At 40.4% G+C, this 52387-nt stretch overlaps 1 long non-coding RNA gene across 3 annotated transcripts; it reads right to left on the reverse strand.

Moving 5' to 3' along the window:
* Positions 1-28209: 28209 nt before the first annotated feature.
* On the reverse strand, positions 28210-30452 carry LOC144783475 (uncharacterized). Of its 3 annotated transcripts, XR_013601455.1 has the most exons (5): positions 30341-30452; positions 30097-30169; positions 29900-29989; positions 29428-29527; positions 28210-29099 (listed from the first exon to the last, which is right to left on the reverse strand). It is a non-coding gene; the product is annotated as an uncharacterized LOC144783475 (long non-coding RNA). The 3 variants fall into 3 exon arrangements; XR_013601456.1 differs by having other exon boundaries at positions 28210-28531; positions 29000-29099; positions 29900-30428; XR_013601454.1 differs by having other exon boundaries at positions 29900-30428.
* Between the last annotated feature and the right edge of the window lie 21935 nt (positions 30453-52387).

A 52387-nucleotide genomic window follows, 5' to 3' on the forward strand; every position in this document is an offset into this window, starting at 1 on the left:
GGGGTTAAAAGACCTTATGCATGTTAATGGGGCTTTGTTGTTGTTTCACCCCTTCTAAGAGCCCCTGCAGCTCGACTCTGCCAATTGCCTAAAGATTCAGCAGCCCCGGCCCCCAAATTTTGTCTTAACCCCCCCCCCCCCCCCCCGAAATTTGACTCTAGTTGCGTTTCTGTGTTGATCCACCAACCTTTGTCGGAGTTGTGTATGCTAGCACAGAAATTCTATCCAAAAGAAGTTAAAATAATGGCTCAACGAATTGAATTGAGTTAGACCTTTTTTCATTTTATACAAAACTGTTCACTTCACGAACCACGGCCTCAATAGTCAATGTATCATTGTTAATACGGGCATTTAAATTCCTTGCAACCAGCACACTGAAAGAGAAGTTACAGGATAAAATGTCTCAGCAGGGGCCTAACGCACATGAGAAGCTGCCTGCTGTGGAAGGAGACAAACTAAAATGATACTACTCTAGTGCCGTTTAAGTTTGTCTCCGCATTCCTTCAATTTCACGGGCACTTTTGTAAAAATCGCTGCATGTTTACAAAAGTGCAAATTTTGTGGGAAATCGCGAAATCCTGGAGGGTCTGAGTAATGTCTTCAATTGATCTTAGTTCCTGGGACTATAAGCATTGGTAATTGCTGGCATAATCTGTTCTTTAGGTGTAGTGCCACCTCGGGTAATCCTGTGCCTTAAGTAATCTAAACCCTCTTTTTGCAATCTTGCATTTCTCGCGAGATCGCGTTAGATAATGTTCTTCCAAAATTGGTAGCACTTTACGGAACACTTCAAGTCATTTGTGTGAGCTAGTAAATATCCAGATATCGGCTTGGACTGTGCTGGATTTGTAAAGAATAGGTGCCAAGGCCCAAAGTTTTGCTCAAAAGCCTGAAGAGGGCGCCACTGAATGTAGTGTGCTGTCTAGTCTTCATTCCATCTCATGCCTTTTTCATCCACCTCCAGACACGGCCTGCCTCTTTGTATTGTATTGTAATTGCATTTATATAGTGCTTACTACCCCGGACGTGGCGTCAAAGCGCTTTTTCAATGAGTAGCACGCTACTCCGGAACCCATAAAGGATTAGTGTTGAATTAGTACTGTGAAATATGAAAGTAATTTGAGCGGTGGATAGGTTAGTCATTTATTTGGATTCAGAAAGATAACGGAGGGAAAGAAGAGGGAACAAGGTTTGCATTTATATAGGGCTTTTTACCCCTGATGGGGTGTTGAGGCGCTTTTTTCGGCGAGTAGCACGCTACTCCGGAACCCATACAGGATTAGTGTTGAATTAGTATAGTGAAATATGAAAGTAATTTGAGTGGTGGATATGTTAGTCAGTTATTTTGACTGAGAAGGGTAGCAGAGGGATAGAAGAGGGAGAGATTTGCATTTATATATATAGAGAGAGAGAGCTTGTTACTCCTGATGGGGTGTTGATGCGCTTTTCCGGCGAGTAGCGCGCTACTCCGAAACTCATAAAGGATTAGTGGTGAATTAGTATAGTGAAATATGAAAGTCATTTTAGTGGTGGATATTAGTCAGTTATTTGGAGTGAGAAGGAAAGTGGAGGGATAGAAGAGGGAAAAAAGGTTTGCATTTATATACTGCTTGCTATCCATAATGAGGTGTTGAAGCACTTTTTTCGGCGAGTAGCACGCTACTCTGGAACCCATAAAGGATTGGTGGAGAATTAGTATAGTGAAATATGAAATTTGAGAAGTGGACATGTTAGTCTGTTATTTTGATTGAAAATGATAGTAGAGGGATAGAAGAGTGAAGGATTTGACTTTTTTTTGGGAGGTCACAGCAGCAGTAGGAGGCTTTTGGATGAGTAAAAAGGGATGTGGAGGGGAAGAGTCAGAGGGAAGAGTTTAGAAAGGCTCGGTATAGTAAAAGAGGTGTCAGATGGTGCAAGGAGGGGTAGAGTAGGGGAGAGTCTAGAAAGGGCTATTTTGGGGATCATAGTAGTGGTATAGGGTTTGAGATGGACGAGAGAGTGGATGTGGAGGATATATTGATAGAGTTATTCGGTGAGAAATAGGGTAGTGCATTGGATATGCTGAATTAAAAGAAAGTAATAAATATATAGATCCAAAAGTCCATGGAAAGTTTATAGATGCATAAAGGATGTAAGTATATGTAGATTAAAGATATTGATCGAGGTGTAGGGTGGGATTGGTGTCACTACAACGCATGTTATTACAACGCATGTTTTTACATCGCATTTTTTACATCGCAAAGTCTATTACAACGCGATCTTTTACAACGCATACCACTACATCGCAATATAGTTTTATTAATGAAAAAATACCAATACAACGCATTCTGTTACAACGCATACATTTACATCGATTTTTTATATATAAATTTTTTTTTGTAACATAAAATCTGGCACGGGATGCAGGGAAAATAGGGGTTTTGGGTGGGGAAGTGTATTAAAATATAGTGAAAAACTACACGTACAAGTAACAATATTTTAATAAATAATTTAAACGTATAACGTTTTTTTTTTGTAATATAAAATCTGGCACGGGATGCAGGGAAAATAGGGGTTTTGGGTGGGGAAGTGTATTAAAATCTATAAAAAATCTCCACATAAACTTTCTTTTTTTGTTTAAAAATTAATAAATTAATAAATTAGCTTAAAATATTATAATTTTAAATTAATTAAATAAATTAAAAAATTAAATAAATAAAAAAATAGCCAAAAATCATACGGAAACACTGTATAATCATAAGAGTATTAAATTTAATACTCGAGTATTAAAATTAATACTTGAGTAACAATAAATATATTAAAAATTTTAAAATTTACATTAATTAAGAAAATAATTTCGTTAATTCATTTCATATTGTTACATTATCTGTAAATAATTATTTAAAAAAATAATTAATTAGATTTTTAAAAATATATATATATATTTATTAATTAAATAAAATAAATAAATAATTTTTATTATTTAAGTAAAATAAAATAAAACGACGTGTTGGTAGTAAACTAATTCCATAAATAATCGACCTATATTTCTATTATTCAAACAACACAGATACAATGCAATGCATAGAGATATTCTAATTAAAACGAGATTAATAAAAAACGTACTCGATATATTTTACAAAGTAGTCATAGTAAGGAAAATTATTATATTTCAAAAAAATAACGACGTATTGAAAAAATAAGGAATAAATGATTAGTAAATAATTGATTTTTAAACTTTTTAATCAAAAGTAACACATTAACGTGCAAAGTTGCGCCATTTTACACACAGGAAACTAAAATGAAGTCCATCTACGATTTCCATGACCTACAATATCAACAAGACTTTCAAGATGGATGCCAAAATGAAACGAAAATATAAAAAGTTAACTTCCACGTAACGTATTTTAAATTATATGTTTCCACATCAAATGATTTAAAAAAAAATTAGAAACGGAACGGTATAATTTACTCCAAAAATAATGATAATTACGAAAAGTTATAAATAGAAGAAACCCACCATTTTGAAGGCAGTTGATTATCAACTAACAGAGTGAGCAGACGTGAAAACCTGACCCTCTGACCTCTTGATTTAATTGTGAAGGAAAAGGAACATAGACGCATTTCTCTTTCACATTAAAGTAAGTCAAATGAAATAAGAATTAAATTTATGTAGTGCTAACATATCAGCACCAATATATTTTAAAAATATTTTTTAAAATAGATTATTTAATATAATAATAAGCATTTAGAAAGAAAGTATTAAAACGTTTGATAGGAATGTTTATATGTGTTAAAGTTTTTATAATTATTAAACAGAATACTTTTAAGAAAATGAAACAAATGTTGATGAAATTTTTTTCAACCAATAATTGCATTGTCAACAAGGTAACTGCTGAATACTTTAAAAAAGCTTTTATTTCAACTTATTTAATTTAAATAAATAAATGAAAAAATACATTACCATAACCAAAATAAACAAGCAACATTACTAAACATTCTCTCCCTCTCCCCCACATCCTTCGAAAATTAATCGTAAATGTAATATGTTAAAAATAGTAAGACAGACACATAATACAGCGTAAAAATGGATGACAACTAAATGTCAGAATAATTAAATTTAAAATATAGAATATGTATTTATTTGCTTTGCATCTCATGCAAATCAACATTTAATTTTAGATACTTCAATGTATGTTGTGAAGCAGTATAGATTGTGAAAAAAACCTGAAACAACAATCGATTCAACCAAAGATTTAAAAATATAAGAAAAATAAAGGACTATCAGCAAGGTAAATACTTGACAGTTTTAATGTGCCAGTAGAATATCATTTTTAAAAAATATAAATTAGTATAAAAAGTAGATTATTTTCTACAAAAAATGTCATAGTAATAAAACTCGCATGTATTATGAAGGAACATATGACACGTTTTCAAATGTTTTCTTTACAGCAAAAGGAGAACAACCATAACTGAGAAAACCACCGAAAATCAGCCAATATCGAAACCATTTGCAAAATAACACCACAAATTAACATTCAAATCTCAAAGGTAACTTTTAAATATAAACACATTTCTATTTGAGAATACAATGGAAATCATAAATATTTTTTAGCTGAATATGTGCAGGATAGTCGAAAAAATGTAAATTTGTAATCGAACTCTAGGTAAGTGCATATTCTGAAAAAAATGCTGATTATTAATAGAAAATAAGAAAAGTACTGGATATTGTGAAATTATCTGTTATTATTTCCACTCTGAGAAAGTGCATGACTTTAGTGGTCCCCAAACCTTTTTTGGGGGTGCTAGAGGGTGTCAAAGTGACACCCCCTGCACCCATGTCAATATCTATATTTACCGATTCGGTAATTACCAACCGGTAATGCCCCATTCATTCCTATGCGCTTCAAAGCCCATAGGAATGAATGGGGCATTACCGGTCGGTATTTACCGAATCGGTAAATACAGATATTTTCCAATTCGGCAAAATGTACATCTGGATGTTCCTACATCTCGACCCCTTAGATTTACCGATTTTTAATTGCTTAATCGGTATGATTCGGTAATTAAAAATCAGTAAATCTATTTTACCTACATCGGGCCCTAAGTAATCTAAGTCCAGGTAAATGCATGATGTAAGAAAAGGCTGGTTAGTGTTAACATTTTACTAATTTGTAAACAATATTAAACATATTTTTATTCAAGACAACGTACAAAAGGGATAAATAATTAAAACATTATCCAAATATATAACACATTTTCTAATTTTTTTTTTACATTCAAAGGAGAACAACCAAAACTGTAAAAGCGATCAAAGCTCAGCCAATATCAAAACAGTTTGCAAGACTTGAAAGAAACCCACAAACCAACCTTCAAAACTCAAAGGTAACTGTCAAATAAACACATTTCATTTTCTGCTTACATTGCATACGATATATAATTTTAAAGCAGAAAAAACGCAGGATAGTGAAAAAATTTCATTTACTATTTAAACTCCAGGTAATTGTTTAATAAGGGAAAGTGCTGGATAGATTAGAAATACAAATTACTATTCTAACTCCAGGTAAGAGCATGATTAGATAAAGTGCTGGATAGTGTAGAAATGCCACTTACTATTCCAACACCAATAGAGTGCATGATTAAAGAAAGTACTGTATATTGTTAAAGTGCCACTTACTATGCAATGTTCAAGTAAATACATGATTAGTGCAAGTGCTGGATAGTGTTGAAGTGCCATTTACTATTCTAACTCCAGGAAAGTGCATGATTAGGGAAAGTGCTGGATAGTGTTGAAGTGCCACTTACTATTCTAACTCCAGGAAAGTGCATGATTAGGGAAAGTGCTGGATAGTATTGAAGTGCAACTTACTATTCTAACTCCTGGAAAGTGCATTAGTAGAGAAAGTGCTGGATAGTGTTGAAGTGCCACTTACTATTCTAACTCCAGGAAAGTGCATGATTAGGGAAAGTGCTGGATAGTGTTGAAGTGCCACTTACTATTCTAACTCCAGGAAAGTGCATGATTAGGGAAAGTGCTGGATAGTGTTGAAGTGCCACTTACTATTCTAACTCCAGGAAAGTGCATGATTAAGGAAAGCGTTGGATAGTGTTGAAGTGCCACTTACTATTCTAACTCCAGGAAAGTGCATGATTAGGGAAAGTGCTGGATAGTGTTGAAGTGCCACTTAATATTCTAACTCCAGGAAAGTGCATGTTTAGGGAAAGTGCTGGATAGTGTTGAAGTGCCACTTACAATTCCAAGTCCAGATAATTGCTTGAGCAAATAAAGTGCTGGATAGTGTAGAAATGCCACTTACTATTCCAACACCAATAAAGTGCATGATTAAAGAAAGTACTGTATAGTGTTAAAGTGCCACTTACTATGCAATGTTCAAGTAAATACATGATTAGTGCAAGTGCTGGATAGTGTTGAAGTGCCACTTACGATTCTAACTCCAGGAAAGTGCATGATTAGGGAAAGTGCTGGATAGTGTTGAAGTGCCACTTACTATTCTAACTCCAGGAAAGTGGATGATTAGGGAAAGTGCTGGATAGTGTTGAAGTGCCACTTACTATTCTAACTCCATGAAAGTGGATGATTAGTGAAAGTGCTGGATAGTGTTGAAGTGCCACTTACTATTCTAACTCCAGGAAAGTGCATGATTAGGGAAAGTGCTGGATAGTGTTGAAGTGTCACTTACTATTCTAACTCCAGGAAAGTGCATGATTAGGGAAAGTGCTGTATAGTGTTGAAGTGCCACTTACTATTCTAACTCCTGGAAAGTGCATGATTAGGGAAAGTGCTGGATAGTGTTGAAGTGCCACTTACTATTCTAACTCCAGGAAAGTGCATGATTAGGGAAAGTGCTGGATAGTGTTGAAGTGCCACTTACTATTCTAACTCCAGGAAAATGCATGTTTAGGGAAAGTGCTGGATAGTGTTGAAGTGCCATTTACTATTCTAACTCCAGGAAAGTGCATGATTAGGGAAAGTGCTGGATAGTGTTGAAGTGCCACTTACTATTCTAACTCCAGGAAAGTGCATGATTAGGGAAAGTGCTGGATAGTATTGAAGTGCCACTTACTATTCTAACTCCTGGAAAGTGCATTAGTAGAGAAAGTGTTGGATAGTGTTGAAGTGCCACTTACTATTCTAACTCCAGGAAAGTGCATGATTAGGGAAAGTGCTGGATAGTGTTGAAGTGCCACTTACTATTCTAACTCCAGGAAAGTGCATGATTAGGGAAAATGCTGGATAGTGTTGAAGTGCCACTTACTATTCTAACTCCAGGAAAGTGCATGATTAGGGAAAGTGTTGGATAGTGTTGAAGTGCCACTTACTATTCTAACTCCAGGAAAGTGCATGTTTAGGGAAAGTGCTGGATAGTGTTGAAGTGCCACTTACTATTCTAACTCCAGGAAAGTGCATGATTAGGGAAAGTGCTGGATAGTGTTGAAGTGCCACTTACTATTCTAACTCCAGGAAAGTGCATGATTAGGGAAAGTGCTGGATAGTGTTGAAGTGCCATTTACTATTCTAACTCCAGGAAAGTGCATGATTAAGGAAAGTGTTGGATAGTGTTGAAGTGCCAATTACTATTCTAACTCCAGGAAAGTGCATGATTAGGGAAAGTACTGGATAGTGTTGAAGTGCAACTTACTATTCTAACTCCAGGTAAGTGCATCATTAGGGAAAGTGCTGGATAGTGTTGAAGTGCCACTTACTATTCTAACACCAGGTAAGTGCTGGATTAGGGAAAGTGCTGGATAGTGTTGAAGTGCAACTTACTATTCTAACTCCAGGAAAGTGCATGATTAGGGAAAGTGCTGGATAGTGTTGAAGTGCCATTTACTATTCTAACTCCAGGAAAGTGCATGATTAAGGAAAGTGCTGGATAGTGTTGAAGTGTCACTTACTATTCTAACTCCAGGAAAGTGCATGATTAGGGAAAGTGCTGTATAGTGTTGAAGTGCAACTTACTATTCTAATTCCTGGAAAGTGCATTAGTAGGGAAAGTGTTGGATAGTGTTGAAGTGCCACTTACTATTCTAACTCCAGGAAAGTGCATGATTAGGGAAAGTGCTGGATAGTTTTGAAGTGCCACTTACTATTCTAACTCCAGGAAAGTGCATGTTTAGGGAAAGTGCTGGATAGTGTTTAAGTGCCACTTACAATTCCAAGTCCAGATAATTGCTTGAGCAAATAAAGTGCTGGTTAGTGTTAACATGTCACAAATTTCTAATCATCAATACATATAGATAATTTTTTTCAACGTTTAGAAAAGATATAGAAATAAAACATTATCAAACCATATAACATTTTTTTAAATTTTTTCATTACAGCCAAACAAGATAAACCAAAACCGAAAAAGCAAGCAAAGCTCAGCCAACATCAAAACAATTTGCAAGACTTGAAAGAAACCCACAAAGCACCCTTCAAAACTCAAAGGTAACTGTCAAATAAACACATTTCATTTTCTGCGTACATTGCATACAAAATATAATTGTAAAACCGAAAAAGTGCAGGATATTGAAAAATGTCAATTACTATTCAAACTCCAGGTAAGTGCTTGATTAGGGAAAGTGCTGGATAGTGTTGAAGTGCCATTTACTATTCTAACTCCAGGAAAGTGCATGATTAGGAAAGTGCTGGATAGTGTTGAAGTGCCACTTACTATTCTAACTCCAGGTAAGGGCATGATTAGAAAAAATGCTGGATAGTGTTGAAGTGCCACTTACTATTCTAACTCCAGGAAAGTGCACGATTAGGGAAAGTGCTGGATAGTATTGAAATGCCACTTACTATTCTAACTCCTGGAAAGTGCATTAGTAGGGAAAGTGCTGGATAGTGTTGAAGTGCCACTTACTATTCTAACTCCAGGAAAGTGCATGATTAGGGAAAGTGCTGGATAGTGTTGAAGTGCCACTTACTATTCTAACTCCAGGAAAGTGCATGATTAGGGAAAGTGTTGGATAGTGTTGAAGTGCCACTTACTATTCTAACTCCAGGAAAGTGCATGTTTAGGGAAAGTGCTGGATAGTGTTGAAGTGCCACTTACTATTCTAACTCCAGGAAAGTGCATGATTAGGGAAAGTGCTGGATAGTGTTGAAGTGCCACTTACTATTCTAACTCCAGGAAAGTACATGATTAGGGAAAGTGCTGGATAGTGTTGAAGTGCCATTTACTATTCTAACTCCAGGAAAGTGCATGATTAAGGAAAGTGTTGGATAGTGTTGAAGTGCCACTTACTATTCTAACTCCAGGAAAGTGCATGATTAGGGAAAGTGCTGGATAGTGTTGAAGTGCCACTTACTATTCTAACTCCAGGAAAGTGCATGTTTAGGGAAAGTGCTGGATAGTGTTGAAGTGCCACTTACAATTCCAAGTCCAGATAATTGCTTGAGCAAATAAAGTGCTGGTTAGTGTTAACATGTCAAAAATTTCTAATCATCAATACATATAGATTATTTTTTTCAACGTTTAGAAAAGATATAGAAATAAAACATAATCAAACCATATAACACTTTTTTAAATTTTTTCATTACAGCCAAACAAGATAAACCAAAACCGAAAAAGCAAGCAAACCTCAGCCAACATCAAAACAATTTGCAAGACTTTAAAGAGACCCACAAAGCAACCTTCAAAACTCAAAGGTCACTGTCAAATAAACACATTTCATTTTCTGCGTACATTGCATACAAAATATAATTTTAAAACCGAAAAAGTGCAGGATATTGAAAAATGTCAATTACTATTCAAACTCCAGGTAAGTGCTTGATTAGGGAAAGTGCTGGATAGTGTTGAAGTGCCATTTACTATTCTAACTCCAGGAAAGTGCATGATTAGGAAAGTGCTGGATAGTGTTGAAGTGCCACTTACTATTCTAACTCCAGGTAAGGGCATGATTAGAAAAAATGCTGGATAGTGTTGAAATGCCACTTACTATTCTAACTCCAGGAAAGTGCATGATTAGGGAAAGTGCTGGATAGTATTGAAATGCCACTTACTATTCTAACTCCAGGAAAGTGCATGATTAGGGAAAGTGCTGGATAGTGTTGAAGTGTCACTTACTATTCTAACTCCATGAAAGTGGAAGATTAAGGAAAGTGCTGGATAGTGTTGAAGTGTCACTTACTATTCTAACTCCAGGAAAGTGCATGATTAGGGAAAGTGCTGTATAGTGTTGAAGTGCCATTTACTATTCTAACTCCTGGAAAGTGCATTAGTAGGGAAAGTGTTGGATAGTGTTGAAGTGCCACTTACTATTCTAACTCCAGGAAAGTGCATGATTAGGGAAAGTGCTGGATAGTGTTGAAGTGCCACTTACTATTCTAACTCCAGGAAAGTGCATGTTAAGGGAAAGTGCTGGATAGTGTTTAAGTGCCACTTACAATTCCAAGTCCAGATAATTGCTTGAGCAAATAAAGTGCTGGTTAGTGTTAACATGTCACAAATTTCTAATCATCAATACATATAGATTATTTTTTTCAACGTTTAGAAAAGATATAGAAATAAAACATTATCAAACCATATAACATTTTTTTAAATTTTTTCATTACAGCCAAACAAGATAAACCAAAACCGAAAAAGCAAGCAAAGCTCAGCCAACATCAAAACAATTTGCAAGACTTGAAAGAAACCCACAAAGCAACCTTCAAAACTCAAAGGTAACTGTCAAATAAACACATTTCATTTTCTGCGTACATTGCATACAAAATATAATTGTAAAACCGAAAAAGTGCAGGCTATTGAAAAATGTCAATTACTATTCAAACTCAAGGTAAGTGCTTGATTAGGGAAAGTGCTGGATAGTGTTGAAGTGCCATTTACTATTCTAACTCCAGGAAAGTGCATGATTAGGAAAGTGCTGGATAGTGTTGAAGTGCCACTTACTATTCTAACTCCAGGTAAGGGCATGATTAGAAAAAATGCTGGATAGTGTTGAAGTGCCACTTACTATTCTAACTCCAGGAAAGTGCATGATTAGGGAAAGTGCTGGATAGTATTGAAATGCCACTTACTATTCTAACTCCTGGAAAGTGCATTAGTAGGGAAAGTGTTGGATAGTGTTGAAGTGCTACTTACTATTCTAACTCCAGGAAAGTGCATGATTAGGGAAAGTGCTGGATAGTGTTGAAGTGCCACTTACTATTCTAACTCCAGGAAAGTGCATGATTAGGGAAAGTGCTGGATAGTGTTGAAGTGCCACTTACTATTCTAACTCCAGGAAAGTGCATGATTAGGGAAAGTGTTGGATAGTGTTGAAGTGCCACTTACTATTCTAACTCCAGGAAAGTGCATGTTTAGGGAAAGTGCTGGATAGTGTTGAAGTGCCACTTACTATTCTAACTCCAGGAAAGTGCATGATTAGGGAAAGTGCTGGATAGTGTTGAAGTGCCACTTACTATTCTAACTCCAGGAAAGTGCATGATTAGGGAAAGTGCTGGATAGTGTTGAAGTGCCATTTACTATTCTAACTCCAGGAAAGTGCATGATTAAGGAAAGTGTTGGATAGTGTTGAAGTGCCACTTACTATTCTAACTCCAGGAAAGTGCATGATTAGGGAAAGTGCTGGATAGTGTTGAAGTGCCACTTACTATTCTAACTCCAGGAAAGTGCATGTTTAGGGAAAGTGCTGGATAGTGTTTAAGTGCCACTTACAATTCCAAGTCCAGATAATTGCTTGAGCAAATAAAGTGCTGGTTAGTGTTAACATGTCACAAATTTCTAATCATCAATACATATAGATTATTTTTTTCAACGTTTAGAAAAGATATAGAAATAAAACATTATCAAACCATATAACATTTTTTAAAAAAATTTCATTACAGCCAAACAAGATAAACCAAAACCGAAAAAGCAAGCAAAGCTCAGCCAACATCAAAACAATTTGCAAGACTTGAAAGAAACCCACAAAGCAACCTTCAAAACTCAAAGGTAACTGTCAAATAAACACATTTCATTTTCTGCGTACATTGCATACAAAATATAATTGTAAAACCGAAAAAGTGCAGGATAGTGAAAAATGTCAATTACTATTCAAACTCCAGGTAAGTGCTTGATTAGGGAAAGTGCTGGATAGTGTTGAAGTGCCATTTACTATTCTAACTCCAGGAAAGTGCATGATTAGGATAGTGCTGGATAGTGTTGAAGTGCCACTTACTATTCTAACTCCAGGTAAGGGCATGATTAGAAAAAATGCTGGATAGTGTTGAAGTGCCACTTACTATTCTAACTCCAGGAAAGTGCATGTTTAGGGAAAGTGCTGGATAGTGTTTAAGTGCAACTTACTATTCTAACTCCATGAAAGTGCATGATTAGGGAAAGTGTTGGATAGTGTTGAAGTGCCACTTACTATTCTAACACCAGGTAAGTGCTTGATTAGGGAAAGTGCTGGATAGTATTGAAGTGCCACTTACTATTCTAACTCCAGGAAAGTGCATGTTTAGGGAAAGTGCTGGATAGTGTTGAAGTGCAACTTACTATTCTAACTCCAGGAAAGTGCATGATTAGTGAAAGTGCTGGATAGTGTTGAAGTGCCACTTACTATTCTAACTCCAGGAAAGTGGATGTTTAGGGAAAGTGCTGGATAGTGTTGAAGTGCAACTTACTATTCTAACTCCAGGAAAGTGCATGATTTGGGAAAGTGCTGGATAGTGTTGAAGTGCCACTTATTATTCTAACTCCAGGAAAGTGCATATTTAGGGAAAGTGTTGGATAGTGTTGAAGTGCCACTTACTATTCTAACACCAGGTAAGTGCTTGATTAGGGAAAGTGCTGGATAGTATTGAAGTGCCACTTACTATTCTAACTCCAGATAAATGTATGATTAGAGAAAGTGCTGGATAGTCTTGAAGTGCCACTTACTATTCTAACTCCAGGAAATTGCATCATTAGAGAAAGTGCTGGATAGTGTTAAACTGCCACTTACTATTCTAACTCCATAAAAGTGCATAATTAGATAAAGTGCTGGATAGTGTTGAAGTGCAACTTACTATTCTAGCTCCTGGAAAGAGCATGAGTAGGGAAAGTGTTGGATAGTGTTTAAGTGCCACTTACAATTCCAAGTCCAGATAAGTCCATGAATACAGAAATCAATGGATAGTGTTCAAGTTCAACTTGCAATTCCAAGTCCAGGTAAATGCATGATTAAGGAAAGTGCTGAAAAATGTTTAAGTGCAATGTATTTTTTCAAACAGAACCAACATCATATTTTATATTTCATGTTTCCTTTTTTCCACAGAAAATGGCAAGCAATACCACAGCAATTTATACAAAATCAAGAAAAGGTAACAGACTTCTAAAACACTGTGGGTATATATATTGTAATGAGAGGATAAGTGAACCAAGGAGACATTGGAGGTGTGTTCAATATTATTCTTCTCGTTGCAGAGGCAGAGCAGTTACTGTTGGTGACAACATAATCAAAACCACTGAACATAACCACTCTGCCTCTGCAATGGAAATAGAAATACGCGATACAATCAACCAAATGAAAGATATTGCATCCACCTCCAATGCAACTCCTGGTCAAATTTTAAGAGAGGTTGCACAACATGTCCCTGGACATGTTGCTTGTAATATGCCAACAATCCCTAATTTGCGTAGAATTATTCAACGTAAAAAGCAGGCAAGTAACACACAAACAGTTACTCCACAAACTTTTGCTGACATTGTAATTCCACACGAATTAACTCTTTCTTTCTTTAATGAACCTTTCCTTCTCTATGATAACCAAAACCCTCTCAAACGCATATTAATATTTAGAACTCCCCGTAACCTTTATAAATTAGAGAATACTGAAATTTGGATGATGATGGTACGTTTAAATGTACGCCCCATCCTATCACCCAAATTTACAGCATTCATGCAGAAATAAACAATAATGTAGTTCCCTTAGTATATAGTTTACTACCAGACAAGCAATCTGCAACCTATAATGAATTTTTATCAGTAATTAAAGAGAAAACATCAGGAAAAAGTCCTAGGAAAATCATTTTAGATTTTGAATTGACTATGATGAATGTCATCAACAAATTGTACGCGGATACCCAAATTCAGGGATGTTTTTTTCATTTTTCCCAGGCATATTGGCGTAAACTTCAAAAAACATCCCTGGTTGCAGATTACTGCTCTGATAGCAAATTACAATTTGAATTAAAAAAATTAACTGCCCTTTGTTTTGTACCACCTGATAGTGTAGATGAATACTACACTGCAATTTCAGAATCTGAATATTTTATAGAAAATGAAGAAAAATTGGCTCCAATTTTAAATTATTTCGAGGGCACATGGATTGGGCGTCTAAGCAGATCAGGTCGCAGGAGGAAGCCACGTTACCATGTGCAGTGGTGGAACTGCTACTCAACCTGCTTGGAAGGTGGTGCTAAAACAAATAATGCCATAGAGGGATGGCACAACTCCTTCAGTCATACAATTGGCAAACATCATCCTAATTTTTACTCTTTTTTGAAAACTTTGAAGAAGGAGCAAAGTTTTCAAGAGATGAGAATTGCACAAGCATTTTCAGGTAGCCTAAATCCACGACCTTCAAGACAAACAAAGGAAATGTCCAGGAGACTATTGGGTGTACTACAACAATTTTCGTTGTGTGTGGCATCAGACTACCTTGAAAATGTTGCTAACATATTACATTTCTAAAATTTAATCCAAAACTTACTTTCCTGCTTTGCCCTAAATTTATTTTTTATATATTGAATTCAATTGGCTTTTTTGTAAAAAATTTAAAATTTTATAATCGTCGGGTTCCCTTACCTTTTGAAATCTTATCCTTTTCAGGTATACATTTTTGAAAAATGGAAAAATCCATCCCCTTTCTTTTTACAAATAAAAACCTATAAAAGGCATGTAGAAATTATTTTTCTACTATTAAAAATTAATTATGATTTCAGATATGGAATATTTTTCCTAGAAGTAAACATTTTGAACGTTTTTTTTTTTAAAGTTATTTTGAAATACTTTTTTCCCCACTTACTATTTCAAAAATGATACTGGCTTGTAAAAATTTGTTTATATGACAAATTTCTGTTGTATTTCAAACAGAAAACAAACAAAAAAAGCACCTTTACTGAAATATTACCCATTCTTCTATTTGTCTAACAATTCTTTATATAAAAATGTGACGTACGTAACTTAAAATAAATTTTTTATGGTTAAGTAACTTCACAACCTAACTAAATATAATCTCACTTACTAAATATATTTATAAATTCTTCCCTCTAGATTTTTTCATGATTTTGCCAAGAACACATCCTAACTGCAATTTTTCTCGCTGACTAAATCTTTTCATTTTTCAAATATTTCAATTTTTAAAATACACATGCAAAACATATATTTTGTAAATTTGCTTTTTGAAATATGAAAAGAAAACAACCAATTAAACCCATTTTTCGTAATCATATCTTGCATCTATGAAACCACTCGTAAAAAAGCATTACCAATGCCATGAAATTCCTTCTTTTTGAAATATTTATCCAAAACAACCAATCAAGACCCTTATTTCAAAATATCAGCAAACAATACCGCACAAATGTTGCTTCGATTTGAACACTCGTAAATGCAAAAACCTGTTTTTTTTCAACAATCCAAGCCCAAAAGTATCATTTTTCAAATAAACGTTGATAACCTTTCTATGTTGAACAAACTTACAAAAGCAATACATTCCCATCTCAACACAAAACATGTAACGTTCAAAATGATTACTTTTTGAGTATAATAACTTTATTTAAAAATATTTACCCTTGACTTGTTCTGATACATTACCCGACGAAGGCATATACAAATGAAATGTTCGGCGACATGTTCAATTTCAATCAAAAACAAATATTAGTTTAAAACGCAACCTCTCATTATCCTCTCATTACAATATATATACTTTTTTAATATGTTTTACTGTTAATTAAGTTGTAAAAGTTTCCTACCTTGAGCGCAGATCAGCTTCCAGCTGCTTCCAGCAATCGATGAAATCCAAGATGGCGTCGAACGTCGACGTTAACGTAACGACGTGATCAAAAAGCCGCAAAATGAATAAAGGACTATTTTAAGCTAATGTAATATTTTTTTGTTATAATACATTATAATAATCATTTCAAAAGTTAAAAAATTTAGAAAATGTTGTAAATTTGAAATAAATAATATATATTTTTTTTACATTTTATTTTCGTTAAATAATAAAATATTTTTGAAAACACAAAGACTTTTTCAATTATTTTTCTTAATTTTTAACGTTTTAAAATATTGTTTATATACCAAAAATAAAGTTTTTAATCACTTACCATTATGCTACCCTTGTATCCTTCTTCTCCATCCTGCTTCTGTTCTTTTTCATCCATACTAAACCGTTCCGCGGATTCCAATGGAGTATTCATAGAAATAAATAAAGGACTAAAACCTTCATTGAAACCAATGCAAAAGCGTGAGAAAGTTTCTAAAATTACATCTATTAATATTCCAATTTATTTGTAAATTATTTAAATATTATTTTAAACATAACTTAATATTAAAATATTTATTAATAATAATTTTTACCTTCTAAATCATCTAATTATTATTATAGTATTATTTTTTTAAATCATAATCTCTATTCTTTCTCAAAAAATACTGGAGTATTAATATTAATTTTTTTTAAACATTATTTTATATAAATAACTTTGACAAATTGTGAAAATAAATACCAGAGTATTAATACTTATTTTTATAAACATTATTTACCAAAGTATTAAAACTTTATTTTATAAACATTATTTAATTTAAATAAATAATAAAAAATTCCTACAAAAAATACCTGAGTATTAATATTTATTTTTATTAACATTATTTAACAATGTATTAATACTTATTTTTATAAATATTATTTATTTAAAATAAATAATAAAACATTGCTACAAATAAGACATGATTATTAATAATTATTATATTTAAATAAATTATACAAAATTGCTACAAAAAATACCTGAGTATTAATACTTATTATATTTAAATAAATTATACAAAATTCCCTGAGTATTACATATTACATAATTAAATAATAAAATTATTCATACTTATTTTTTCAAACATTATTTAATTTAAATAAGTAATAAAATATTGCTACAAAAAATACCTGAGTATTAATAATTATTATATATTTATTAATATTTATTATAGAGTATTAATATTTATTTTTATAAACATTATTTACCAAAGTATTACAACTTTATTTTATAAACATTATTTAATTTAAATAAATAAGAAAAAATTCCTACAAACAATACCTGAGTATTAATATTTATTTTTATAAACATTATTTACCAATGTATTAATACTTATTTTTATAAATATTATTTATTTAAAATAAATAATAAAAAATTGCTACAAATACATGATTATTAATACTTATTATATTTAAATAAATTATACAAAATTGCTACAAAAAATACCTGAGTATTAATACTTATTATATTTAAATAAATTATACAAAATTCCCTGAGTATTACATATTACATAATTAAATAATAAAATTAATAAAACTTATTTTTTCAAATATTATTTAATTTAAATAAATAATAAAATATTGCTACAAAAAATACCTGATTATTAATAATTATTATATACTTATTAATATTCATTATATTTAAATGACTGAGTATTACATAATTAAATAATAAAAATATTATTATTTAAAATCAAAATTTTGATCACATGTAAAAAAAATATTACATATTAATATTATTATTAAATAACCCACAAAATAATATGTAACAATTAACCATATAAATTACGATGTAAAAGCATGCGTTGTAATAGCACTTGCGTTGTAATACCATGCGTTGTAAAAACATGTGTTGTAAAAGAACCTGCGTTGTATTACCTGCGTTGTAATAGCACTGCGTTGTTATACTTGCGTTGTAATGGATGTTTCCCGTAGGGTGAGAAATAGGGTAGTGCATTGAATATGTTTTTTTATTTTTTTATTTTTTGGCAGGAAAGTAATAAATATATACGTCCAAGTACATGGAGGGTATATAGATGCATAAAATAAGTAAATATAAGTAGATTAAAGATGCATTCAATAAACTCTGGTTTTCAGCTGTTGTATTTAAAAATGTATTTATTTATTTTTTAAACATAATTATTAGACATGTTTATACAAAGCAATACACACATATATGTACATAGCTATAGTCCAAAATAAAAGCTTATATAAAGAGGGATATGCTGTATATTTCTGTTTGTGTATGGTGCGTATGTGGGCAAGAGCCAATTCTTGAGTAGTTTTCTGCAGATAAGGTGGTTGTCAGTGGACCTTTTGTTGGAAGGTAAAGAGTTCCATATTTTGGCTGCTTGAACAGAGAAGGATGTGCCACCCATGGTTGTTTCCTTGTATCTTGGGAATATGAGGCGTGGCGCCACTCTAGAGCAGAGGTTCCTATGATGAATGTGTTTGGTGATTTTATTCCTGATGAAGAGTGGTCCCATTCCATGTATCGCTTTGTGGGTGATACAAAGCAGCTTGAACGTGGATCTTCTGGCAACCGGTAACCAATGCAGGGCTTTCAAGGAAGGGGAGATGTGGTATCGCGGTTTGATATGCAAGAGTAGTCTGGCAGCCGAGTTCTGAATCAACCGTAATCTTTTCTTGGTTGTTAAAGGTGATCCATGGTAGAGGCTATTGGCGTAATCGAGTTTGGACGGAACTCTTTCAGGCTGTTTTCAACCAAGCCTTCTTCATTGGTTACTGTTTTTCTGTGTTTTTCCCTCTCTTGCTCTGATGAGGAACAATAAGTTCTGGCCCTCAAATATTAGTACCGATTGGTCGAACCTGCAACCACCGGCTCAAATTAAGCTCTGGTCCTGGAAGTATAAAATGCTAAACATTCTTTTGAATCAATGGCGGGTAGCACCCTGAAAAACTGCTGAAGCTCAACCCCCCAAAAATGGCACATATCTATATCAGAAGGCAACTTTAGGAGTGTTGAAGGATGTTAATGTTTTTGATTCAAGGCGTTCGATGTGGTGATACACCAAAGATAGATCGAGAGTTGTAAACACCCTAGCGCTGTTTAACGTAGCTAACATTTCTGATATTTTGGGCAACGGGTGACGATACACCCAAACACAATCATCCAAGTTTCTCAGATCGATGCATAATCTTATACTGCCATTCAATTTTTTCAATCACAAAATCACGAAATAAACATTGTAGCTCCCTGCTCAAATCCTCTTTCACCGATAAAGGTACATTTATGATTTTGTTGTCTTTAGGCACAGCAGAATTGTTTTTAAATTGTGTGATTGGCAGCCCCTTTAAGTACTCCTAAGTAATTCGAACAAAAGACACTAAGAAACAGTTGTTGCCACTTACCAGTTTCATCCAAATGACACTCTTCCACCACCATGCTAACCTCATAACCAAGCACTTGGGTAGGGTGATTAGGGCCTAATCCCCATCAACAGATCTCGTTGCTGTGGCAATCCCAACAGACAGTCCTTGTCTTGCAATGTACACCTTGCCAGATAGTTTCATGCCTTTAAATTCCAAAGTGGTATAAATCTAGCTAACAACATTTGTCGGCTTGTTGCTATATCCCACTATTGTGATATCAGGAGACAGAATTTGAACCTGCCCATACTTAGAAAAGAGGTCATTGATGATTAACGAATACTCGGCACCTGAATCAGATAATACCGTATAGGTTTTGCGACCAATAAAATATCACAATATTGACCATCCCTGCTTAAATAGTCAATTTGGCAAATCTGCAACACAAACTCATCAGGCTCATTCACGAGATTTACTTGCCTAACTTAAGCTCAATGCTTACATTTGATATCTACACCAACATGTGCACCTCTGCTTTTACACACGAGGAAAATGGCCTTCATTCCTACATTTGTGTCACGCTTGTCCCATAGGAAATAGCCACTACAACGAAGCTGTTGACGTGTATGCCTTTACCACGCATGTGTTACAACGCATGATCTTTTACCACGCATAGCCTTTACCACACATTTATTAACAACACATATGCCTTTACCACACATGCCTTGGCAACAAATTAAAGTTGTAAAGGTGTGCATGGTAAGGGTATATGCGTGCTACTGGTGGCAAGGGCATATGCGTGGTAATGGTACCGACGTGCGGTAAGGCCATGTGCATGGTAAAGTTGCCGGCGTGGTTAAGGCTATCAGCGTCTATAGATGAAACGGAGAGACCCTTCCACTTCGTTGTGAGTGAGGTAAAGGGGATTCATCCTGGGGCGGGGGGGTACGGTTTTAGGGGTATTTTTAACAAGGGCGGAGGGGGCGTGCAGGGTCCTGTTTAACCCCTTCGCTGCAGCGGCAATTCCGCCGCAGCGCTAAGGGGGTGGGGGGGCCGCACTGCGCTCGCGTACTCGTGACGGAACCGCTCCGTCACGAGTCGCGGTTGCGCTGTGCTTATGACGGAGCGGTTCCGTCACGGCGCCGCCCGCTCTTAAGAACGCCCAGCGCAGGCGCGAAATCGCTGCCGCGCAGGGGCTCCGAGCGGGCCATGACGGAACCGCTCCGTCATCAGCACAGCGCGGCCGTGTCTGATGACGGAGCGGTTCCGTCACCAGCAGGGGAGGGGTTAAGTGTTCAGGGCAGGGGAAGGGTATTTTTAAAAAGGGCTGGTGGTGGGGAAGGGAAAGTCGTGCAGGGGTCCTGTTTTAGGGCTTAGGGCAGGGGACGATTATTATTTAGAAGGGCTGAGGGCTGGGGAGGTCGCACTGGGGTCTGATTTTAGGTCCCAGGGCTTGAGTATTTGTAAAAAGGACTGTGGGCCGGCGGGGGTGGGGGGATCATGACGGGGACCAATTTTAGGGCTCAGGCCAGGGATCAGGGAAAACCTTCACCATGCATATGCCTTTAACATTCATGCTTTTCCAGTGAAATTCGTTGTAAAAGCATGCACGGTAAAGGAATATTTGTTGTTAGAAAATGCGTGGTAAAGGTAATGCCTTGCAATGGAGTGCATTATTCCATCATACGACCTTGTCCAAAAATCAAACAATATTTGCTGGAGGCTAAATGACAATTTATGTCACGCCAAAGTACACACATGCATATGAATTTGTAGGCGCTATACCTCTAGCTACCACACTAACCTCTGTTTGAGCACTCGCTCTTTGCACTTGTTCCAGTGAATTGGAGTTAAGCTATAGTTGCTTCAACCCTTGCAAAGCGGTTTTTTAACGATCCTCAATCTTAACAACCTAAGTTAGTTTCTCAGTTAGCAACAGTTGACTCTTCCTAGGAACCAGTGAAGAGCCACCACTTTATTTATATCAATGCTAAGGTCTCTGTCCAATGGTTTCATGGCTGTTCATATTCACCAATGTCTTCCTCCTCCCTATTGACATTCAACAAACTAATAGGCAACTTGGTGCACAAACACCTTTCTTGTAAAGGTGTCTAATTTGTTTTTCTTTCATAACTCCAGCCATTGGTACAAAGGACCCCCAAATGTAGGTATAAGATTCTGTGGACCTCAGGTAGGTATATGAGGACAGAAGAGTAAAACTGATCAGTTCTGAATGTCACCTTTATTTTATTCATGTTTAACGTGTTCAAGTGATTCAGGAAATTGGTGATAGGATAGTACTGAACTCTGCTTTGTAACGCAAGGGCTCTGCCTTTAGGGGTGACTTCCAAGATGGCAGTCGATGAGATCCTGACGCCGGTGTAACTGTTGTGGTGTATTGCACTGGTACGGGGTGACGTGCCTCCAAGGCCCACACACCAGGCACCGCGGTTTGCGTCAGGCAATCGAGAGTTGATCCAAAAAATCTGCAGATCCCGCGGGTGGAGCGGGGTGGAGCAGCACTGAAGGCTGGGGTCTGCTTACCCAGATGTTCCAGTGATCCAGTTATTCAACAGCTGTTCTGTGGTGAGGAAAGATGAAAATGGAGGCACAAAGTGGAATAAATCACGTGCATCAGAGTTTCCTGGCTTTCCTCCTCAGGAGCAAGCCTGCTCATCACCAACTTGAAGTAATCTCTGAAGCAGAAATTTCCAAAAATCAGGTTTATTAATCAAAGGAAAAATACATCTCCAACGAGAGGGGTCAGCCAACACTACCTCAAAGTGGCGACACAGTTTAGAAAGAGGGGTGGGCGGTAAACTCCGCACCGCTGGCGGAGTTTTGGAACACCATATGGTTCTTTTATTTATACTGCGCATAGAACATCATAGACAACTGTATCTAGGCGCTCACCGAGACCATTTCTCCTCTCAAAGGTGATCCATTCAATAAAAAAAAGACATTATTTTACCATATTCCTACGTGATCAGAAGTAATGTTTGCATCTAGCATGGGTGCAGAGACACTTCTATAGTTTGAGCCCCAGAACCAAAAATCCCTCATCTCTTCCAGACGTGTACTTGTGTGTGGGAGTGGGAGGGGGGCTGTGGTAGGGAGGGGGCATTGAGGAGAGAGGGGTTACAAGATATGGCGGACCCAGGTGACTGTTGTTATGCATCGTGATTGGGTCAAAAGTCTTTAATTTTATTTGAGGAAAAACCCTTCAAAATCAAGCATACATCTCATAGCACAGATAAAAGAAAACAAAACAAAAATGATAAAGTCATCATAATAAAGTTGAGAACTTCGTCTGACAAAAGCAATCCGCTCCATTGTACATTGAGAAATGTACAAGGTGGGCGGGGGGCTGTATCAGGCACACAGTGAGCACACATTATGATCAGATTTTTGTCACCTGTCGTCAAACCTTTATTTACAGCTAAACACAGTATGTGCACAGAGCATGGGCTGCTTCAGCACAAGCTGCAATTAGTGAAACAAGAAATGCCAGTTTGTCCAGAGGTAAAGCACACAAGTCATGACGTGTGCAGGGCAGAGACGGGGGGCTGTGGGTGACTGACAGCCCAGGGAGAGAAGTAACACATTCACCCGGGAGATGCAAAACACGCCACGTGAGTCAACACTTTGCAAATGTGTGCAGGTACCAGCAGCTGAGGTGATGCTGCCAGACAGACAGACAGACGTGGCACAGCACAGGCTGTTTGTCGAGCCAGAAATGTAAATATATTCACAAACACCACACCAGGGATAACAGTCACACTAGGGGAACTATTTATGGTAACTGATGCGCTGTCCTGGAAGAGACTGGCAGAAGGCACACAGAATTATTCACATTTCAGTTCTCGTGTTTACCATGAGCCGTAGTTGTGATTTCAACCAATGAGGAGTCAGCATTGTTCCACCAAGGCGCCATTACACTCAAGTAATTACATTCAGGGTTACTGTTGTTAAAGAGAAAAAAAACAACTTTATTTGGCTGCAGCTGGAGGAAATGGAACACAAAATTATGAACAAAAGATCTTAAACAACATCCGCATGAAACACCCGTAAAAAATCCACACTTGACGTTTTAATTTTTTTTATAATTGAAAGAAGAGAGTATATATTAGACGGGAAACAGAACAAAATGGAAATAAAGTAGCAGGGGCAATGCCAGTAGGTCTGGCTTTAATGTACTCACATGGCCGGACTTATTTTCATCTGGTGTTCCGGGAAGAGGAGCGAGAACTAAGTAGGAGCGCCTCCCTTCTCTAGTGCAATTTAACAACCAAGAGTGCGTGAGAAGAGGAACAAAGCATGTGAGAGGGCGCATAGGGCTGCAGCAACGAGCTGAGATGCCCAGGCCCGGTGTCACAAGTGCCTTGTGCCCCATGAATATAGTGCCAATATCGGCCCCACTCACCAGCCCTCCCGCAGCAACATACAGGTAGCATAAATAAGCAGACAAGACAACTTATTGGTTGGAGAAAATTGCTGCAGGTTTATTAGCATACAACTATGCCAACATGGTGGGTTATCTTACAGGCGATCCAAAGGCAAGCCGCCCCTCGCGGCCTAACACCTGATAGGCCAAACTTGCATCATGGCCTTAGCCAATCGGTGCTTAGCGGTTGTGCTGAGGGGATAGCCACTCCCACTTCCGGTGAACCATTGGTCCACCCTCTTACTCACACCCCCCCTACGAGGGGCGGAGCGTTCAAGCGACCCCCAGTTGGACAGGTTTCCAACCACCCGTAGGATAAACGGCCCCCACCCCGGCCGGAAGTGACGAGTGGAACCCTAAAAGAGTCTTAGAACACTGGGCTGCTCCGTGTGCCATCTTGTGGCACTAAGGGGACCGCCCTCTTATGAGGGTCCCCTGCGGGGACGAGTCAGTCAGCCTGCAGTGCCTTAAAACAAAATCCCTTTATCCACTGGTAGGTGAAACCGTAATGATATGTTATTGGCTATTTGTAGAGCACACGATCACCAGGTAGGTCGCTTGGCGCTAAGTAATGAAAAAGACGAGGGTTCCCTACTATTTATAAGCTTGTGTAAACAACCACGTCTTTAGAAGTTGCCTAAATTTGGTGTGGACGGATGCCTGCCTCATTTCCAATGGAAGTGTGTTCCAGATGCAAGGAGCTGCCATAGGGAACCTACGTCCTCCAATCCTGAGTTTCTTTTAGGTGGGGGTGACCAAGTAGTGAAGGTAACTTGATCGCACGGTCATCGGTCGTCGAACATTATTTTACAATACGAGCTATCACAAAGCCCGGGCATCTCAAATGCAGCGCCTTGAACACCCTGCAGCGTGCCCTAAATCTGCATCTCTGTGCCACCGGTAACAAGCGGAGGTCCCCAGTCACCCGCATGATTGAACCCCCTCTTGGAAGCTGAACTATCAGCCCGGCAGCCTGGTTTTGAATTAACCGAAGCTTGCGCAGGAGGGATTTCGGGCAATCCAGATAGAGAGAGTTAGCATAATCCAATCTGGCATAACCAGTGCCAAGATAACTTGGAGCAAGGCCTCTCTCATCGGGAATGTCTTAATCTTTTTTATCCACCGCAGTTGCAGGAAACAAGCCGAGGTCACTGCACTGAACTGCTGTTTACATGATAGATCCTCGTCGGTGATCACACCCAGGCTTTTTACTTCCCTTTTCGGAGTTGGAGGGGATCCCATCTCAAGAGGCCACCTCCCGGATTCCAACATACTGTTCTACTCTTAGTGAGGACGATCTCAGTTTTGTCTGGGTTAAGTTTCAGTTGGTTATCGTTCATCCATCCACTGATGAAATGCATGGTTCTTTTGGAAGTGCAATCTAGCTGCATCGCTGTTGTTGATCGCTAATAACAGTTGCATATCATCCTCGTAGTTGAATATGTTTACTTCCATCATCTTAAGGGATCTGACCAAAGGCTAGATGTAGATGTTGAGGACGTAGGGGGAGAGAGAGGACCCCTGGGGCACTCCACAGCTCACCTTAACCTCCTTTGAGGAATAAGGGGCGAGATGCACCGATTGGGATCTATCCTTCAGGAACTGTCATCCTGTTCAATGCTTCGCCCCGTAACCCCGTGGCACAGACACGGTCAGCCAACAAATCATGGTCCACCGTGTCAGAGGCATCTGGCAGGTCAAGCAGCACCAACGCCCGTGTGTTCCCCTTATCCACTTCTCTTCGCAGTTCATCCAGCACTGATGTCACCAGTGCTTCAGTGGAATGTGTTGCTCGAAACCCTGCCTGACACTGGTCCAGAAACTCTGACTTCTCTTAGAAATCGCAGAGATGGCGAGCCACGTAGGCTTCCAAGATCTTGGCTAAAGACGGGAGATGGGACACTGGGCGAAAGTTCTTCATATCTGAGGGGTCTGACCCCACTTTCTTCAGGAGGGGTACAATACCTGCCTTTGTAAAGGATTTAGGTACAAGGCCCAAACTGATAGAGTATTCAAGACATTGTAGGAGACTGTCTCCACCATAATGTAGCAGAAGAGTGCAGATGCAAATTAAGTAAGAGATGAGGCAGCTGCATTCTGAACAATCTGAAGGTGATCGATGTGTTTCGGTCAACCAAGCAAGACTTTATTCCTACAATTTAAACTGGATGAGATTGCGGACTGAATCACCAACCTTCTCACTTCATCTCATAGGCAAGGAATCATTTTCCTTAAGCTATTCAAGAGGAAGTAACATACACCAGCGATCCTGTTGACATGTGGGCACAAGGTAAGATGAGGGTTGATAAAACATTTTTGGAGATAGTAGCAGGGATATGAGCAGGCCAGTGACTACCAAACAGAGGTTCAGCACCGCTGATGATTCCCTAGAACAAAGACCTGTTTCATCTGCATTCATCATCAAAGTGCCAATGGCCATCAAATGTGCAAGTAAAGCAAGGCATTCACGAAGTTTAAAGTAAAGTCAGAGAAACTACCACTTTGTGGTGTCAGGAATTGAATTTCAACAGCACTCTTAAAGAAAAAAAGTAATGATATACAGGCTTGTGAGCATTTTCTGCATGTAAGACCGATAAGCTTTAACGAGCCCACTCGGATGAATGTTAATATTCAAATTCAAAATATCTTTATTTGGTTTCATGTTGATAAAACCATAAAACACAATATATACTGCGTCATAAAAATTGGTATAATACAATATATACAATCACAAAGCAGACCAAATGTGGACAAGATGGCAATTCATTCTTAAATGTTCATGGACAGCATAAGTCCAGAATACATAAAACTACAAATCACATCTGTAAACATCTGTTAAGAGTACTAGATTAAAATAATATATATAGTGCAATAAAACCCTTAAATGAATGTACAAGCTATTAGCTAACCAAATACATGAAACCAGGGGTGGTTATAAAAAAAAACAGCCAATTAGTCGCAGCTCGCCCTGAGCCTAATGGCGGATTTTATAAAACCTAATAAATGGAATACGACATTGCCCGTCAACTTCTGGAGGAATATATAAGCAGGCCGGACTTGGTTAAAATTTGCCTGTTTCAGAATGGGGATTAAAAAAAGATTTTTTAGGGGTGTCATAAAATGGGCAAAACATTGTAAAATGAACCATTTCCTGCGGAGATGAACCATCGCAGCCACAGGGCAAAAAGAATTGTCCTCTATTTGACCTCCTTGGATATGTGAGAAGTAGATACAAAAGGTCAAGCCGATATCTAGTCAGAAAGAACCGGTCATAGGAGTTCACGAGGCCCAGTAAGTTCGGTTAATATGTTAATATGATTAATGCATGTTTGATTGAAAATATACTTTTATTTGATAATGATATCTATAAGTAATAAGGGGTACCGCAGTAGGCACCTGCTTTGCCCCTAGCTATGCAAAGCTGTGCACATGCTGTTGGGAGGAACAGGTGTCCAATGGCATCAGTTACCATGGATACTAGCTATGGTTGCCCTTTCGTTGCATTATTTAGATGATTTGTTTATTCTGCGGAATGGTAACTTGGAGGATCTGAGAAGATTTGACACTTTAAAATGATGATGATTCGAATATCAAACAAACAATGGATTCCAGTCAGGAAAGTGTAAATTCACCAGGCTATTGCATAAGGGTTGTATGTAGGTGGCCTACGGAAGTTTTATTGGGCCAGGGGCGGAGGGCAAACGCTTCATTGCAGGGCTGGGAGACAGGGGGACCACAGGAGACACAAGACATGGGGTTACTGATTTAGGCTCTGACCTAGGCTCTGAATATTGGTTTAGTGTGGGTCTTTTCCGCTACTAGGTAACCTTTTCACTACTGTTCACTGTTCCTGGGTTCGGTTGAGTTCTTGGGGTGACTAATGTAGAGTGGGAAGGGGCATTAGGGGTTATGGGTGTAGTAGACAGGTAGGGTGGAAGTAGGTGGAGCTATTGTTCACAAAGGGAAAGTTGCACTGCTATTTTGTCTTTGATAGATACCCCCGCACCATTGTTGGGAGGAGCGGTCTTAGGTGAAAGCACAGGGGAATATACATTCTGTTGTTCTTTCACAGAATAGGAGCCTGTGCTCTCTAGTACTAACCCAGTGCTTTAAATGGGTCGGTACTGCCCTGTACTGAGTACCAGCACTTTTTATTTTGTGAGGGAGAGTACTGGCCCTACTCAAGAGAGAAGTGATACTTTAATTGGAGAGTGCCGGCACTTCTCAGAAATAAGCAGGTACTCTACTGCAGAGTACCTGCACTTCTATTTTTCCATTTCAAGAACTGACTATATCTAGGACTGAACTACATGATGTACGGCAGGTTTCCAAGACATTTGAAAAAGGTCTATAGCCAAGTAGTACAGATTCTTTTTTAGATTTTAATATTCGAATATTTAGGTATATTAACATATATCGTCCAACTGTAGAAAGACCATTCAAAAAATTTTTTTTATCTGATATTAAATTTTATTAATGATTTGTGTTTTACATACGAAAAATGTTTATATATCTTTTTGTTGATTTTTTGTATATTTCTCTTTTTTTGTCACATTAGCAATTTATGAAGGACACTACAGTGTTAAAGTGATTGATATTATACATAACATTCGTATATTTACATATTTAACTAAATTCATGAAAAATTTAAAAAACATAAACACAGACGATAGAAGACATAATCAAAAAACTAAAAGAATTCAGCAATTGAGTTGAAGGCAATACGGTAGATAACACTACGCGCGTTTCGGCTCTTGGGCCTTCTTCAGGTGACCGTCTATTGCTCTATAGGGTATGGAAAGAGAACATACATCACTCTTATTATATAACAAATTTATATACAGGTTTATATACAGGAGGACAGGAGAAACAAAACATTTCTTCGTGAACTTATTTGACTAATTTATATACAGTAATTCTAATCTATATACAGTGAATATGTATGTACAGTGAGACAACCTAGAACCTTTGAAGACAGCACACAAGGTATACATATAAAACAGTGACAGTAAATGTTATGTACACTAATGATGAGACATCTCTTGAATCAAAGACATCGCAAAGTGAGGTGGGCATTGAGTAGCTCTATCCTTGCTTAGACTATCAAGATGTGCAGTCTATTATTTAACTGAAAATCTATATGATTGTAGGCTTCTCACGTTGTTACTAGGGTAAATGGTGGAATAATCGATAGAGCCACTAATAATATAGGATGATCATATAACTGGATATAGTTAATTAAAGTATACTTACAGCAGGGCAAATTGATAGACCCAGACTGGATGTATGACTGCAGTGAATTCAGAACAGCTGCAGAATGGAGGAGTTGTTCAATTATAAGGATGCGGGATATCTAGAGGTGGAAGATGTATCGATATAATATTTGAATACCATTGGGGATTAATACAATTATTAAACTAGAGCCATAGAGGCCATCACTACCTAGACATTAAGAGTCTATGATTAGAGTGGAATAGTTTAGTGAGAAGTGATACATGACTTTTTATGGGTGGAAATCGCTGCATAGACTACCAAGGTGTGGAGTCTGATATTTAACTGAAACTCTGTATGGTTGTTGACTTCTCATATTATTACAAAGGTAAATAGTGGGAGGATCGGTAAAACCACTAATGCTGAAGGAAAATCTTAAGGCTGGATGTAATTGAATAAAGTGTACTTACATCAGGACAAATAGGTAGACTCAGACTGGATGTATGGCAGCAGTGAAAATAAACCAGCCTCAGAATCGAAAAGTTGTTCAGGTATAAAGATACGGGATATCTAGAGGTGAAAAATATATCTATGTACTATTTAAACACCATTAGGAGATGATACAAAAATGGAACTACAACCATAAAGACCGCTACTGCCTAGATATTGGGAGTCAGTGATTAGGCAGTCACAGTTTAGTGTGAAATAATACATGACTCTTTATACGTGGAGGTGCAACCAACTTATTTATCTGGCATAAGGAGAGGTCCATTTATGGTATTTCAATGAAATGGATTCATATGTCAGACAAATGTAAAGGAATGATGGAAGAAGGGGGTAGTTGTACTATTTCTTGAGACTATAACGGTATCGATTTGTACTATACCTACAACTTACTAAATGAACACAGAGACAACAAATGTGTATATAATTGATTTGTACCTGAATGTTTACGTCTTCATATGTCGTAAACGTAGTTGGCAAAGAAGCATAGCAGTGATTCTATATCGTCTTTGGTAGTCTGAGGATGAGCTAAATAAAGAGAAGGGGGGGGCTGTTGACTGGCGAAGCAGTGATCAATAACGATAGCTCATAATTTGTGAAAAAAACACGTAAGTAAACTAAATAATATAGATTACCTTAAGAGTGATGATCTGTTATATTTCAAACATAGTGAGCCTGGCCATTGTTTTAGCGGTATTGGCAACAAGACTATTGGAAGCAAAGAAGGAGAAAGAATGTTTGTAAGAGACGTACAATAAGGAATTCATTGCCACGCTCTTGTATGTTGCTTATATATAAGAGAGAGTGGTATTTCAGTAATCTTTGCATGTGTACCTAAATAAGTAGCTTGACTCGAAATATGGGCGGGTGACAAATTACCTTGTACTTATGATTCTCGTGTTTTCCAGGAGTTCGGATCTGATATAGGTGTACTGATTGTTGCAGAAACCGTAACTGTAACACAGAAATAGTAGGGGTCAGGTCGCGTAAATTATAACAATAAACCATATACATGGTAATGTTTATTCTATTATGAGACTAAATTCAATGACTGGTACGTATTTGCTCTGCTAATATCAGGACAATTTCCGCTTCCTTTTTTTAGAGGACAAATACCCGGAACCTCGTTGGTGATATGCGTGATAGTTAAATGTTATTTTGACCGAGATGCGCGGTCAAAGTCTAACGTGGGTTCGGATTTCAGTATTGAAGCAAGCGACAATTTCCGCTTCCTTTTTTTAGAGAACAAATATCCGGAACCTCGTTGGTGATATGCGTGATAGTTAAATGTTATTTTGACCGAGATGCGCGGTCAAAGTCTAACGTGGGTTCGGATTTCAGTATTGAAGCAAGCGTGGTTATCGCTTAAACATTTCTGTTTTTGAATCCGGAAACTCATTGGTAATGTGCGCGGTAATTAAATATTGTTTGACCAAATTGAGAGGTCAAAGTATAGTAAGGGTTATCGCTTAAGCATTTCTGTTTTTAAATCCGGAAACTCATTGGTAATGTGCGCGGTAGTTAAATATTGTTTGACCAAATTGAGAGGTCAAAGTATAGTAAGGGTTCTGAGCATGGTTTTCGCTTAAGCATATATGCTAGCGGTAATTTAATGTTGTGCCTGAATAGGGCGAACGAAGTAAGTTTCGCTAGATGGTAAAAACAGATAACGTCTGTAGCAGCATGTCATCTTAAGGATATGCGGCATAAGTTTGCAATCGAAAAATAAACATTCCTAGGTTAGCGTTTTTACCTGAGGGTAGTTAGTTGGTGGCGAGGAACTCCCGGTATTCTTGCATCGGCTGTGTGTGAGCAAGGCAGTCGGATTTAAAAGACATGCAGCTCAAAACGCCCTGTTTAAATAGAGGTCAGGTGTGTATGCCTGACGATGGAAAAAGGTAAAAAGGGATAACAGACTCTAGAAGTTGCTTAGTAGAGATAGAAAAGGGAACCATATAAGTGAAGATTTTTACTTGAAACAGATTTCTGGGCATAATCTTAGATGCGATCAGATATTCATTGGGGACGGTATATTATGCAGCTATAGAATCGCCTGATCCCAGGGAATTTCTAAATTTAAGCCGTCATTCACAGTGTTAAATATAAATATATAATATACCTCACGTTTTTGCCTTATTTTATTACAGCAGAGCCCTGCTGTTGGGGAGATTTTTTCTAGTATGTACCAGCGCATGTCGTCTGGTGAGTGTTGGTTTTCTAAATAATGACATACTAGAGGTGCCGTTGTTTTTTGAGTGCGTATTGCCGATCTATGTTCAGTGAGCCTTGTATGTAAAGATCGTGAAGTCTCTCCCACATAAGCTTTGTCGCATGGGCACAGTACTATATATACAACATTTTTACTTTTACAGTTCGTGATGTATTTATTTTCAATTGTTGTACCTTTGTGACTAAACGATCTGTTCTCTATTGCCATGGGACATGATTTACAAGTGCCACATCTGAAGTTACCTTGAGCTGGTTGTAAGTCTGTAATGGTGCGTTGTATTGGTTGTTTCTGTTGTGGCATGCGGGATCTTACTATGAGGTCCTTGAGATTTTTATTTTTACGATAGGCAAACATAGGTTTTGGTATAGTCTCTTTGGTTTGCTGATTGATGTTTAGTAAATGCCACTGAGAGCATATGATCTGTCGGATTTTATCGTAGAGGACAGAGTGTCTAGTGACAAATACTAGATTCTGATCTTTTGTTTTTGTATTTCCAGTGAGTAGATGTTGTCTGTCGTAGAAGCGAGCTCGCTTACAGGCATGTCTGATGATTCTATGTGGGTATCCACGATTTTCAAATTTGATTTTCATTTCTTCCGCTCTGCGATCATAATCTGCAATTTTGGTACAATTGCGACGAAGTCGCAAAAACTGGCCAAAGGGGATTGCATTTCTCTGAGTAAGGGGGTGGAAACTAGTATGATGTAAAATGGTGTTACGTGCAGTGGGTTTTGTATATAAATCCACGTACAGTTGTTTTGTGTCATGTTTTATCATGATATCCAGAAATTCAATCTCTACATTGCTGTGGTGAGAAGTGAAGTGAAGATTTTCGTCACAGAGGTTAAGCCACTGTATAAACTCAGCCAGTCTATCCGTGTCATCATTCCATAGAAATATGATGTCATCTATGTATCGTGACCATAGTGACACTGTTTCAAAAAATGGGGCCTCTTCTTTGAAGACAAATTGCTGTTCGAAGAAAGCCACATAGATGTTCGCTATAGTGGGAGCACAGGAAGCCCCCATGCTAACTCCCTTTGTTTGTTTATAGAGAGTACCTTGAAATTCAAAAATATTTTCTTTAAGAACAATGGTCAAACAGTCTAAGATAAACTTGCTATTACATTCGACTTGATAGGCTTCAATAAACCAGGCAGTTGCACACAAGGCCCCTTCATATGGGATGTTAGAATATAGACTTTCCACATCTAGTGTGACTAGCCATTGTGTGTCTGCATTATATGGAGTATCTTCAAGGAGGTTGATAATTTGGCTAGTGTCTTTTACATATCCTGGTATTGTACGGCAGGTTTCCATCCTGATTTAGTAATGCACCTTTTGTGTTCTGAAAACTCAAAGATATATTACAAAAAAGAAAAAAAATGATTTTTGGAAAATGAAAATCGAAATAAGAAACGGTAAGTCACTGACACCAGTGTATAATAAAATCAAAGGTGGGAAAATGTGTTCCCCAGGCCAATACTTGTTGTCCGGTTGCCCTCAAAATGCACACCCTGTGAAGAACTGATTGGGATAAAAAGGAACGGGAGGGCAACTAAGAATTGTGACAAGCAAAAAAGAGATGATTAAAAGATTCAAGGCACATTTATTTATTTTTAAAAGTAAGCCTGCTGGTTTTAATTTAAACATTAACATGACCATGCAGTTTTTGACTTTAAAGACCCATCAAACAATTTAGGCAGCCCCAAAGTGGAGAGGAGTTGGCCTAATGGCTAGGGCGGTCGACCTCGAATCTAGGGAACAAGGCTCGAGTCTAGGCACTCACAGAAAATCCTGTGATTCCTATGCCAATCACTTAATCTCCCCGTGCCTAACAAAAATGAACGTGTCCTCATGCAACGCAACTGGTGCGATGTAAAGCACTCGGATACCCGATACCGGGTCAAGTTCGAGCTATATAAAGATCCATAAAAAATAAAAAAAATTAAAAAAGGATACACTGACATGAGTATTAACTTCCTTTCTGAAGCCAACCAAGCATTTAGCGTGGCTGAGTCCAGTAAGGGATACATGTCTACTAAGCCCTTTCATTGGCATTTGTCAGAGTTGGCGATTCAAAGCCCCTTCCTATTGCATTTGTCAGAGAGTTCATAATGTAAAGCTCCTTCCTATGGTGCTTGTCATGGAGTTCATTTTACGAAGTAAAGAAGTCCACAGGTGGCTGAACTTGTACAAAGATTGATTGAAGTAAGCTACTTGTAATAACACCCCACCATGTTGACACCAGCTTCCAAGTGATTGGTTGAATCCACTGAACACAAGGGTTCTAAATTACCTCACAGATACCCCTGACACAGACAGTAGGCGCTACATACCTAGCATACAGGACAGGATGTAACACACCACCCTTTCTCCAACAAGCAAAAACATCCTCCACTGCTACACACACAAAACAAACCACAGTATGAAGCATGCAACTACACTCATGCAAAGGACTTATTATGGCCTTTAGAAGGGCGCTGAAGACCTGGCTGTTCACCAATTAATTCCGACTCGACTTTCCGTAAGGAGTGATACTTAGCGCCAGGACACCTACGGGTAACAGAGCGCTGTACAAATGTCAAAAATAAATAAATAAAATGAATAAATACATATTGTGAAAAATAACACAAAACACACAATCACATCTGCAACACAGTCTAGCAAAAGCAAACAACATAAGGCTACGTGGCCTGATCGCGACTTACACATGCTCCGAAGTGTTGCACTTGACCAATATTATACCCATTAATTACACTTAGCCCATATAAGTAATGTGTGCGTCCCTTAGCCTGCCGAAGAATCACCCATGACACATGCAACTTCACAATCTGCCCATATATTGCTTATAGTTAAACATATGAAAAAACACTACTAGCCCGCTGAAGACCCAAAGTACACATGCAACACGTCATCGAAATTGGATATATGGTGTAAAGATACACATGAAACCAGCCCATAACCTTGACTGACTTAATAATGGCAGGAACGTGCCCTTCCCCAACATGCATGTAAACGGCAAATAGAACACAATCATTGTCATATCCTGACTCAAGAAAGACAGACTCGTTTATTCAGGTTTCACGGAGCTTTATTCTCTGCTTCCTTCTCCGTCCCTGTCCCTACTCTATCTACCCACTTCCCGCCTACACTCCTCCTCTTCCCCTGGTCCCCGGCTAACTCCACCCACCCAGCTACTAGACTGCTGACTACATTACATCTCCCCCTTTCTTGACAAGAGAACAAAACAATAGATTGGCTCAGATTTCTTCAATGAGTCTTTTCGGTCGTTGGATATCTCGGCGGAGTCGCAGAGACATGGTTCCAGTTTCAGACTCAGAGTCCACCAGAGGATCTCTCGTCTGACTCCCGCTCTCTTGGTCAGATCGATCGTGTCCCTCATTGACCGACATTCCAGTCATCTTTGTGAGGGCTTCTCTCATGTCCGGAGGACATTTCTTAAAGTGTGATACATTCCTGGTGACTCGTCGATGATTGGATTCCGCTGTTATCATGGTGCCCTTCTGCTGGGTGATCAGTAAAGGTTCAGCTCGGAACCGGCAATCAGTTTTTCTTGCTGGTCTAGTTTGACGATGACACAATCTCCTTCATGTAGAGACGGTGACCTCGCTCTCCTTGCATCCGCGTATGACTTCATTTTGTCTTTGTTGCGACTGTCGGTCGCCATCACCTCTTGATGACTGCGGAGAGGCGACACCGCTCGCAGAGCTCCTTCCCAGGTCGGTATGCGAGTCCTTATGGGACGCCCTAGCATCAGCGTTGCAGGACATTTTCCAGTGGTCGCATGAGGGGTTGTTCTGTACGCCCGGAGGACCTCGTTCAAAGCCACCTGCAGATCCCTTTTCTCAATGGTGGCTTGTTGAGAAGTCTTTTTAAGTGTGGCCATAAATCGTTAAATGGTGCCATTGGCCTGTGGCCATAGAGGTGTAACTTTCCTGTGTTTGAAATTCAGGTGCTTTGCAAAGGCACTGAACTCGTGTCCATTGAAAGGGGGTCCGTTATCTGTTTTCAGTTCTTTGGGAACACCCCATGCTGCAAACACTTCATCCAACACGTTGAGAGTGCTGGAGGCACTTGTTGATGACACAAATTGAGCAATGGGGAACCGTGAGTACTCGTCAATTATGGCCAAGACATATTTGCCTGATTGCAGAGGTCCATAAAAATCCATGGCAAGCTCTTGCCACACTCCACTAGGTAGTGTGGTCATTTGCAATGGAGCAGGAGGGTATCCCTTGTTGACCAGCTGACACTGGGGACAGTCTTCCAGAGTTGACTCCACTATCCGATCGAGGAGGGGAAACCACACACGTTCCCGGAGAGCTTGCTATGTTGACACCACTCCTCTGTGGCCTTCATGAGCAAGATTGACAACACCCTGTCGCAGTTGTCTGGGGATAACAATCCGCTGACCTCGCACTACCAACCCATCTGCGGTAGCAGACAGTTCATCACAGACATGCCGGAAGGCTTGCATCTCCTGCCTGACAGTCGGATCACTGGCATCTTCTTCACTGTCATGTCTCCACCGGTTTGTCTGTAGCCGACGTAGCACCTTCTGTAAAATGATGTATTGTGCAGTGGCTTCCCGAATGGCTTCCATGGGAACGGCAGGTGGCTGTGCTTGATCAACCACGAAGTGGACATACTCCTCTGCAATGGAGGGCTTGGACTCAGACGACGCTCGCGGGTGTCGCGACATGTAGTCCGCTGGGTTCTCCGATTTCCCGGGCTTGTGGATAATTGTGAACGTATATTCTTGGAGTCTCAGACCCCATCGTTCAATCCTCAGTGGCATCTCGGACCTTGGGTTACCATAGATCGTGACCAGCGCCTGGTGATCATGTTAAAGTGCTTGCCATAGATAAAGACATGAAAATGTTCACACGCCCATACCACCGCAAGACTCTCCTTCTCGGCTTGAGAATATGCTTTTTCAGGATCCGAAAGACTGCGACTGGCATAGGCAACAATGCGTCTCTGATCAGAGTCATTTTCGTACTGCGCCAGAATCGCCCCCAATCCCACAGGGCTGGCATCCACTGTTATCTCCGTTTTCCGGCGAGGGCTAAAGTATGAGAGATTATCGGCAGACTCCACCACCTGCTTAATGTCTCTGAAAGCCTGTTCACACTGAGGGGACCAAGTAAACGGCTGACCTCGTTTTGTGAGAGCCCGAAGCGGATGGCTAACAGTCGCATAGTCCTTTATGTAGCGGGTACAGTAGCTAGCCATGCCCAGGAATGACCTCAATTCTCCAACATCTTGTGGGCTCTTGGTTTCATTCAAAGCAGTTATCTTGTCCGGGTCGGGTTTCATCCCAGCACCAGAGAATATGTGACCGAAGAATTTCAGAGTGTATTGGTGGAACTCACACTTGTCTTTGTTTAGTGTCAAATTGGCTTCCAGCAGTGCATGGCATACCCGATCTAGAGCCTTGTCATGCTCTAGAGTGCTGCATCCATACACGAGTATGTCATCGCTATAATTCAAGGTGTTGGGGATGTGATGAATGATTTGTCGAATTGCCTCCTGAAAGATTTCTGCCGCCGAGGAAACACCAAAGCTCAGTCTTTTGTACCTGAATAATCCAAGGTGAGTTGCGAATGTTGTAATGTAGCGAGACTTGGCATGCAACTCCAGCTGGGGGTAGCCCTTGTTTAAGTCAAGCTTTGAGAACACCCTCGCTCCATTTAGCGCAGAGATCATGTCACTGAGATGTGGCCCAGGGTGACACTCCCTCTCTATGGCTGTGTTGGGGAGTCGCATGTCGACACACAACCTTACTTTGCCAGGGGTACCTTTCTTCGGTACGATGACTACCGGCGACACCCATGGAGTTGGACCGTCAGTCCTTTCAATGATGTCTGCTGATAGGAGTTCCTGGAGTTCATCCTCTACAGCTTGCTGGAGGTGAAACAGCACTCATCGAGGATGTTGTGCCACTGGCCTGATCTGTTCATTTATGTGCAGACGGATTTGACACCCTTTCATTTTTCCTAATCATTTGAATAGTTTGGGAAACTTATTGATAATGTCCGGATCATCACTGACCCTGTAAAGAATCTCGACAAGCCGGAGGCGCTCCGCAGTTGGCAAACTGAGTAGGCAGTCTGCTTCCAGACCTTCGATCACGTGTATGAATGCTGGTATGGTTACGGTTTTGTGGCTAAGTGTCGTTGGAAATTTTCCCAGGCAGGGAAGTGGCTCCTTGGCCATCCAGGTGAATACCCGGACGTGTGCAGGAGTCAATGGTGGCTGAGGCTTCATCCTCTCATATTCAGTGACTGGAATGTAATTTAGCGAAGCTCCGCTGTCCAGCACAAATTTGGTCTCGTGGTTCCCCACACTTATGTCTAGACGTGGATATTTCTTGAGCTGGTCAGGATCCGCAATCATGTTCACATATTCCACAGTGTATTCAGAATCTCTGGATGTTGATCTAGAGTCTCGGGATGGTGATCTCCTCCCCCTTTGAGACCTTTGTGACTCCCGACTTGAGTGTGACGAGCCGGAGGATAACTTCGGTCTGTCTTGGACTGCTCTTATGTGATGTCTTCTGGCATCAGAGCGAGATGGCCTCGTTGTTCCACTCCGTCTCTCCTTTTGATATTCCCCACACATCGCTTCAAAGTGATTCGTCCGCCCACATCTTCTGCATCGCTGACCCATGGCAGGACATGCATCGACGTGTGGATAGTCTTATCCGCATCTGTAGCACCTTTTTGTTCTCTCCGGTTTCCTTTCACTTCGACCAGCGTCACGCCTCTTGTGCTCAGTGCGTCGTTGACGGGATGACGGCCGAGGTCTCCATTGTTTCTCCCTTGAGTTTCGGCAGCTGCTGCTGCTGGCCTGTACTCGAGACACCTGTTCTCGGCTTACATTCCGTCCAGTTTCAATGCTTCTAGCGTGTTCTTCCGCCTGGTCATAGACGCGAGTCATTTCTTCAATGTCGTCTAATTCATGATGCTTCCTCAGTAACCGCCTTCGGAGCGCTTCAGAGTGGCATCCATCGATGATCTGCGACTTGATAGCAGCGTCTGTTGAAAAAGTGTCAAACTCACAGTGTCTCGATAAGCGCCGCAGCCTGGTAATGAATGTGCTCATTGCTTCTTCTTTACCTTGACGTGCCTGATGAAATGCATGTCTTTCATAATCAACATTTCTTTTGTGAAGGAATTTCTTGTTCAGGGCTTCATGCACTTTGTCATAAGTTCCTACTTCCGCAGGAGGAAGGTCTTTGATTATCTTACTAATTTCTCGGCCCGCCAAATTGCGGAGGGCAATCAATTTTTCTTCATCTGCGGTCACCTTCGACCCTTTAATGTAATCTTCAAAATCCTCAAACCACTCCTGCCATCTGGGGCCCATGCTCCCTCCAGTGGTTAGAGTTAGAGGTTCTGGGGGCCGCAGATGCGACACCCCCGTGAGGATTGGTTTGACCTAGTTTCGTTGTGGTGAGGTGTTCGGGGTCACCATTGTGGCGGCACGACCTTTACACTCTTTCCTTTAACTTGGGTTAACTTATTATCTCCTCTTATCAGATGCTCGGGCTGATTGGCAGTTTCCTACTTGCTTCGGCTTGTGCTTGTGTATTGTTTCAGTTTTACAGTGACTTGTGCTTGTTTGTAATGCAGCATTTGCTTTTGCCGTGGTTGTTTATTATTTGCCACTCGCATTAACTTGTGCTTGTTTGTTCTCAATAGTTCATGTGCGCCAGGGCTTGTTTATCAATGAAGCGCCTGACTTGAAAATGGCCGCTCTTGAATTGCACAGGGATGTCCTTTCAGGCTGCCTGATTCTAAGATGGCCACTCCCCTGAAGTCCATTCACCACGAGGTTTGGGGCTGCATTCACTTTCAGACTCACGGGGCTCACGCGGCACTCACCAGCACCTTTCCTGGCAGGCGGCAGGTCTCCTTCAGTCTCTCTCTCGTGCCTCTTGTCCTCGTACACCCTCAGGTATGCTCGGGGTCAGCTCCCGATTACTTGCATGCTGTTCCTCAAGCATCGGGGGGGAGCTCCGACTTTCGGCAAACTCGTTTGGCACATTTAGACTTCTCCTCGGCTCTCCACACCGCTCCAGACGATCTTAGCCTCCAGGGCTCTTCAGGAAGTCTGGGGTGGGCTCCCAGCTTCTTCGTCGGCCTCGCACGGCTCCCAAGCTCACTCTCACTTTTGGGCACGAAACGGCGCCGAGTTTAAAATTTCATTTGGCGCTCGACCGCGCTCCTCGTCTATGGCTCCACACGATCGCTGAATCGCGGAGCTGGGTCACTGGCTGCTGGCCTCTTTTTGGGCGGCAGTTTCTTTGGGGCCCATACGTCGCGACCGCGACTGTTCCTCAAACTATGCCCCCGGGACAGGACGCTGTTTCCAGGGTTCAGAGGGAGAGCAGGCCGCTCATCCCACCCTCGTCGCCAGTTGTCATATCCTGACTCAAGAAAGACACACTCGTTTATTCAGGTTTCACGGAGCTTTATTCTCTGCTTCCTTCTCCGTCCCTGTCCCTACTCTATCTACCCACTTCCCGCCTACACTCCTCCTCTTCCTCTGGTCCCCGGCTAACTCCACCCACCCAGCTACTAGACTGCTGACTACATTACAATCATGTGTGTGTCCATGCATGACACTAAGCCACAAATCTAACCAGCAATTGCCAACATATTGGAGGAAAGGATTACTCGAAAACACCAGCCACCTACACAATACGTATACAGAGAGCATAATGGGCACTATGCACTAGCTTGACAACGTTTTAACACCTAAATTGGCTTACACAGCCCAAAAACCAGCTTATATTGGTGAAACACTATTACATATTCAAACAACAATAAATTGTAATGCAGACCCACAATACAACCCACAAACCGTACACTTTCACTAGTGCAACACATGCCCACACCAGACAAATGCAGCAAAAGGCACCAAAGAACATATTATTGGTCCACCCTTTCCACTGCTCAGAACCACAATACAAGTAAAAAGCATTCACACTGCAAGCACTAGCAAAGCCCCTTCAAAAATATAAATCCACCCTCATGGTAATGATGAACTAATCTATTTCTGCATAATACATTCCAAACAGAAATACATGTAGCAACAATAAAATGAAGACGGGTGTGTAAAGGAACACCTCCTCCATTCAGCCAGCAGTACACTAGAAGGTGTCAGTAGTTTTCCATCAAATCCCACAGAGAAATCCATGAGACTCACAGTCCTTCACTCTTGGTAGAAAGATGGTGGCAGCTTCAAGCCACCGAAACAGGACTGGGCCAAGACAGCCTGAGTTCATCCTTAAAGTCTCTCAAATGTCTTCAGGGCAGAAACACAGGAAACAAGACAGAAACGCAGACAAGGATCCTGTGGGTTGGTGGAATCTTAGAATACATACCAGTACTTAATTTGAGCCGGTGGTTTCCTGTGCTTGGCAACAGCAGTTCATGGTCAACATCGGTGCTTATAATTGTCTGCCTCATGGTGGCACTGTCTGTTCAATTTAGAGATGAGCACAACAGTTGTTTATTAATTCGGTATGCATTAACAACGACTAAAACCTGCAACATCAGCCATTCTTATAGCTTTGGGGTGAGGAATATCCTGAACTATCATACTTGTAGGAGTGTGAAGGTTAATAGTTGTGTTGGTACGGTTATTGGCTGCGCTGATGGGGGCAATGGGGTGGTGCAAGCTGCAGGTTTCTTGACAAAGGCCATGGCTATTATTAAGCACTGCATAGAGCTTTCTGCCACAGAACGATGGTACCCTCCACTAAGTAAAACAGCAAACCCCTCAGACATAGGTGCACAGTCATAACAGTGGCATCTTTTAGCACAAGACCGAGATGCGTACATGCTCGCACATAATGGCACCCATTGGGTGGGACGTCGGGGGGGCGGGGGTGGAAGGGGATGATTAACATGATGTGGTTGTGCCGCAATAGTTTGAAAGTTAGAATGTTTGTATTAACGGTTTGATTACGGTCATCTCTATGTGTAAGCACACAGTAGTGGGATTCACCTCATGATTCTGTGATTATGTTATTGTGCACAATTGGACTGGCAGGAAGCCATGCAACACTCCAGAGGACTCCGGGGCACAATCCTGCGTGTATGTACCGGGATACAACGCACACACTGCCCGACTGTGTTGGTGTACTCATGGCCTCAGGACTGTGCAACAAGCCGATCTGAGAATTGTTAACAATGCATTGGTGCGCCTGGATTGTCCTGTTACACTGTCTGAATATTGCACTGTCTTTCGACTGATATAAAATGGTAATAAAATAGATTTGACAAAAAAAAAATAACAGTGGCATCTTTTATCAGGCAGCCATAAGTCTAGCGACATATCACACGTGGGGTCCTCGTCCTGCCACCACTGACAATCTGGCATGCATCCAGGCAGGTAGACCCAGACCTCGCATCATCTGAAAATTAACAACCCCACTTTTCGAAGAGAAAAATACCTGCTATTTGTTGTTGTTTGTAGTTTATACAAAGGACTGGGCAGATTCTGCTTTCGTGCTGGCGGCACCGATAATCTTTGATACACCCCAAAAAATACCTCCTTCTCCATGAATTCCCTCACTACTACACCCCGCCAGTGCCCCTCATTTCTCCACAGGCCCTCTCTCACATGCACTTCATTTTTTGGTGCCACTCATACCAGTGTAGGGTGTCAGAGCACTTTACATCACGCACAATACAGAGCCAGTGATCCATACGTGTGTAAATCCGCCTATATGAAATGTTTCATCAGATAATGAGGATTACAAGGTGTCGAAGTCACGTCACCGATACAAGTAGGATGTTTATTTTAACCCTTTCCGTGCTCCCGTCGGCCAACGGCCGTCGCGAGCACTACCTCGCTAGTGCTGCGCACATCCTTTGCCCGACGCAGCCCCACCCACTCATTAGAACTGTGGCAGAATTGACACCACGGTTAAGGACTTAAGAGTGTTTTGGTCTAGGGAAGCAAAAACACAGAATTTTTACCGTGCCGCAGTGGTTAGCTATACGAATAAGAATATATTTCTACCCAAATGAACATCGAGGATAAGACTGGGAAAAAACAATGTTCTAACCTGTACCATGCAGTTTGCGTGCAACTGTTTAATGACAGTTCATAGCTCACTGTGCTATATTTGGGTTGAGGCTTATGAAGTGCAAGTAACAAAACTATCTGCGACAAAAGCAGTAAACTACTGAGCGCAACAAATAAAATACACTTCAGTGATTTGATTAGTACATGTTCTTTGCAGCAGGCATCTTAACCCTCTGTGGCTTCTTTAGCATGAGTGGAAACTGCTGCTAGATAAAAATCTGAACTCTCCCCAGCAGAAAATAAATATCTTGACATTTTTATTGTTGCCTGAAAACTTCTGGACACACAGGGAACTTTGCAAGGGGTGCTTTTTAAATCCCTGTTACTAATAAACACGCCCCCCAATTACTCTTCTGCCTTTGTTTCTGTTAATTAGCCAGGGCTCGTTAGAGTGGCTGAAGAACATATATAAAACTGCTTTCTGTTTAGATTTGCTGTTTGAAGAATGTATGGATATGGGCTAAAAAACAGTTTTATGGGGTTTTGCTTCTTGTTGTACAGGTGGGACAGCGAAATATTGGTGGTGCCGGTAGAAAACCGGTCAGGTGTCAAACCTAGGGGCCACAAATGACGCACAGGTCCCAAATAAAAAGAATACAGCACCGCCCACAGGTGTCCTAGGCGCTGCCTGAAAATGCAGTCTTGTTTTAAGAAAAAGAGAGCGAGCGCCCTCTGCTGGACAAAAGAAAAGTAGCAAAGTATAAATCAGGGTTTATACTTCTTTCACCAAACCTGTTGTTTTTCATGTGACTAATGCAGTCGCAGCAGCCTTGGTAGACCCCTGCCAGCCTCTCGGTAGACCCCTGCCAGCCTCTTGGTATGCCTCTGGTTTAAAAGGACAGCAGTAAGTCCTTTGAACAGCAACTTTTCCCAACTAGAGCTTCACATCTTCAAATCATTACAATATAGAGACTGTTCCAGTCACCAACACAGCCTTTCTTAAAAATGAATTATCTTCTGCTACAGGACGTTGATTTAAAGTTACCAGGTGACTTCTTGGCACTAGTGAGATTTTCAGTTTCTTCCTCTTCTGTCGCTCTGATGCTCAGTTTCGTGGAGTCACTGCATGGTTCTGTTCCAAGCCAACTTGTCACCAATTTTATGCAGTAAAAAAAATCCGCATGCGGGTGTACTTTTAATCTGTTTAATTGAAGTTACATGTAATAGCACCCACCAGGAGCATGGTGGAGGGCCGGCTTTAGGCGCTGGCGGTGCCGGCTGCGACAATCTTCGTTGGGGCACCTCCCATGACCTCCTCCCCCTCACGGCCACCCGGCAAAAGTGCCCCTCATTTCTCCATAGCCCCTCTCTCACATACATTTCATTTGTTTTAAAGTGCTGGTAAAGGCTGGCTTTAGTAATCCACTCAGCTATCCACATCAAATACACATCTGTTCTTTCCAGCAGGCACATTAACCATCAGCGCTACTTTGAGATGAGTCAAGACAGTCATTACATAAAACTCCTGATCTCTCGCTCTCTCTAGCAGGAACATTAATCACAAGAGTTATCTTGACAATTTTATTGCTACCGAAAGCTGGACACACAAGGAACTCTGCAGCAGGTGCTTTTAAATCTTAAGTTATTGCTAAACTCACCCCCCCCTCACCCCACCCCAGGTCAGTGCCCTTCCCTCCAAGTCAACACCCAGTGCGTCTGTACCAGTCGCACCCCATTAAAGCCAGCCCTGGCATGGTGACACCAGCACTACTCTAGCCCTTTCAAGCTCTTCCACGTGATTGGCTGAATGCACTGGCACACCAGGATTCTGAATTTACCTCACAGACAGCAGACACTCCATGCACAGAAGTCACAGCACAATTTTAAACCCTTGCTGTTACATTTGACACAAGGTTAATAATGTAAAGTCCCTTAATTTTGCATTTGTCACAGTTCACAATGTGAAACTTTTCCATCAGTCTGGGGAGAGGAGTTGGCCTAACTGCTAGGGCGGTGGACCTCGAATCTGGGGAACCGGGGTTGAGTCTCGGCAATGACGCTGAACATCCTGTGATTCTGGGCAAATCACTTAATCTCCCCGTGTCTAACAAAAAATGAATGTGTCCTCATGTAACACAACTGGTGTTAAGTAAAGCGCTCTGATACCAGATACCGGGTCAAGTTTGCTATATATAAAACTCTGTAAAAAACAAAAACAATCGCTCCCTGTAAAAATCCTTCCTTGTGTATCTGACCAGGGGTGTACTTTCAAAATATCCCTATCAGTTAATAACACTGGAACTACTTCTTGGGTGGACTAACAGAACAATTTTTCAATCAAATGCTTTTAGAGAAGATGCTCAACCAAGGGGCGGAGCCACATCCCCTCCCATTATAGTACTTCCTAAAGCACCTTGTTTGGTGAAAAATGCAAAGAAAAATGCGATGCAGTGCGCGCAACGAAATTCGTTTTATTTATTTAAATGTTTACTTACCTGTAAAACTCCGTAATCCATACATTACTACCCATCACCCTGCCCCTCCCCCTTCCCACATCACCACCCTGCATTTCCTCCCACTGCCGGCCACGGCTGATAAACACACCTTTTCAGCGGAAGCATACAACTCCCTCCCAATGAAACCTGGTGATGGAGATGACGTTGTAGGTGGAGCTTAAGCCCCTCCCTCAATGATGCTTCTAAAAACACTTCAATGGATCACATAAGGACTGGCAAGCCAGACCTAGAAATACCTCCCCGGGGGCACTGCACATTACATATGCACACATTATTAACTATCTGTGACCTTAAACACCGCTACATGAATTTCTTTTCTTTTTAAACGTCAAGTCTTTGTGTTTTGATTGGACCTTTACATTCCACAGACCTACCCTCCACTTCTAGCTTCCACATAGTATTTCAAAACTTGGAGCAGTTCTTTCTTAGCCTCCATGGCTGATCGATGCTACCTTGTGCTTAACCCAGCGGGAGCACCTCTTACATACAATGACCTGCCCTCTCTCTTTAAAATGTCTCCCACCACCAAATCTAGCCTCATAAAACCAGTTCTATTAATTCCAATAATGAACCCACCTACAACAGTCACAAAACATAGAATTTTGTATCCCATCATATGTCCCAGACCTGTAAGAATTAGAATTTGTACTTCTTAGAACACTGAGCACACCTCTCTCATATTGTAAGGCCTGCCCTACTACTCAGCCACTGACGCTTACGCCTATGTATCTAGATACGTGTCTTTTAACCTGATTTCTAAGACTATATGTTGCTCTGGCACATTTTAAAGATCCTAACTCACATGCCATAGTCCTTATCTTCTATGCACACGTGTCATTTAATATAATCCACCCCTTTATTCTATAACATTATCCTAATGGTATTTCCCTTGCCCAGTCCTCCCTTCAGTTCAGTGTGGTACTATCAGAGCCTGGGAGGTGACGATTCTATAGGATAGTAGGGTAGTCTCTTGAAGGATGTGAATACAATAAGATATTTGCTAAAATCCTCTAAGAATAAACCTGCTGCTTATATAGTTTGATGGCCCAGCATCCTTGCTTGGACTTTTGTCCCATGGTGGTGGGACATGCACAATCATTTGGTTAAGTTCCAACCTACCGAAAGATTTTGAGATAAAAATGTGTTACCGGAAAGAAAAAAGTCACAACAGATTGTGTGTCTCGCTTACCAATGGTCGACAAGGATGATGATTCGACAAGTCAGGAAGCATAAGAAGAGATTGTGGTGTGTAAGAAAAAGAATGGAGTGAGCTCAAAGATACGGAATGAAAGTACCCAACAAATAGTTTAATCAAGGTGGTTTTTAAATCAATTATTTCTAAGACCTACAAAATTTTAGGTCAAGGAGCAAATAAATTGCCTGGAAATAAATTTGTTGATAAAGGAATGCAAAATAAGTTTAATCTGTAGGAATACGGCAAAAATACTGAAACATGGATTTGACTGACTGGGGACGTCCTTCTGGTGGCCTGGCATGATGGGAGATGGTGTAAAAAGGGTGAGGTCTTGAAAAGTTAGCATCAATGCGCTCAGGCATGAAAAAACTGGATCATTGCCTGTGACACTGTACAATGGCCACCTTATTGTAGTTGCACAGTAAGTCTGCCCTGGTGTGGACAGGCTGCTGCTGTGAACCCCCCATGTGTTGAGAGTCACAAGACTTAAAGGGTAAGGCTCGTCACACCCTCTGCGGAGAAAAGGAGAACAGACAAGTGTCTCACTCTTCACCAGGACGACTTGGACTCATCTAGAGTCAGAGTGTTATGAAGCGGACAACTCTGCCCGGGGAACTCTTTTTCGCAGGGGTTATTGGTAGATGCAAGAACCATCTCCTAGACCCCGGGAACAGCAAAGAACCATCTCCTAGACCCCGGGAACAGCAGAGACACGGTTGTTGGAAGAGTTCATTATGTATAATCAGTATGCAAATCATATGCATCAAAATGATGGTAATTATAGTAATCTGATTATACAGAACAAAATGAATACAAGAAAAACTCTACACCTTATCTCTCAATTTCTGTTTTAAGCATGGAAGGTTGGCCTTTGCACTGCTAATCACATACATGGAGTCATGTATGTGATTACATGCAATACTTGGTAGTCAGTGGATTGGAAGGTTACTCTCTGCTGCACTTCTGTTATTTTTGCTAGCATGACTAACTTTACCTGTTTCTCTAAAATAACTCATCTACACGGTTGATCATCATTCAATGTTAGTTCTCTGGGCCCTGAGCCTCGCACATACACACTCATGTTTAACATACAATTAAGCCCGACTTGTATGTAACATGCATGTATTATCAGAAAAGCCCTGCTACTTAAGTCAATGGCACTCCAAATGGACCACGTCAAATTTTTCAAACATGTATACACCAGGCCGGTAACCGACTGTGTTCAATGTTTGCAGCAACAAAGGCTTTTCTGAATCCATGTTCAGCCCTTTTGCTCCCAGGAGCATGTTAAAGAATATGAGTCAACCCCAATGTGGCAGGTCCAACAATGGATCATACCACCAGTAAGCAGACAGTCCTCACCTGAATGAATGTATTAATGAAATGAGATTTATATAGCACGCGGCTACTCCACGGAGCATCCCAACGCTCCGCTCACGGGCAGCTTTGCAGGATTGGACAGGGCCTCCATTCTTGTGTGAAAAGCCAGGTCTTCAACTTTTTTTGAACAGGGAGTTGAGTCCACAGAGCGTAACTCAAGAGGGAGCTTGTTCCACGCGGACAGCCCCAGAATGAGGGAAAGCCCACCCCTTGTGCCGGACTAGAGAGCTCTGATAGAGAGACACATAGCTAAAAGCAAGACATCTATCAGTCAATTGTTCAATATCAATGCATGCAAGTTGAGTCTCAAGCAGACGAAAAGTATCTGATCCCTGTCCTTGGAGGGGAAGTGGCCAGGGTTGCACATATGGAAGACTGGGGTACCTTGCCCAGACCATTTCAATTTGACTCACACTTAGTTAAATGTAATTTGGTAAATGACCCTCTGAAGTACAGGGACTAATGGAAGCTATAATCAAGAATACACATTTGCTGAAGGTAGAACATCCCTCAGAGAATTCTAGAGCGGATATTGTGTTTTTTTTGGGGGGGAAGGGTGTACGTAGGGCACTTTTTGATCGTTTTCATCATGAACAACTCTATAGAAGGCCTATATGTGGAATCTTTCTCAGCACGAGTCTTGCCTAAGTCCCACTTCTGCTTCGCGGAGAGGAGTCTGCTGGGGTAGTCTACAGATCTGTTTTCCTGCCTTGACAGATGAGCGGCTGACAAAGTAAGGCCCATGGCCTGCTATGGGGCTTTTTGACAAAGTGGGAAGGGCGACCGCTCCTACCAGTTGTTGAGATAAGGCTTGGGGCTGCTCTGTCCATCAAGATCAGAAGCAGGGTATCTTGAAGGAGCGGAAGAATGGCTTACAGGTACAATCTCACAATGATCAGTTCTGGGTCATAGTCTCCTTCTTGGGCAGCAAATCCCTGAAATCAAGCGCCTTAGGTGGGCTTCCCAGCACTGCAGAGTCTCACTGGTCTCCAGTGTGAGCTGGGAAGCTAAAGGCCCTGCATTCTGAACAGGCTGAAGGGCAGAGTCCACCACACTAGAGATGTCAGCAAGGGTGGACCCAAGTGAATGTGGCCTTGGCAGGCTGTAAAAACATTATCATTGTCGGGGTAATGATGGTCACTGTAGATGTCTCAGGCGTTCCTGCGGATCCACCAATATACACAATGGAATCGGACACAGCATTCTCAGAAAGGACCCCACAGGTTTAGAAAAATCTGCAGAACTTGTTGACACCATCAATTGGATGCTGCAGTCTCTCCTGGGACAGGAAAGATCTCATGCTGCATTTTAAACGACCGCCGCTGGAAGTTGTATGCAGGAGATGGTTTCATGCAAATTCAGCTTGATGCACCAGAGTGGTAATAGAGGACATCAGGCGTGTTAGTAGGAGTAGAAGGAAATGGCCAGACGATGTACATGTGTTAACACCATCGCCATGAAGTTCATGAAGGCCAGAGGGAACAACATGGGCATCCCAAATGGGACAACTGAAGTGTGGATCTCACACTGTAAACCTGAAGTACTTACTGTGTGGAAAGAGAGATCACTACATTAAAGTACGTATCCTGCAGACCCACCCAGACTAATCAATTCTGAATTTGGAGGGCTCAGCGCAGTGCTCAGTTTGTAAATGAATACCTGCTGGGGCCACAAGCTTTCCCAGAAGCCCACTGTTGACGCTATTGGATGTCCGCATGCTCAACAGCAAGGCTGTGTTGAGTTTTTGTGCATTTCATATTTTTGAGCATTATTAACAGCCTTTACACTGACCTGGTGCTAATGCATTTAAATCAACTTTGCTATGACCTGTATGTGTACTTTTCTGGTTTATGTAAACTAGGCCTCAATTTGGGCCTAGACGCCATCTTGGTCTCTTCGGCATGTACACTGCTCATCACATGCTCTTGTTCTCAATGAAAACTTTCCAGGGTGGTCACAATTATGTTTCTTTTCCAAGTACCTTCCGCCTGCTCACTGTACCCCATTCATTCATAACAGTTTGCTGTTGTTCAAAACTACTTTGTCCTGGCATCTCCGGAAACAGTAGCAGAGTGGGCCAAAACAATATCCACGTAGAAGTATAGTGCTTTGGAGCTATGGCAATAACACAAAGTTGTGCTCTGATTTGCCGCGAGCAGAACATGTTTGCTCACACCAGGATCATTGAACTGAATGTGATGCTTTTCTGTACAGAAGGAGGATATAAACTCCTGAGTTTGGGCGGAGACAGAGCACGTTGCTGTCGGTTTCTCTATCGACTTGTTGCTCGTTTGGGAATTGGTAAATAGGGCATACAGAATAGAATGCAGAATCAGGAACAATTCTGAGAGCCTTCCTGACATTGAGCTTATGCAATTACATTTGGGATTTCGGTTTTGCGCCTTTAGAATTTTTGAAATAAACTCTTTAAACTTTAATTTTGATCATAGAACCCAATCATTCAGTGGGCCCTTAATTTACTGTATTTTGGGGTGTTGTAAGGTGCCTTATCTTGGGGACACATTGCCTCATGAAATTGAGCTTCAACAGCGTTTCCTACTCAACCAACCATGGGCGAGTTATTAAGGCCATTGGGGGGCATAAAATTACGGGTTGCCCGCGCCGACAGCTGCACAGTCCTGATTCCAGCTCAGGCTTCTTAAGTCAAACAACAGACAACCCCATATCCTATACCGCACTCTTACAGGTTCTTTTCGTTCCTGTTTTTTCCCTTTGTCATTGTTTTTCAATCTCCTCTTCAACTTTTGTGTTTTTCTCCCTGCTGATCTGGGTCAATGTCTGATGAGAAAATATAACCGCCAGTACCTACAAATTAGTGCAAGTGGGCCCCACTTGCAACCACCGGCTCAAATTAAGCACTGGCTCATACGATTTGCTGAATGGTCAGTAGGAAGTACCAGGAACAATTACTCTACTCTCTGAGAGGGAGCAGCAACTCCATTGCTCCTATTGAAAGGAGGGAGGAAACCTCCATGTTTGTAGTGAGTCAATGGGATATGGCAGGACATGGGCTCTTCGCAAATAACCAGTCATTATTAACTGAAGGAGCCACAGGTCTGAGGCTATGCTTCGTCACGGAGGAAGAAACCATGCCACCCAACCTTAGAGTGGATTCTGGTGATCCTGCATGACGGAGAGGCTTCATGCTGGGTGCCTTTCTGTCTCTAAAGGTAGAATGTTTTGCAAAATGGTAAACCCAATATACCCTTTTAGGCTTGGACAGTAAATTAAATCAAAATGAAAGTGTCTACAAGTGATTTCACTGTCTATCTAACATTGCTTTAAGTAATTTTAACAAAAATCAAGAGTCAGTTAAGGTAATCAGACTCAAATGTGTCCAAAAGGACAAACACAAGTAATTCAATTACAAGGAAAAAGAGAAAAGAAAAAAGAAAAAAAAAAAGAAGAGAATACACAAAACACAGAGAATAGCTAGTTATAAAAATTTAATTTTATATGATTTTGACCAGTACTTGAAGCATTGAGAAGGGTACAGTTTTAAAACAGTTGATACCAACAACAATAGTTATAACACAGATGTACAACTGAATTCAAGCATACAGTGTATAACTAAAACATCAGCTCCAGAAATTTAGTAAGCAGATTTTATCTTCAAAGTCAATAATTATTGCTTAAAAAAGGTGACTTTTTCATGGAGTTGATGAGATTGTCTAGTGGTGGTATCTGCTGGTATCAACTGTTTTAAAACTGTACCCTTCTCAATGCTTCAAGTACTGGTCAAAATAATATAAAATTCAATTTATTTCTTCTTTTCTCTTTTTCCTTGTAATTGAATTACTTGTGTTTGTCCTTTTGGACATATTTGAGTCTGATTACCTTAACTGACTCTTGATTTTTGTTAAAATTACTTAAAACAATGTTAGATAGACAGTGAAATCCCTTGTAGACACTTTCATTTTGATCTAAAAGGTAGAGTCAGCTTTGTAGCCCAAGAAGCCCTGTCCATCAAAAGGGCATATTCAGCAATTGCACACACCCCTCCATGTTAGCCTGTTCTCAACCCTGAACAAACACGAACTCCTTCCAAGTCTGTGGAGTGTGAGAGAGTGCAGAGTGTCCAAGCCTGCGTGCATGAACTGTTTGGAAATAGAACAGTCCACGAGCTGTATTACAGAAAGTGTCCCAAGAGCGCAACGGGCACGAGCACCCCTTTAGTGCCCCCCTGGAGTGCTTTGGTATTCCAGAAGGAACAGCAGACGCATGTGGGGCTCATTCTGTAATACTGTTACCGCTGCTATAAAGGTAGTGCCAGCGCTATCTCGAGAGGGCCTTCAGGCACCATGCACATGAGGTTCTCTCTCTGCCTCTGTACCTGGGACCTATTATAGATGGAGGCCCAATGGCAAAGAAGCGGTCAGGAGGTGCAATAAAATGTGCCACAAAAGGTGGTGCACGGTCAGTGCGCCCCCTGATGGCAACCCTCTGGAGGAAAAGGGGGGTCCATGGCTCCCCCAGAAATCCCCTTGCAGGCAGGTGCAGTCAGGTAGTAGGCA

The sequence above is a fragment of the Lissotriton helveticus genome, chromosome 9 (genome assembly GCF_964261635.1).
Source record: "Lissotriton helveticus chromosome 9, aLisHel1.1, whole genome shotgun sequence".
Lineage (NCBI taxonomy): Eukaryota > Metazoa > Chordata > Amphibia > Caudata > Salamandridae > Lissotriton > Lissotriton helveticus.